The sequence below is a fragment of the Oryctolagus cuniculus genome, chromosome 11 (genome assembly GCF_051225735.1).
Source record: "Oryctolagus cuniculus isolate XC-2025 breed Fujian yellow rabbit chromosome 11, ASM5122573v1, whole genome shotgun sequence".
Taxonomy (NCBI): Eukaryota; Metazoa; Chordata; class Mammalia; order Lagomorpha; family Leporidae; genus Oryctolagus; species Oryctolagus cuniculus.
The window spans coordinates 27,935,135-27,995,168 of NC_142877.1; the positions used below are offsets into that span (position 1 = coordinate 27,935,135).

Here is a 60,034-nt window from a genome sequence, read left to right on the forward strand (position 1 = left end):
CTGGAGAAGAACTTAATCCAGTTCCTTCCACTGACAGGTGGAGACTCCCAGGCTCTGGGAGAGGAGAGGGCGTCCCGGGGGGATCTGGGGGTGCCCATGGCTGCCAGGTCTCAGCCCCAGGCTGGAGCCAGCTTGCAGAGTCAGGGCCCAGCCACGTGGCCTTCAAAGCAGAGAGCTGGCTCCCCTCTTTCTTGTCTACCTGCTAGCAGGTGCACAGGTCAGCGTCATCCTAGTGGCTGGGCTGTGCTAAGGAAGCCCTCCTGGTGCCCAAAAGGTGGAGAACAGTGCAGGAAGCCAAGGCAGGGTCTTTTTGGGCTTCCCAGCGCCTTTGAAGAGGTGGTGAGAGAGTGCACAGACCCTTAGGGGAGGGGCAGGAAAGTCAGGTCTTCCTAACCCCCCGGGGCTCTGTCCCAGAGCTGAGTTAACGCCCCTACCCCAGCAGCCCCACAAGGGGCTCAAGGAAGACGCGGATCTGTCGGGGGTCCCGGAGTGAACGGGTGGGGCAGGGGCGGGTCCGGTCTTCACGCTCAGGCCTGGGGCGGGGGGAGCTCAAGCTCATTCCTCTGAAGCTCAGGGCTCAGTCGAGGCTGAACCTGTCGGTGTACACGCGCAGGCCGGGTGTGGCACCGTGAGGGCAATGTCCCTGCAAGAGGGCCGGGGGCCCGTGCCTCAGTGGATGCCTGGGCTCCAGGGATCTCCTTACCCAGGAGGAAGAGACCACGCCGGGCCAGACTCGGGGACGCCTGGCTCCAGTCCCCCCCTGTCACCTCCACGGCATCCTCAGAGGGTCGTCGTGAGGGGCAAGAATGGCTGCCCACAACACCAGCCCCCCTGCTCTCCCTCTCCCCGCCCCCCCCCATCCCAGTTCCGCAATCCCATCAGCCCTGCAAGCTCTCTGCGCCTTATTCCTCCACAGCCCGGTCTCCCCTCTGCATCCAGCAGGCCTCTTCACTGGAGCCACTCCCACCCTGGACATCTTCGAGGTACAACCCGGGCAATTACCGGGTGATTATGAGCCTCACAGGTGTCACTGCTGGGCTGGGGCAGGCCACGCCTCCTCCTCCCCTGCCTAGGAGCGCCCAGGGTTTTCCTGGTTACTGTTGAACTGGCTGGGTGCCCTGACACTTCACACTCCACCGTGCGTGCGTGCCCGCCGAGCGAGCAAGGCGTCCCACTGGCCGGTGCATGGCGGGTGAGTGGCAGGACCTGGGGGCTTCAGGGCCTGGGGGCCGTGGGAGGAGCTTCCAGGAACAGGAGGGTCTCTGGGGCAGAGCCTGGATCAGTGATTGCGGGGGTTTTAAAGCCGAACGGTCCATGGAGCATTCCCTGGAGCTCATGAGCAAACAGACGCTCAGAGATGGAAAGAGGCTGCCGCCCAGCACCCAGAGGCCGGGCAGGGGCTGGCTCTCCCCCTCACTCCTTGATGAACCAGAGGAGGCAGGAATGGACCAGCAGGGGCCAAACTAAAACCTCCCCCACGCACCATGCCTCCAAGGCCGATCCAGAGACATTGTTGGGCAGGAAGGAGAGGGAGGCCCAGGGGCTGCCTCCCCTCCTAATTCCCAGCCCTTGCTCTTGAGAGCAGGAGTAGCTATGCCTGTGGCAAACAGAGCTCCGTGACCTTGAGCAGGAGGATTTGCCCTTGGTGCCTCTGCTTTCTCATCTGTGAACCGGGGGTTGTAATGTCAATGGTCTCCCAGGCCGCATCTCACAGCAGCGCTGGGGCTAATGTGTCCCCAACAGCGCGAGCAGCAGGCCGCCTCGCAGCCCTGGAACTTGCAGAAGCGGACGTCCTACACTGCCGGGTCTCTCGGGGGTGTTCCGGCGTCTACACTGCTCTTTTCCCTTGCTCAGCGTCAGGCGACAGTCACCGGCGTCAACCCTACAAAGGCAGGCGCTCCCTTCCCCTGTGGTGTCTAAGCTTGCTCCTCACGTGCCCTCCTGGCAGTTGATGGGCACCCAGGCCCTTCTGAGTGCTGCTCCCCTCCCCGGCTGCAGACAGCCCTGACCGCCTGGCTCTGGGGCCGGGGGAGTCCCCACCGTCGGCCTAGTGCAGCGAGGCCCTGCTTTTCCATGCTCCTGCCCTAAGCATCCGGGAGTTGCTCGCGCTTGGCAGTACCAAGGCGCAGAGTCAGCGTTGGGGGTTCTGACGTCAGGTGTGTAACTCGCTGGGTGACCGTTCCTTCTCTGAACCGTGATCTCTACAGCTGTAACTGTGGGAGGCTGGGGCATCAGCCTTAGCATGTCGATATCGACTGATCATCGGGTTCGATTCGATCCCCCCAGGTCTTCTGGATCCTCCTGGCTTCTCTTTGTTTTAATTTTCATTCTTTATTTGAAAAGTGAAATGGAGAGACAGAGATCTCCCATCTACTGGTTCGCTTCCCCACATGAAGCCAGGAGCCCAGAAATCAGCCTCTCGTATGGGCGGCAGGGCCCAGGTGATTGAGCCATCACCTGCTGCCTCTAAGGGATGTGTGAGCAGCAAAGTGAAGTCAGGAGTGGAGCCAGGACTCAAGCACAGGCCCTCCAACATGGGATACCAACATCTCACGCGATATCTATATATTTTTTTATTTCTTTGACAGATAGAGTTAGAGAGAGAGAGAGACAGAGAGAAAGATCCTCCCTCCGTTGGTTCACCCTCCCAAATGGCCACTATGGCCAGCGCTGCACCGTTCCAAAGCCGGGAGCCAGATGCTTTCTCCTGGTCTCCCATGCAGGTGCACGGCACAAGCACTTGGGCCATCCTCCACTGCCCTCCCGGGCCACAGCAGAGAGCTGGACTGGAAGAGGAGCAACCGGGACTAGAACCCGGTGCCCATATAAGATGCCGGCGCCGCAGGCGGAGGATTAGCCAAGTGAGCCACGGCGCCGGCCCCCCACTCGATGTCTTAACTGCTGTGCCACGCACCTGTTCCCCTCCTGGATCCCTTTTTTTTTTTTTTTTTTTTTTTTGACAGGCAGAGTGGACAGTGAGAGAGAGAGACAGAGATAAAGGTCTTCCTTTGCCGTTGGTTCACCCTCCAATGGCCGCCGCGGCCGGCGCGCTGCGGCCGGCGCACCGCGCTGATCCGATGGCAGGAGCCAGGAGCCAGGTGCTTTTCCTGGTCTCCCATGGGGTGCAGGGCCCAAGCACCTGGGCCATCCTCCACTGCACTCCCTGGCCACAGCAGAGGGCTGGCCTGGAAGAGGGGCAACCGGGACAGAATCCGGCGCCCCGACCGGGACTAGAACCCGGTGTGCCGGCGCCACTAGGCGGAGGATTAGCCTAGTGAGCCGCGGCGCCGGCCCCACTCCTGGATCCTTGAGAGCGTCTGCTCCTCAGAGCGGGAGCCCGTGCCTACCACGCACTCTGTATGAATGAATGAGACGGCAGATCCCGGGTGGAAAGTACATCCGTCCATCATCCCGGGGATCCTCCTCCAGCCCCTCTCACTCTGTCCTTGGCAGACATCACTAGCTGACTCCACGGAGCCTGAACGAGGTTCCACAATTCTCCTTGGTGCGGTTCCTCACCAGTCCCTCCTGGCTGATCTGTGTTAGCAAACGAGACCTGTTGGCTGTTATCAAATTAAAACCTTTCGGCTGAGAGAGTCTATGACGTGAGTAGGAGGCTCTGTGTAGGTTGGCTGTGGCTGGTTCCTTGGAGCTGCTGGACTGGTGTCCACCAGTGAGAGGGAGGCCTGCAGCTTCCACCAGGACCAGGACGGAGAGGCCCCGGGCCACTCCCCAGTTAATCACTGCGCTCTGGAGATCAGGTGCCTGTGATGCATCCCAAGGACAAGGTCGTAATGGAGCCCATTAAAAACCAATTACACCGAGTCCGAGGCGGGGAGATGCTGCCAGACTCAGCAGCGCCTGCCGGGCTGAGCCCCACTGGGGGCCAGGCCCTGGCCAGGAAGGGAATATGAACCTCAGAGACCCCATAACTCAGCCAGAGCCACGCAACCGACAGCAGAGGGTTCCAGAGGATGGCATTAATGGGATGGCAGCCAGGCAGCCCCGTGTAAACACGGATGGTGATAAAAACGCGGTTACGAACACGTTGCCTGACTACCCAGCATCTCCAGGTGCTGTCTCAAGGACTCTCTGTGAACAGTCATCACCAGGACGCTGAGCCTCGGAGGTTCGTTCACCTGCCTGGGGTCTCACAACCAACCACTGGCAAAACTCGCACGGGCACTCGCGCGTGTGTGTATCTCTGAAGTCAGACTCCTGGTGGCTGGGCCTGGAGGGGACGGAGGCACAGGGACAATGGCGAGGGGGGATGGGGAGGGCAGTGGATGGTCTGTGTCTACGGCTGACACATTCCCCTCCTCCCTGCCCCGTGACTTGGGCGGGAAGAAGGAAGTTGGGAAGGGAGGGCAGGTTTTGGAATGTGACAACTAAGAGAGAGAGAGGGATTATGGGCTGGGCGGGGTGTGCGGCCAGGGTGTGGGCAGCGATCCCAGAGGGTGGGCCGGGACGCTTCCCTTCCACTCCCAGCCAAGGAGGGGAGGATGCTCCTTCATTCATGCAATTAAGGTTCACCGAGCACCTGCTGGGCCCTGCGCCCTGCACCCTGTGCCCTGCGCCCTGCGCAAGGCTCCAACAAGGCAGACAGGGTGAGCCCCGTGCCCCTCCCTCATGGAGCGCTTAGACTGGGGCAGAGATGTGGCGACAGGCAACAAGAACACGGCTTCCCTGCCCCAGGCTCTCAGAGAGCGGAATCTGAGAGGAGCAGGTGGACAGGTGGTGCCAGGTTCATTTGACCAGGAGTCTGCAAGTCATCCCACGTGTGCCTCAGCTCCTCCCCTCGGCTACCTTGTACGCGGGATGCCATCCCCTGTGCCCATCAGTGTCGCTGTCCCCACAAGGGCTGGAGAGGGCCCTGGTTAGGGCCGAACTGACCTGACATCAGCAGAACCAGGTTTGAGCATCCCCCACACGTGTGGTCGTGAGGCTGTGATGCCGATGGGCGTGGCTCACTCAGCTCACCGAAGGAGCTGCCCTAGGGGCGGGTCACGTGGACACCGGATGAGTGCCCTCCTGGGCCAAGCATACGATTGTGGGGCTGGGCATGGTGGGTAGAAACTTCCGGGTTCTCTCTGCAAAACCACCAAGGAGCAAAAGAAAGAGGTGTGTTCTAGGGGGAGGGGGGTGGCAAGGAGAAGTTGTAGGGAAAAAGACCCCAGATTGGCAGGAGGAAGAACTTCCCATCACCTGTGCTGTCAGTGAGGTGTCTCTCAAAGACGTGCAAGTGGGGACCATGATGGAGGGTCCCCTGAGAGCTCAGCTGAGAAACTGGACCTGGGCAGGGAGCTGGGAGAGAGTCCGTCCCTGCGACTCGCTATGTTGGGAATAATGGCAGTTCTGACTCATCGCACCCCTCTGGCCTGCCTGTGATAAGGAGGGAGATGTCCCGGAGCGGGTGGGAGCCGGTTTGCCATGTCGCCCAGAATCCTCAGGGCTTGAACCCATGACCCAGGCCCCCGGAACCCTCATCAAACCCAAACCCCCCTTGTATGCAGCCCTGGGGCAGAGCAGGGCTGAGGTGATTAGTACCCTATAACCCTGTCCCCTGCCCCTGATTCATCCCCTAAAACATAAAAACAAGAGCCTCCTGTTCCAACCTGTCCCTGGGTAGGCTGCACTTGCAAAGGAGCAATGGAAGCTGCAGACCCAATGTGTCCCCAGGCAAGAAGTCCCTCTCTTCCCGGCTCAGTCTCAGTTTCTGTGCTAATCAAATGGAGACCTGAGCCACGATGACACTTTTGGTTGACGTTAGACTTGATGATGCTGGGTACAAGGTCCATGATGGGTCCTGCCCATGTTTTCAGGCAGGGCATGAGCTCAGACCCTCTGAGCTCATGGTGCTGGGGTCTCGGTGCTTCCTGGCTGCCAAGAACTACTGGGACTAACCGGGTAGGAAGGCGTCAGTTCTAAGTCCCTGGCATGTTGTTCCAGCTCCTGCCACACAGGGGCGCTGTTGAACACTGGTCTTGCACAGTCTTGCTCATGCGTCACAGCAGTGAATACGTGCACCCCCTCCCATAGGAGGTGCATACGTGTCAGCTGTGAGTTCCTATTCGTATGTTTGGTTGTTGTCCCTAGATGATGGCGCCAGGCTGGAGCCAATCTAAAACATGTTTTCCATGAACCTCAGGCCTGGGTATTGAGACCCTGGCACAGCCCAGACCACTCAGCAGTGGAGACCTTAGGAGGCTGCTGCCAGCAGGATGAGAGAGACATGACTCCCCCTGTGTTCCAGGTACCTAATGCTGCGCGATAAACCACTCTGACACTTGGGCCTTCAGACAGCAAGAACTGTTCTCTGGCTTAAGAATGGCAGCCTGGGCAGGGTTCAGCAGGGACACTGTTCTGTGCTTCATTTGGTATCTGCTGGGGCAGCTTGACGGGGGCCGGAGGCTCCTCCAGCAAGAAGAGTCCCCCATTCGGCTGCTGGGGTGGTGCAGGCCGTGGTTCCACTGTGTGCGAGCCTCTCCAGGGGCCATCTGGGCTTCTTCTTTGGATAGTGCCTGGTGTCCAAGGACTAGCAGCTCAGGGGCACCAGGAAGAAGCTGGGCCGACTTGGAGCATCTTGGAAGTCACAAGGCATCATTCTGTTTTATCCACAAGCCTTCCAGACTCAAGAGCTGGGGACCTATACCCCATCTCTCAAGGGGCGGACTAGCTACCTCGTAGCATAAGAAGAGTAGGTGATGGGGGGTTCCGCTGCAGCCATCCTGTAAGAATACAGTCGGGGTGCTCGTTTGGCCCAGCAGTTAAGACTCCTGCGTCCCATCCCAGAGCAGCCAATGCCGCTACCAACGCCAGCTTCCCACCAGCGCAAACCCTGGAAAGCAACAGCTTAGGGCTCAAGTAGTTGGATCCTTGCCACCCAGCTGGGAGACCTGGATTGAGTTCCCGGCTCCCAACTTGGGCCCAACCCAGCCCCAGCCACCTGTGGAGTGGAGCAGGACAGACCCTCAGGGCTGCCTTGACCGTCGGAGTAAGGTGGAGGTGACGGCATGCCCCCTCCAAGGTCAGGGCATGAAGGGCACTGCGGCTTCTGCCTTGGTCCTTTAGATCATTTGCTTGGGAAAGCCAGGACCTGCCAGGCAGACATGGAGCAGTCCTGTGGAGAGGTCCATGGAGAGGAAGCGAGTCCCCAGGCTACACCCAGCACCGAGTTTCCTACCACGAAGTCAGCCACCTTGGAGGTGCTCCCCCCAGCCTTCAATGCTTGCAGCCCCCTTGACATAGGATAACAACTGCATGAGGGACTCGGAGGCCCAGCTCGCTCCAACTCCTGACCCACAGAAACCACGAAGGCACCCTGTGGTACTGGGCTGGCATTCTTGTTTTTCTGAGCTAAACTCTGGGTTGAGCAGTGATAGGTAACTAAGACATCAACTCTCTTTTCCTTAATGCCCCCCTAAATAAAGCATATTTTGCAATGCTTCTCCATTACCCTCGATTAAATGGGCTCATATAACCTACCTCCATGCATCACTTTAAGAAAAAAAAAATCACATCCTAACTAATATAAGAGGTAAGGAGGCCGGCGCCGCGGCTCACTAGGCTAATCCTCCGCCTTGTGGCGCCGGCACACAGGGTTCTAGTCCCGGTCGGGGCACCGGATTCTGTCCCGGTTGCCCCTCTTCCAGGCCAGCTCTCTGCTGTGGCCCAGGAGTGCAGTGGAGGATGGCCCAAGTGCTTGGGCCCTGCACCCCATGGGAGACCAGGAGAAGCACCTGGCTCCTGCCATTGGATCAGCACGGTGCGCCAGCCGCAGTGCGCTGGCCGCAGCGGCCATTGGAGGGTGAACCAACGGCAAAGGAAGACCTTTCTCTCTGTCTCTCTCACTGTCCACTCTGCCTTTAAAAAAAAAAAAAAAAGAGGTAAAGAAAAGGAAAAGCAACTTCCAAGCACAGCTAAATGCGTAAATGTTTCATGATGTGGTGCTCAGACGCTGCCCCGGGTATATGGGAGCCCTGTGAATGCGCAAGCTAGACGCACGCTCACCCCCGTGGGCTGTGCTGGGGACCCGGTACCAGCAGTGCGACCCTCTGTGATAAAGCTTTCCAAAACCTAAAGAGAGAACCCAGAAAGTTCCAGGCAAATAAGGGGCTATCTTCAATTTGTATGATAGTTGCATTCCTATGAATTCGGTATATATAAGACTATTGCCAAACTCAATGAAAAGACGCATGTAAAGCCGAGTTGGGCTTTTGGCTCAGCCAATAGGAAGAAGATCTTTTCCCTGAAGGACTAGTGGGTGGGACGATTGAGTGTTGCACGAGGCTTGGCTCAGCCGTTCTTTCCCATTGCAGGGTGACTGGCATTGCTGGCCTGGTTCCATCCCTGGGGCAGCAAAGCCACAATCACACAAACATCCCCCTGGGAATGGCTCTGTATTGGGAGTGGGAGTTGTTTTTTGTTTTTGTTTTTGTTTTTGTTTTTGTTTTTTACAGGCAGAATCAAACAGGGAGAGACAGAGAGAAAGGTCTTCCTTTTCCGTTGGCTCACCCCCCCAAATGGCCACCGCGGCCAGCACACTGCGCCAGTCTGAAGCCAGGAGCCAGGGGCCTCCTCCTGGTTTCCCATGCAGGTGCAGGGCCCAAGCACTTGGGCCATCCTCCACTGCCTTCCCGGGCCACAGCAGAGAGCTGGACAGGAAGAGGAGCAAACGGGACAGAATCTGGCACCCCAACCGGGACTAGAACCCTGGGGTGCCGGCACCGCAGGCAGAGGATTAGCCAAGTGAGCCACAGCACTGGCCTATTGGGAGCTTTAAGCTGCGGCTCCTCTGAGAGCCAGGCCCCGTCTCCCTTCTGTTGATGTCCACGGCACCAGCACTGGCGTGCTCAGAGCCTAGGAGACCCTGGGCTCCAGATCAGCAGCTCTCGGCAGAGGCTGCAGGTTGGAAATACCTGGGAGCTTCCAAATGCTCAGTGTCCAGGCAGCTCCCTGCGATGACTAAACTGGGGCCTCCAGGGGAGGGCTCCCGGGTCACTCCAACGTGCGGCCAGCTCTGTGAATCATCACGGCCGCACTCAGCAAGTGGTTCTCCATTGCAGCGGCTGCCCACCAGTGGGCCATGGAGTCAAAAGCATGGCAGATCTAAGAGCTGGCCGGGGCTAGGGGCGGCTAGGGCCTGGCCGTGGTGTCTTCTGGTTGAACCCAGACTGCTGCGTAGAACACCAGTGACAGGCCACCTGGTGACGGTAGCAGATCAGGACAGAAATGAGGCCTGTGTACTCCATGATGGGGCACACACGGACAAACACATGAACCTCGTACAAGCCACAGCGATGGTGACACCCCTGCTGGCCAGTGTGACAGCTGCTGCTTCACCCCCTAGGACGGGGCTCCCCGTCGTCACGTCCACTTCCGTGGTAGGATTATGAAGACGCTCCCACACAGATGGGCCCTGCTTCCCGGCAGAGGCCAGTCCATGCCAAAGCCTGCATCCTCCAGCTTTTCCCCCCAGTCACTGACCCAAGGCCAAGCCCAAGCCCTGCAAGGCTTTTCCAACTTCCTCCTCCCGAGACGCCCCCTGCTGGGTGTGCTGTCTCATTGTAGAGAGAAATAAGGCAAGTCTGGGTTCCTGGTGGTCCTGGCTAGACAGCGTTGACCGCAAAGAGCCTAACATTTCAGCATTTGTTCCTCTCAATGAGGGGAGAGAGGGCTGGAGCCAGTTTCGGTTTCTATCTGCACCCGCATACCAGTGCACTGGAATACGTCCGGGCCTTTGTTATCTGGTCACACTCAGTGGTCAGGAGCTGGAAACTGTGCCGCCCGCAGACTCGGCTCTGGCCCCTGCTTGCTTGTGCGCCATTTGATGTGTCGTAGCACTTCCCTCAGCCTCAGCTTTCTCATTCATTCATTCATTCATTCATGCATTCAAGAAATATTTGTTGAGTGGTTTCCATGTATCAGGACTGAAGATCCATTAGTGAATAAACAGGATTCCCGGCCCTCATGGGGTTGATATTCTTGAAAGGGGAAGTAGACAAACAACAGTCACGGGCGGCTCCGCCTACTCAGGTGTCACCCTTGCACGTCTGGGACTTGCATGTAGGGGCCTCCGAGAGCTCTACACGGCAGGCAGTCATCCGCACAACCTCAACACACCACTATTCCCATCCTGCAAGGGGGGAGACTGAGGCACATGGGAGCATAAGTGGAAGTTCATGAAGCCGGTAGATGGCCAAGTTAGGTTTTCAGTATATATCGGCTACCTCCAGAATCTCTGCTTGTAACCGCTGGGCCACACAGCCCCCAGGGCCACCTGTGGAGGGCAAGACACCCCCCCCCCCCAGCACCAGACACCAGCCTGGCACTGACAGCACAAAACTCACGGAAGTGGAATTGGAAGGTGATTTGACTCTGAGGCAGACTGGTCTTGACTGAAAACCGCTGTATGCATGGATTCCAAGAAGCTTCTGTGCCAAAATGAGTTTGCCTTTTAATTCCATCCTCATGGACTTTTTAAAATTTATTAATTTGGAAGGTAGAGATACAGAGGGCTTCAGAGATGCACAGAAATCTCCCATTGGCTTCCAAATGCCCACAATAGCCAAAGCCAGGCCACACTGAAGCTGGAAGCCAGGGACTCCATCCAGGTCTCCCGCGTAGGGGGCAGGGACCCAAGGACTTGAGCCATCCCTTGCTGCCTCTCAGGGTGCGCACTAGCAGGGAGCGGGAATTGGAGCAGCATGCACTCTGATGTGGCGTGCTGGTAACTCCAGCGCTGTCCTAACCTCTGAGCCAAACCCCCTTCCGTCTGTGTGGATCCCCACATTCGTGGATCCTGCACCCACACATTGGCTCACTTGCTACAATTTATTTCTAACTCCAAAATCAATGCTCTGGGCGCTTTCGGGGTTATTTGCAAGCATGCACAGGGTGGCAATACCTTGAGTCTGCTAACATCGGTGCCCCCAGCTAAAGTTACACAAGCGTCCTTGGCATTTTTTGTACGTTTTCATGGTGATTTCCCTGTCTCACATGGCCTTGGGAGTGCACTGAAGGGCTGTGTGGCATCCTGGGCGCAAGAAAATCTCACAGAGAAATCACGCGATGGGTTAAAGCCCCTGGAGGCCTGTGAAGGAACGGACCATACACACTAAATGAGGCATCCTTAAGCAGTGCACATAATACGAGGTCACCTGTCCCTGGGTTGGTGAGTGAGTGACGACCACAGGCTCGCAGGAAACAAACTCCGGGTCTTCCCTGAGAGCCGCAGTTCAGTACTCGCTAACCCAGCATTCGTCACGGCTTCACAGAAGCCATCGGGATCAGCGGTGTGGTATCCGTGGAATCCGTGGTGGCGGATGAACACCTGACTGGCAGGAAGGCGCGGGCGGGAGGGCCAGCGCGGTAAGGGGAAATGTGCCAAGAGTTTGGTCTCCCCCTCTCCCCTCTCCCCCCGCCCCGCCCCTTGTTCAGGGGTCAGAGTCACCAAGGTAGACTGGCAACGCCCGAGGAACGGCGCTGCCCACCGCACCGAGGAGTACCCCTGCCCTGAGCTGGTGATTCGCAGGGGCCAGGTGTTCGGCCTCACGCTGGAGGTGAGCGGAGACCCGGACAGCGATGAGAACTTCATCTTCACGGTGGAGACAGGTAACTGGGCTCGCCGGCGCCCCCTGGTGGCCTGCAGGTGGAGAAACTTGGGACGGGTCGCCTCAGCCTGCAGGGTGGAAGACAGCTGTGACAGTGGGACAGGTGGGATGACCTCTTGGGCACCGTGTGCAAAAGGGCTCTGGAAGGGTGTGGAAAGTCGTTGAGCACTTCTGGAACCAAGCACCTTGGCCCAGGCTGGGAGTCAGGACAGCTGCTGTGCCTCCCACCCGGCGCTGGCTCCGGGAGCCCCCATCCCCAGTGCTCACACTCATGCACACACGGGGTGCAGGCTGGGCCTCAGGCCTGGAGCCCTTCCGGCGCTCTGAAGCTGGCCTCCCACGGCCGGGGGTGGGGTCTCTCCATTGCCTCCCCTCACCACCAGGACCCCGGGCTTCCGAGGCCTTCCACACCAAAGCCGAGTTCGAGACGTCGGAGCTGCAGGTGAGTGCCGCCTGGACGGCGGTGAAGGAGGCCCAGACGGAGAGCACCGTGGCCGTCAGCCTCAGCAGCCCGCCGGACGCCGCCATCGGCCGCTACCTGCTGAGCGCCAGGGCTTCCTCTCGCCGCAAGCACAGTGACCGGAAGCTGGGCGAGTTCATCCTCCTCTTCAACCCTTGGTGCCCAGGTGGGAGCTGCCGCAGCCCGGACAGAGGGCACCCTGGAAGGGTCCTTGGAGGCGGGCCTGCCCTTGGAGGGGGCCCAGGACACGGGCTAGGGGACAGGGACGTGAATGCCAAGAGCTGGGCCGGGACAGAGGTGGCCCCAGGCACAGGAGATGGGCGGCAGGTGCCTGGGGGGGGGGGCAGGAGCCAAGAGTTTCTTCGGTGGGCAATAAGGTGGGGCCTGGTGCCCAGGAGGAGATCAGACACCTGTGACCCCCCCCCAGCTCTGCTAAGTCGCTGCTTCCTCTGAGAGCCTCAGCTTCCTCACCTGTGAGGTGGGAATGATAACCTGCCTCCTGCCTCCTAGGGGCGTGGTCAGGGTTCATCGGGCTAATGTTCATGTGGCACCAGGTGCACCGTGGGCTCACTGGTGGTAGCCACGAGGAGTGTGCTTTGTCCTGAGCTCTGGGGCCGCAGTCAGCATCAAGCAGGAACACCCCGAAGGCTCGGGGCTCCTAGAATCCTTCAGTCTTGAGCTGGGCTGGGGTTGGTCCCAGGAGGGAGGCGGTGTCAGGGCAGGGCAGGCGAGCCCTCTCCTGCCGGCCCCCTGCCCGGGCCAGAGCCCTCACCCACCCCGGGGTCCGATGGCTGCTTTTCAGAGGACGATGTGTTCCTGGACTCCGAGGAGGAGCGACAGGAGTATGTGCTCAATGACAGCGGCGTCATCTTCCGGGGCGTGGAGAAGCACATCCGAGCCCAGGGCTGGAACTTCGGGCAGGTCTCCAGGGGCCCAGCCACACTAGGACGGGACGGAGGGGGGGTGGCGCATGAGGATGGCCAAGCCCGGGGCCCCTCTGTCTGCTCATGGCTTCCCAGATGGCACAAGCTGTGCTGTCTCTTGGAGCAAATCCATGTGTTTGTGCCTTGTCGCTCACTGTGCCAGGGCCTGCGCTGGGTGCCTGGGAGGCTGCCAGAACAGAATGCGGCAGGATGCGTGGCTCAAGCGTTGGTTCTCACGCTTGGACAAGCCGCAGGAGCTCTTGGAGGGTTCCTGAAAATGCAGACGACCGGGGCCCACCCCCAGCGCTGCTGACTGCACAGGTGGAGGGTGAGGCCTGGGAATCCATGTTTCTAACAGGTTCCCAGGCAGTGCCCATGCTGCTGAGTGGGGAAGGCCACTCTTAGAGACAGGGTCCTACACCAGATGCCACTGGGAAAGCAAGTGAGAGCGGCAGAGACGGACGCAGAGGGAAGCAGGAGACATGGGAAGGGAGTCCCCTCCGGGGCTGCACAAGGTTTAGTGGTGTTCAGGCTGGGGCAGGAGATGGACAGGCAGGGCTGAGTGGAGCGAGCAGCAGAGAGGCAGGAGAGGAGGGAGGCCCTGAGCCTGCTGCAGGAGCTCCATCTCCCCGGGCTCCAGCGCTTGCCTGGAGGAAGGTGGACAAGGCCCTGACCACCCTGCTGCAGCCGGGGGCAGGGGCTGGGCAGTGCTGCAGCACGGGCGAGCTTGGGCTCCATCTAAGGCACAGCCCCCTCCAGTGCCACGTGGGACAGTGAGCCCAGGGGTCCCTGCCTTCCACGTTTTCAGAGACCAAGCATCCATGCATGTGTGTCTAAATTCCCTAGCTTTCCTTTTTTTTTTTTTTTTTTTTTTTTTGGACAGTCAGAGTGGACAGTGAGAGAGAGAGACAGAGAGAAAAGTCTTCCTTTGCTGTTGGTTCACCCTCCAGTGGCCGCCGCGGCCAGCGCGCTGCGGCCGGCGCACCACACTGATCCGAAGGCAGGAGCCAGGTGCTTTTCCTGGTCTCCCATGGGGTGCAGGGCCCAAGCACTTGGGCCATCCTCCACTGCACTCCCTGGCCACAGCAGAGAGCTGGCCTGGAAGAGGGGCAACTGGGACAGAATCCAGCGCCCCGACCGGGACTAGAACCCGGGGTGCCGGCACCACAAGGCGGAGGATTAGCCTATTGAGCCGCGGTGCCGGCCAAGCTTTCCAATTTTGTCCACTAATTCAAATATATCTGAAGACGTCGTGTGGCCCAACGGAGAATATGGGTGGGATAGCTGTGTGTGACGTTGCTGTGGTAGTAGGGAGCCATGGGAGGTTATTGAACAGAGAAGGAGCATGATTAAGGTTGAGCTTCTGGTTCCTCTGGTGAACCTTAAGGAAGGCTGTCTGATGCACTATGATGTCCCTGGGGGATGGGGGTGGGGCAGGGTCCCCTGCGCCGTCGTGAGCCCCTGGCCAGAGCTGCCAGCCTCTGAGCACGGCCTCTCTGCGAAGCAGTTTGAAGAGGACATCCTGAGCATCTGCCTCGCCATCCTGGACCGAAGCCCCAGTCACCAAGCCTACCCAGCCACTGATGTGTGCCGGCGCTGCGACCCCGTCTACGTCACCAGGGTCATCAGCGCCATGGTGAGGCGCCCCCAGCCGTCCCTGCACACACACGCCCTCCGCACCCTACTGCTCGTCCGAAGCGCCCCTTGCTGTCATTCTCTCTTGCTGGGTGCCAGTGCACCGCCAAGCTCGGTGGGGAACGCTCCTTGTGAGGCTTGGGATCTGGGAGATGAGGGATTTGGGCAGGACGCCATGAGAATCGCTTGTCTCTGCTCGTCAGCTGGGGGTGTCGGAACAGACATCTGGGCTGCTTTGGTGGATCCCACACCTGCTGGGGTCTTGGTTCCTTGGCTCCTGCCTGTGCTATACAGCTGGGATGTCCCCTGGCCTGGCCCCAGTCCCTGGAACAGCTGGGACCGGCCCGTCTGCACGCTGCCTCTCCAAGCACGTGCTTAGCTTGGCTTCCTCACGGTAGGGCCGGCCCACACGTGGCTGCTGGCTTCCCACACCATCACTGTAGCAAGAAAGAGGAGTGGAAATACCCAGTCCTGGAAGACCTGAGCCCAGACACCGGCCCAGCACCACCTCCTCCTCGGTTGCTGGTCAGCTCAGGCTCAGGCACAAGGGACACAGACTGCCCACCCCCAGCCCCGTCTCTGTGGCAGGCGTGCCAGCTGTGCTCAGTCCCAGGCCCCCCCTCAAAACACAGCCGGAGGCCCTCCTGCCTCTCATCTCATGCAGCTGGTAGGGAGCTGAGATTCCAAAAATGGACAAAGCTGTGTTTCTCATATTTGATGCCCCCGATTCCACAAGGGCTCAGAGAGACGGAGCACAGAGAACCAGCGGTGGCGACCGAACCCAGACGGCAGGGAACCCCTGCCCAGGGGTGAGCAGTGCAGGCCCCGAGGCAGAGGCCTGACTCAGGAATGGCCTTGTGACTCACTCACTCTGTGGTGTGGATGGGCCCTCCACCCTTCTGAATCTCAGTTTTCTTATCTTAAAAAAAAAAGAGAGAGAATAATGGGAACTATACACTTAGGCTAATATGGAATGCATGAAGTCCTTGGAATAGTGCCTGACACACAGTAAGCATCTAAGACATGTCGATGGTCTGTATAATTCTTACACCAGCAGACTCCAAAACAGATCACTGGGAACAGGAAAGAGTTTCAACTACAGAGTACCCAAATGGAAGAAAATTTAGAATGATAAGTGGTACCAAGAAGTAGTGTCTTAAGGTGGCAGATACCCAACCCCCTCATTTTTTAATAGATGTATTTATTTATTTGAAAGTCAGAGTTACTCATAGAGACACAGAGAGAAGGAGAGGCAGAGAGAGAGGTCTTCCATCTGCTGGTTCACTCCCCAGGTGGCTGCAATGGCTGGAGCTGCACCTATCCAAAGCCAGGAGCCAGGAGCTTCTTCTGGGTCTCCCACGTGGGTGCAGGGGCCCAAGGACCTGGGCCATCTTCTACTGCTTTCCCAGGCCATAGCAGAGAGCTGGATCAGAAGTGGAGCAGCCAGTACTTGAACCAGCGACTATATGGGATGCTGGCACTGCAGATGGTGGCTTTACCCGCTATGCCACAGCACTGGCCCCCCAATCTCCTCATTTTTAGATGACTTAGAAGTCAGGGATGACTCCAGCTGGCTTGGTGGCCCCAGGTTGGAGATGACTTTGGGACAGCAGGCTGGGAATCCTGCTGGTGGCTGGACCTGTGTCTCCTCTGCCCAGGTGAACAGCAACAACGACCGGGGCGTGGTGCAAGGCCAGTGGCAGGGCAAATACGGCGGCGGCACCAGCCCCTTGCACTGGAGCGGCAGTGTGGCCATTCTGCAGAAGTGGTTCAAGGGCAGATTCAAGCCCGTCAAATACGGCCAGTGCTGGGTCTTCGCTGGAGTCATGTGCACAGGTACCTTGGGAGAGAAAGGCCCCCTCCTGGAGCCTGATCCCTCATTTGCATGTTTTACATATATTTGAATACACTGCAGTCTGCCTTCATTGATGATAGGGAAGTAGAAGTCTGGTGAATGGGTGGGTATTTAGCCCAGCAGTTACAATGCCTGCACCTAACATGAGAGCACCTGAGTTAGACGCCCCAGCTCCTGATTCCAGTCTCCTGCTAGCGCACATCCCCGGGCGGGGGGGTGGGGGCATGCTGATGCCTTCAGTAGTTGAGTTCCTGCCACCTACACGGGAGACCTGGATGGAATTTCCAGTTCTGGCTGTTGTGGGCACTGGGGGGTGAATCAGAGGACAGGAGCTTTCTCCCTCTCTCCCTTTTTCCCTCTCTCCCTCTCTCCCTCTCTCCCCCTCCCTCTCAAGGACATAACAATTAGGAGTCTGGTTACTGAAGAAAGAAACCAGGCAGTTTGTTTACTTAACCTCTGATCTCCGATTCTGCAGGCTCTGTGCCACCTCCCTCCGCCTCTCATTCACTGAGTGCCTTGGGCAAACCCTGGGCTCAGCAGGCTCTATTACGTGGCTCCCGAGGTCCTGCTGGGCTCAGAGCCTGATCACATGGTGGTGGCAGGAGCACCCCAGAGCTCCTGGGAGGTGGTGGTGTTCCTGAGAGACCAGAGACAGGAGTCTCTGCCCTGCTACCTGCCAAAGTAGAGAAGGGAGAAGCTGGGCGAGAGGAGACAGGGCAGCCTGCGGGGGGACCTTCCTTGGGGTCTGGGCCCCTGCTTGTCCCTGGAGCCTCCTCGGCCTCTGCTCTGCAGTCCTCAGGTGCCTGGGGATCGCGACACGCATCGTGTCCAACTTCAACTCAGCCCATGACACGGACAGGAACCTGAGCGTGGACAAGTACGTGGACTCCTTCGGGCGGACCCTGGAGGACCTGACAGAAGACAGCATGTGGTGAGTCCTGGGCCGCTGGGTCGCAAGGGTGGGGTCAGAGGCAGTCCCTAGCCTAGCCCACTGGGGTCCCCCAAACCCAGCAGGTGCAGCAAGCCCTCCTCTGTAACACAGCCAGCGAGTGGCAGATCCGGAGCCCAGCTCCCCAGTCTGAGCCAGTGCTGGAAGTGGGGAGAGGTGCCCTGAGGGTGAGTGGGGGCTCTAACTCGTGAGTCGGGTCTCAACGGGATGCTCGTATTTGACTGCTCTGAAACCCCAGTTCTGTGTGTGGAAACTGGAGCCCTCCCCGGATCAGAGAGGTGCCTTGTCCAAGGCCACCCAGCTAGGGTATGGGTGAGCAAGGGGTTGAAGGTGTCTGCCTCTCAATTATATGAAAGCACCATTACTTCTAAGAATCCCTTATGGGTGGACCTTCCAATGGCTTCCACATGTTTGCTGTCACAAGCAAGGCTCCGTGAGTAACCTTGACCGGATGTCTGTTCCCCCGTGTGCAGTCAGGCACGCTGAGCCCGCTTGCTCAGGGTCAGGGGAGACGGTGATGAGAGCATAGCGCAGAAACCCAGCCAGCCCCGGGAGTGTGCCCCGGGCCCTGTCCCGGTCTGGTCTCAGCGCTGCACCCTCTCTCTGCCCCTCACTTCTCCTCTCTCTGGTTCTCCTCATTCTCTCTCCTTTCAGAAGCACCTGAAAATCACACTCTCCTTTCCTCGTGGAGGAACGACACGGCATGCATTTCTTCTTGATGTGGGGGCGGGGCCTCTACTCCTAAAGGTTTACCAAGATATTTCCCCAAGCAAAGGCAGTTACCCCTGTAAGAGGGGTTGTGGGGTCAGCTGTAATGTGAAACTGGTCAAACCAGGAATCGGGCTTGTCTCCACCCCTTCCTTCCTGTGCGACCCCTGTGCAAGTGACATAGAAGCCAGGACTCCTTCCCACGGCCTGCAGAGCCCCGGACGCTACCACCAACCCACGCTTGTCTCACCCCAGAGATGCCATCTGTTCCTTGAACACGCTAAACCTTTTCTTGTTTCAGGACATTTGCGTATGCTGTTCCTTCTGCCTGGAACACTGTTCCCTTCACTCTTCCTTTGATGTAGGTTGCACCTTAACCTAGGGTGGGTCTCCAGTGATTCTTCCCTAGCTCAAGCTCCCTTTTTATTCCTAGCATCTGTTGTCTCTCACTTGCTAACTTCAGTTTTCCCGTCTCCCCTGCCGTCTGCCTTGCCGTGATGTAAGCTGCAAGGGCAAGGATCTGCCTCATTGACAGCTGTGTGTCTGGGACCTAAACCAGCAAGTGTTGATCTGTATGCACACATGTTTATACACACACATACAAGGGTGCCTCAAGGAGTGTATGGAAAAACAGAATTAAAAGATGTTTATTTCAATGCCAAAAAAATTTAAATCCATGCATAAGGGTCTTGTTTATGAAAAGTAGACATTATGAAAAACTATGCATGCATTTCAAAAATGTTTAGCGCCAAAATAAATTGGTCCTTTAATTCCATTTTTCCACAAATGTTTTGAAGAGTGTTTACATACACAAACACATGAGTGACATGTGTCCATCAGTGTGATTGAATGACAGATTCACAAGATGCAGCCACATTACACATGCAGGGCAGGGGATCCTCCCCTGGCTCCCAGAAGGGCTCCCTCCCGTGGGCCTCTGTGCTCACGCGAGGCTGCCTTGCCCGCTCTGTCTGTGTGCAGGAATTTCCACGTCTGGAACGAGAGCTGGTTTGCCCGGCCGGACCTGGGCCCCGCTTACAATGGCTGGCAGGTTCTAGATGCCACCCCCCAGGAGGAGAGTGAAGGTAGAGTTCAAGGGGGCGGGGTCCCAGACCCTCGCTTTTCTAATGCTTACAGCCCGCCCTCCCACCCAGGCGTGTTCCAGTGTGGCCCGGCCTCAGTCACTGCCATCCGGGAAGGCGATGTGCACCTGGCCCATGACGGCCCCTTTGTGTTTGCGGAGGTCAACGCCGACTACGTCATCTGGCTGTGGCATGAGGACGAGAGCCGGGAGCGCGTGTACTCAGATACGAAGAAGATCGGGCGATGCATCAGCACCAAGGCAGTGGGCAGCGACTCCCGTGTGGATATCACAGGCCTCTACAAGTACCCAGAAGGTAAGGGCCATGGGGAGGCCTTCAGTAGCTTCCCCAGGGTGGCTGGTCTGCCGCAGGGCACGGACTGCAGGCAGCCTGGGGCCAGGCCTGTGTTATGATGGTGACAGCAGCTTCCGTTCAGTGTTGTCTCGGTGCTCGGGGCCAAGTGCCTTTATTTAGAGTCAGTTAATGACTTCCTCTGTTGGCTGAGCACATATAATAATAGTGGTTACATTTCCTTCAGCACCTGCCATGTGCCAGGCACCGCACTGGGCATATTCACATAGGATAATAATAATGTGATTATACTGGTGACACAAGTGACAACAGGAGTGGTTATTCATCACCAAACACTGAGGGCTCATGGCATGAGGCCCCATTCAGAATGATAACACCGACCGTTCCTGTGGTATCATCTGACATCTGTGCCACGGTCACTAATTTATGGTCACTGGTTTATTGAAGAGCCTGTGCTTGTCAAGGCACAAAAAGGGGGCAGTTGTATTTTTTTCTCATCACCTCCTCATCTGCACTTTTTTTTTTTTTTTTTTTAAGAAAAAAAGGCTCCATTCCCCACTGAGGAACAGGTCCCTGAGCAATGTCGTGATCTGATCCATATATTTTTTGCCATTTCTGCTTGTTAAACTAATGTCACTGAGCAATAAGGACTTCAAGTTCAAGTGTAAATTAGACCTTGTCTCCACTCCTCTCCTAAGTGCAAACTAGAAGAGTGACCCTGGAAGGTGGCTGTGGAGGAGAGGGACACCCTGGAGAGCCCCCTCGCTTTCCTCCTCTCTGGCCCAAAGATTTGCAGCCCCTGACACACATTGGAATCACGGCACAGCTCTTTTCATTCTTTATCTGAAGCAATTACTGATCTATTTGGGATTTTGTGAGTTAGCAGCTTTGGCTGTGCTCTGCTGGGATGGTTCATCTGCGCCACATGATGCCAGCTAGGATTTCCCATGGCTGGGCCCCTCACGGGACTGTTGCGATGGCTGGGCCTCTCTCTCCACTTGGCCTCCCATGCCCCTGGCTTGTCCACATGGTGGCAGCCTCCCCGAAGCTGAGAATGAAAGCTGCAAGGTCTCTAGAGGACCAGCTCAGAATTTGTCACTTCTGCCACATCCTGTTAGCCTGAGCAATTCACAAAGCCAACCCAGACTCAGGAGGTAGGAAGTAGACTCCACCTCTTCATAGTAGCCGTTTTCAGTCTATCACACAGCTCAGACTGCCTAATTGGATCACAGTCATGAGTATTTAATGGCATCAAGACTTTCAGTCTCCTCCAGTGATCCTAGTGTGCAGCCCATGTTGCAAACAGCGGCCTAAACCATTGGTGTGTTAGGCCAAGGAGGAGGAACAGGAGGGGAGAAGAGAGTGGATGCCTTTGACCTTATCAGGTAAGGATGTGGTGATGGTGGGTAGGCAGGTGCCACTGCCCTAGTTTACCATCTGTGCTCAGTGAGGACAGATGGTGGCCCCATCACAACCTGTTACCATCAGGAGTCATCCCTGGGCCATCTCCAGGCCCTGCTGATTTCCTGGGATATTTGGCCCTTTTAGGAGGATCCCTTTCCACCCAGTGGGCAGTCGCACAGCTTCCTTCTCATGCATGGTGATTTGGGTTCTCAAGTTTTTCAGGGATTTTACAAGGTTGTGGCCCATTCACACATTCACCCATATCCTGTGCCCATTCTAAGCCTAGGAACTGAGACCTGGCACTTGGGGATGGGGAGAAAGGTCCCTGTTGTCACCACCATGTCATCACCCTTCAGGTCTCTTCTCCCTTGCTCAGGAAACACGTGGCTCAGTAAGTGAGACAGGATAAACAGACCTCCCCCAGGGAACGAAATACCAACTGCTGGGGCAGGCATTCAGCACAGAGGTTAAGACGCCACTTGGGAAGCCCCCAACCCATATCAGACGGCCCAGATTCCACTCCTGGCTCTACTTCCTGCTTCCTGCTAATGGACACCCTGGGAGGCAGCAGATGATGGCTAAAAGTATTTGGGTCCATGCCACCCGCATGGGAAATCCAGATTGAGTTCTGAGCTTCTGGCTTAAGTCTGGGCCAGTCCTAGCTTTTGTGAATATTTGGGGAATGAACTTAGCAAATGAAAAATATCTCTCTCTCTTATCTCTCTGCATTTCAAACAAAAAAATAAAAAAATAACCAAATACCAACTGCCCCTCCTGTCGGCATCCCGGGTCATTATCAGCCAGCCCCAGACTTCTGCGCTGATTCTTTTAAACGCCCTAGAGCCCCCACATGCCCATACCCACACCCCCTCAGTCTTTTTTTTTTTTTTTTTTTTTTTTTTTTGACAGGCAGAGTGGACAGTGAGAGAGAGAGATAGAGAGAAAGGTCTTCCTTTGCCGTTGGTTCACCCTCCAATGGCCGCCACAGCCGGTGCACTGCGGCCCGCGCACCGCGCTGATCCGATGGCAGGAGCCAGGTACTTCTGGTCTCCCATGCGGGTGCAGGGCCCAAGCACTTTAGGCCATCCTCCACTGCACTCCCTGGTCACAGCAGAGAGCTGGCCTGGAAGAGGGGCAACTGGGACAGAATCCCGTGCCCCGACCGGGACTAGAACACGGTGTGCTGGCGCCGCAAGGTGGAGGATTAGCCTAGTGAGCCGCAGCGCCGGCCTGCCCCTGTGTCTTGACTATGAAAGACCTCCTCCCCTTCAGTCCTCTTCTCATTCTCTTGGGGGGTGGGCACCTCTCTGAACCACCTACAGGTTAAGGGCTGGGAGCCTCAGGAATTCAGAGCAAGGGGTCTTTGGTCCTAAGATGTAGCGGTGGCCTGGGCTCAGGGGAAATCCACATCTCCTTGACAATGACGACCCTAAGGAGGCTCTGACCCAGGTGTTACAGAAGCCAGAAGCCTGCATTTTTATGTGAAATTTCCTGATCTGATTCACGTGTGTGTGAGTGGTTGGGGAACTGAGCGCAAGGCCCACGGCCGAGGTCGGAGGTGGTGACACGGCGGAGGCCTTCCCGGAGAGGGGGGTGGAGGTGGATGAGGGCTGAGGGGACACTGTGTGACGCACTGCAGGGTCGCGGAAGGAGCGGCAGGTGTACGGCAAGGCTGTGCGCAAGCTGTTCGGGGCCGAATCCCGCGGGAAGCGCGCGCGAGCCCGCAGGAGCGCCGGGCGAGCTCTGTGGCGAGACGCCCTCCTGGAGCCGGCCCCCTCGCCCAGCATCACCGGCAAGTTCAAGGCGCTGGAGCCTCCCGTGCTGGGCCACGACCTGAAGCTGGCGCTGTGCCTGACCAACCTCACCGCGCGGGCGCAGCGCGTTCAAGTCAACGTGAGCGCTGCCACCATCCTCTACACCCGAAAGCCGGTGGCGGAGATCCTGCAGGAGTCGCACGTGGTGAGGCTGGGCCCCCAAGAAGGTAAGCAGCCGCTGGCCTCCGACCCCCAGCTCCGGCAGGGTTGGGGGGCGGCAGGTGGGACTTCCAGGGTCAGCTTCATTCTCAGGAAGGAAGGAGACATGCCTGAACCTTGTGCTCCGTGCCTTGCTTCGTGTCCCCACTTGACAGAAGATAAAACTGAGCGTCACAGTACTGGTGGTAATAGTAACAATGGGGGGAACATGGCGGGCACAGCACCCAGTGCATGTTTGCATCTGGCTGCCCCACTGCCCATCAGCTTCCTGCCTATGCACTCTGGGCCGGCCCAGAGGATGGTCAAGTGCTTAGGTCCCTGCCACCCACGTGAGCGACAGGGATGAAGTTCCTGGCTCCTGGCTTTTGTGGGCATTTGGTGAGTGAATCAGTGGGCAGAAGATTGCTCTCTGATGAAAATAAGTAAATAAACATAAGAGCCTCATCTGCTGGCAGTTTACACTCTATCCCAATTAGTATAAATATTTACAAGCATTTTGTTAAGATTTATTTTATTTATTTGAAAGACAAAGTTACAGAGAGAGGTCTTCCATCCACTGGTTCATTCCCCAGCTGGCCGCAACAGCCAGAGCTGTGCTGATCCGAAGCAAGGAGCCAGGAGCTTCTTCGGGTCTCCCACATGGGTGCAGGGGCCCAAGGACTTGGGCCATCTTCCACTGCTTTCCCAGGCCATAGCAGAGAGCTGGATTGGAAGAGGAAAAGCCAGGACTAGAACCGGCGCCCATTTGGGATGCTGATGCCACAGGCCAAGGCTGTAACCCACTGTGCCACAGCACTGGCCCCTTAACAAGCATTTTGTAATATATGCCTGTGTTTCCTTGCTAAAATCCAAAAGAATGCTGAAGCCTCCTGGGACTGAGGAAACCCTGTGTGCATGAGCCAGGCCCTGCCCCCAGAGTTCTGACACAAGGACCCTGGCCACCCATGGGCCGTAACAGTGCTGGCTCTGACCCTTGGGGGAGGTAACACATGAAGAAAAACAAAGTCTCAAGTCCAGAGTCACACAGTTCTCACCTTGGCAGGATGCAGCCCCAGTCAGCGTGGCCCTAGAGTGCACCCCTGACCCACGCCAGGGAAGGAACAGAGCAGCCCAGAGTATTGGACCCAGCACCTACTTGCTCAGCCGCTGTCCTTGTGGGTAGCCCACGCCACTATGCCTGACTTGCCCAGCCGATGGCCCATTTGCCTACAGTTCACCCTTGGGGTCTCACAGCCAAAGAGAATGGTCTCAAGTCTTTCAATGTTTGCATAATTTTTATAAAGACTTATTTATTTATTTGAGAGGCAGAGACAGAGATCCTCCATCCGCTGGTTCACCTCTCAAATGGCTACAGTGGCCAGAGCTGGGCTGATCCGAAGCTGGGAGCCATGTGAGTTCAGGGGCCCAAACACTTGGGCCATCTTCCATTGCTTTCCCAGGCCATAGCAGAGAGCTGGAGTAGAAGAGGAGCAGCCGGGACTCAACCCGGTGCGCATATGAAATGCCAGGTGCTACAAGCAGAGGTTTAACCTACTATGCCATTGTGCCAGTCCCTATTTGAATAATTTTAACTAACCTTATTCCATTTGCTTTTTTTTTTCTTTCAAGATTTATTTCATTTATTTGAAAGGCAGAGTTACAGAGAGGAAGAGAGATAGAAAGGAAGAGAGTAAGAGAGAGAGAATATCTTCCATCCACTGGTTCACTCCTCAAATAAACAGCTGGGGCTAAACCAACCTGAAAGCTGAGGAAGACGGCGCAATTCCTTGGGCCCCTGCACCCGTGGAGGAGACCCGGAAGAAGCTCCTGCCTCCTGGCTTTGGATCAGCCCAGCTCCGGCCATTGCAGCCATCTGGGGAGTGAACCAGCAGATGGAAGAACTCTTTCTCTCTCTCTGCCTCTGCCTCTCCGTAACTCTGCCTTTCAAGTAAACAAATAAATCTTATTGAAAAAAAAAAAAAAGAGAAAGAAAAGAAAAAGCAAATGGAGAAGCCAGCATTGTGGCGTAGTAGGTAAAGCCACTGCCTATGACATTAGCATCCCATGTGGGGTCCTGTTCAAGTCCTGGCTGCTCCACTTCCAATCCAGCTTCCTGCTGATGCACCTGGGAAAGCAGCAGCAGGTGGCCCCAGTGCTTGGGCCCCTGCACCCACATGGGAGACCAGGAAGAAGCTCCTGGCTCCTGGCTCTGGATCCACACAGCTCCAGCCATTGCAGCCAATTGGGGAGTGAGCCAGCAGAGGGAAGACCTCTCTCTCTCTCTCTCTCTCTCTCTGCCTCTCCTTCTCTATGTAACTCTGACTTTCAAATAAATTAATAAATATTTTTTAAATAAAAATTATTTCAAGGAACTTTTTCATGATCCTTGAACACAGCACTAAAGATAAGATTTACCCAGTAGAGCCCATTGGATTATTCCTGCTTCCTTTTCCTGGCTTGTTTGTCTTTCTCTACCTCATTTCTGTCTCTCTTCCCTCTCTCCTCTGTCTCTCTTCGTCTCTCTCAGCCCTTCCCTCCTTCCCTCCCTCCCTCCTCCCTCCCTCTCTCTCTCTCTCTTATCTCTGTCTCTCTCTCTGCCTCTGTGTCTCTTCATCTCTCTTCCCCCTCCCCCGTCTCTGTCCCGTAACTTCTAAACTCAAGGATTCAGTTAAACAAAGAAGTCCTCGTTCTGTGCCAGTTCCTGTTGAGTGAGGCTTGCGGGCTTGACAGGGCGTGAAAGCATGGGAAGGAGGTGTCATACAGTTTTTAGCTTTTTTCTCATTTATTTTTCACAAAATCTAAATCACAAATAACACTTCATAATGAAATATTAATTAACATACTCTTTCCCCTGGCTTTTAGCAATTAAAAGTAATACATATTCATTAAAGATTTCAAGAGCAAACGAGAAAACTCACCTACGGTTCTACCACCCACCTACAAACTGTGAATGTTTCCCTTCCAAAGTTTTAATGCGTATTTGCTTTTTGAACAGTGCAGTTCTGATTAAATATTGCAACTACTCCCTAGTGGCCTGCTCTTTTCATATTACACTGTAATTTAAATATTGTAAGCTCTTTATAAACATCACTTTAATAGATGTATAATCTTCAAATAAATAAATGGCTGTTTATCTTTTCTTCTTTGGGGTGGTTATCAGCTTATTGCTATTAAAAATAACACTGAAGTAAACATCTTGGTGCCAAAGACCCTCCATTTTTTTCTTCTGGCTCTTGCATTATCTTGTTAGGTTAGACTCACAAGAAGGAATTCTAGAGCCAAATGGTACGACTACTACAACATGTACTGTATTTTAACCTTTCTTCTTTTTTAAATTGGTTTCTTTTTTTAGCAGTTTTAGAACAATGGAGGGGAAAGTACAGGGTTCCCTGCACCCCTCATCACACCGCTCTTTCCTGTTACAAACACTGAGTGGGACATGTGTTACCACTGCTGAGTCGACACTGCCACACTAGTAGCACCAGTCTTTGGCTTACGTGAGTGCTCACTCTGTGTGGCGTGTTCTGTTGCGGCTTGGCATAATAGCCACATGTGGAGAATCATCCAGAACACTTTCATTGCCTGGAATATTCCCTGTGCTCCACCTCCCCACCCCTTTTTCCTGGACACCCCACGCCTAGGACCTCTGGTTCTTTTGCTGTCCCCCTAGTTCCGCCTCGCCTGGACAGTCTTACAATTGGAAACAATGTGCATTTAAGGTTCCTCCATGGTTTTTTGTGTCTTGATAGCTCATTTTTTATCACTGACGAGCATTCCACTATGTGGGTGGACACAGTCTGTCTACTCATCCACCTGCTGAAAGACTCCTGGGTTGCGTCCAACTTTCGGCAGTTATGAATAGAGCTGTTGCAAACGTGCGTGTGTGGGTTTTTGTGTGGACATAGTTTTCAGTTCTCTCGGATAAATACCAAGGTCAGATGCTGGGTCACAGCGTGAGAGCAGGTTTAGTTACACGGAACTTTCTTCCAAGTGGCTGTACCGTTTTGCATCCCCACCGGCAGTGAATGGGAGCGCCTCAGGTTCCAGGTCCAGTCCAGCAGGTGCCCTTGTGTGTTGTGCATTATTGCCGTTTCAGTACATGTGTGAGCGTAGCCCATTGCTTTTTTAATATGCAATTTCCTAATGATGTATGACGTTGCTCATCTTCCCATATGCTTATCTGACGTTGGAATATCTTCTTTGGCAAGGCGGCCAGATCTTTTGCCCGTTTTTAAAATTGGGTTGTTTGTTTTCTTATTGCTGAGTTTAAAGAGGTCTTCGCGTGTTTGGGATAACAGTCTTTGATTAGATACATCTTTCGCAAGTGTCCTCTCCCAGGCTGTGGCTTGTCTTCTCATTCTCTTCCCAGTGGTTTCTCTTTTTTTGTAGAACAGAGTTTTGAATTTGAATAAATTCCAACTTAATTACTTTTCTTTCATAGATTGTGCCTTTGATGTTGTATTTAGAAAATCATTACCAGGCCAGCACCACGGCTCACTTGGCTAATCCTCCGCCTGCAGCGCTGGCACCCCAGGTTCTAGTCCCGGTCGGGGTGCCGGATTCTGTCCCGGTTGCCCCTCTTCCAGGCCAGCTCTCTGCTGTGGCCTGGGAAGGCAGTGGAGGATGGCCCAAGTGCTTGGGCCCTGCACCGCATGGGAGACCAGGAGGAAGCACCTGGCTCCTGCCTTCGGATCAGCGCAGTGCACCAGCCGTAGCGGCCATTTGGGGGATGAGCCAACGGAAGGAGGACCTTTGTCTCTGTCTCTCTCTCACTGTCTAACTCTGCCTGTCGAAAGAAAGAAAGAAAGAAAGAAAGAAAGAAAGAAAGAAAGAAAGAAAGAAAGAAAGAAAGAAAGGAAGGAAGGAAGGAAGGAAGGAAGGAAGGAAGAAAGGAAGAAAGAAAGAAAAGGCTGCCTTGTCCTCATTGTGTTGCCTTCACTCTCAACAAGGATGTCTGACCAGTGGTTCAGATACCGGGGAGGCCTGGCTTCCGTTCCCGGCACCAGCTGCAGACACCAGCTTCCGCTAATGCAGTGGCGGTTTAATAATTGGGCTCCTGCCACACATGTGAGAAACATGGATCGCATTCCTGGCTCCTGGTTCTGACCCTGGCCCATCCCTGGCATCTAGGGAGAGAACCAGTGAATGGGAGTGCGCCGTCTCTCTTCTGTCTCAAATAAATTTAAAGTTTCTCACAAACAGATCGGTTGACTGTGTTGGTCTATTTCGGAACTCTTTTGTGTTCCACTGATCTATTTGCTTATTTCTCTTTAGTTTTCTTGTATTTTCCTTGTCTGGTTTTGGTAGCAGGGTAATGTCAGCCTCACAGATTGAGTTAGGAAGGATTCTTCCACTTCCATCTTTTGGAAGAGATTGTAGAAGAATTGGTATAATTTTGTAAAATGCTTGGTAGAATTCACCGGTGAACCCATCTGGTACCTGGGGCTTCCTGTTTGGGAAAGTTATTGATCACTCATTCCATGCCTTTAATAGACAAAGGCCTGTTCAGTCTTTTCCCGTTTTGGCAGATTGTGCCTTTCAAGGAATCGATCCATTTCATGTAGGTTTGCACATTTGTGGGACAGGGTTGTCCATCATAGGCCTTTCCTGTCTCTTTAATGTTCGTGGACTCTGCAGTGGATGTCCCGTTTGCATTTTTGATGTGAGTAATTTATGTCTTATCCTTTTTTTTCCCCTTAACCTTGTTAGAAGCCTATTGATTTTTCTCAAGGAACCAACTTTTGGTTTTATTAATTTTTGCTGTTGATTTTCGATTTCAGTGACCTCTGCTCTAATTTTGTTATTCCTTTGCTGTGCCTATATCTAACTTGCTCTCCTTTTCCTAGTGTCCTGAAATAGAAGTTTAGATTATTGATTTTCAATCTTCTTTTCTACTCTAGGCATTGAATGCTCTGAATTTCCCTCTAAGCACTTACACTACATAGTGTACATTTTGATAAATTTTATTTTCATTTCTATCTAAATGTTTTTCAATTTCTCTCAAGGTTTCTTCTGCAGCACACATATTCAAAGAGTGTGTTGTTTTAACCTCCAAGTATTTGGGACTTTCTAGCTGTCGCTCCCCGTCTTCGTGGAGGAAAGACACAGGACCCTGCGTTGTTCTTCTGTCTGCTCGGCCCTCCCCGGGTTTGCTGCTGGTTCTTCCCGGGTTGGCTACCGACCCTTCCAACTCCGTGGAAGGGCGGTTCCCCCTGCCACATTCCCCACTTCCGCGGGGGAGCGGCACACCGCCGGCCGGCTCTCTCGGGGGCTGCACAGGTATTCCCTCAGATGTTCCCCTTAGATGTTCCTGGTGCATGTTGTCTCTCTCCTCCTTTATAGTCCTCTTCCACCAATCCCAACTCTGCTACCCACACGCCGAGTACGCTGCTCTCCTCCAATCAGGAGCAGGTCCCACAGTTTATTGGTTGAACTGGAGGCAGCTGTGTAGAAGCTGTTTCCCTTCTCAGCGCCATATTGTGGGAAAGCAGATGCATAGAATAAGTCTTAATTCCAGTAACTTAGTCTAGTCCAAGTTGCTCCCAGTTGCTCCCCACACTAGCCATTTTTCTGTTATTTCTAGTTGAATCCCATTCTCATCTAGGGGCATATGCTGTATAAGTTCTGGTTTTTCAAGGTGGTTAGTTTGTGATTTGCAGCTCAGAGTGTGGCGGATCTTGGTGAATCTTCCACGTGAACTTGAGAAGACTGTACACTGTTGCTGGTGAAGTATTCTATAGATGTCAGTCACATCCTGTGGGTCGATGGCACTCTTAGGAAGCACTGACCTAGGGAAGGAGTCAGCTTCATTCATACAGCGAGTGGAGCCCACCGCCAAAAGAAATTCAAAAAGCCGTGGACTGCATGTTATAAAGGGCTGCCTTCCTCCTCCTCCTCCTCCAACTCCTCCTCCTCCTAAATTCCTGCCCCAAGCTTTGCCCAAGCAACTCATTGGTGGCAGGTGTGGTCTTCACACTGGAGCCTAAGGTTTGCACTGGTCCAACTTCCCAGGTGATGCTGATCCCGCCGGTCCCAGGACCACACCTGCAAGGCATCAGTGATGTACTGTACAGAAAGCATTTGCTGTCATTCCTACCACCCAATGAACATTTCATTTTTGGTGGTGATTGGCAGCATTTATAATGTTATTATGAGGGGTGTAGTGATAATTTCAGCTCAAGGGAGTGTTTATGATTAACTGAAATAATCCATGACAATGCCTAGTACACTTTAATCCCTTAGTTAATTATGAATGTTAGCCTTTGTAGTTATGAATTTTGCTGTTGTTGTAGCAAAGTTCCTTTCAATAATGACCTTCTGGGCTAAGGGAGCCCATAACGCAAGGTGATACTGTAACACGCAGCTCCACCTCCTGGCCTCTACAGGCATCTACCCACGGGCAGAGCGCTGTGGGGACTGACAGCATGGGCAAGCTCAAGCCCTTTAAAGACCTTTTCTACAAGTTGAAGACTTGAAGGGGAGAAAATGCAAATCAAGGAAGCAGCAGCAGTACAGCAGGGGATGGTCAGGCCTGGGGCAAACCAGAAGGGACATGTCGCACCTGAGAGCAGGTTTCTGTACTGTGCAAAACAAAGCCCAAATATGAATGAAAGTCAGAATGGCTCGTGCTGACTCACACGCACACGAAGAGAATACACAGGCAGGGGCGTGTGCAGTGGTGGGAAGGAGCCAGTGGAGCTCAGAGAGAGGGGGGAATCACAAAAGGCTGCCCGCCGCTGGTGCAGCTGATGAGGGCGGGGCCTTCACGGAGCTGGGTGTGGTTTGGAGAAGTTGCAAGGAAGTTGGTGGTGCTGGATTGGAAGCTTGGACAGGCCTTTGGTCTCCCTCTTCTCTATACCTGCACACAGTAGGTGCTCAATAAACAGTGAGTGACTTCCTGGTGGGTTCAGTGCTTGATGGGCTGGTTGCTTGATGGTTGGCGTCCCTCTTAAATGATCAGAAAAAAGTTAGCCACATCTCCGGGAGCTCTGGGAAAGACATGCTGGTGTCGGGGCAGTGTACTGGCCTGAACGGCATCCCCTCCTCACCTTGGCCCCGTGACTGTGGGCCAGAAATTGCCCTCTGTGGGCCATGCCTTCTTCACCTGTGAGGACCAGAGAGGATACAGCTGTCGGGTGGGCGTCCCCTTCTCCTTCCAGCTCCCATCAGGAACACCAGCTCCCAACTCGCTCCTCTGCCTCCCCTGCAGAGAAGAAGATCCCGATTGTGATCGCTTACTCCCAGTACAAAGAGGACCTGACAGAGGACAAGAAGATCCTGCTGGCTGCTATGTGCCTCGTTGCCAAGGGAGAGAAGTTGCTGGTGGAGAAGGATATTACTCTAGAGGACTTCATCACCATCAAGGTGGCTCCAGTCCACTCGAGCACCTGGTTCTCCGTGGGCCCCTCTGGACTTGGGGAGGGTGTCAGCGGTGGGGGGTCTGTGCTGTCAGCGCCAGCTTCCACTGGCAAGGGCGAGGAGGAGGGGCATGGGCACGGGGTGGGGGTGAGGATGACCTTCCCATCCCCTGACCCGGCCAGGACCAGGGGTTTCCTGGAGGGATGGGGAGGAGGAGCGGCTCACGGGTGTGGCCTCTCCAGGTGCGGGGCCCAGCGGTAGTGGGCGTGGCAGTTGTGGTGGAAGTGACGGTGGTGAACCCCCTGTGGGAGAGAGTGGAGGACTGCGTGCTGATGGTGGAGGGTAGCGGCCTTCTTCGAGGACAGCTCAGCATCGAGTAAGTGACGGCCAAGGGGGCTGGGCAGGAGAGGGGCTGCCAGGAGGGGAGGGGGGTGCAGGAGGGATGCTGGACCCCGGAAGCAAGCCCACTGTCCATGCCCATCAGCGTGCCACTGTCCACGCCCATCACTTAGTCAGGAATGTATCCACCCAGTCACCTCGCCAGTCACTTATCCACTCCCTTATTCACCCACCTCGCTCCCTTGCTCTGTCTTTCACTCATTCCTTCTTCTATTCCTTTATTCACGACTTCAGTCACTTCTTCCCTCATCTACTCAACTCAGTTTTCATTGGTTTAGTTATCCACCCTTTTGTTTGCTCATCCTCTCATTCACTATTCATTCATTTGTGCACTTACTTGCTCCCTCACCCACGGGCTTCAGGCTTCTTTGTTTACTTAGTCATTGTCAGTCATGCACTCATGACTTGTCCTTTATCCGCCTGACCTGTGCTCTAAGCTGCCTGGTAACACCAAGTGTTGGGGAACACTAGGATGAACAGGTTGTGCTTTGAGAAGGGCCCTCAGAGAAAGAAGGCCATCAGGAGAGGACGTGTGATACAGCCCAAGCCCCCGAGGCAGCCCTGGGGTGGGGGTGGGGGTGGGGGTGGGGGTGGGGGAGTCCGAGTGGGGCTGATATTTGAGCTGAGCCTGAAATCTTCGATTGAGGAGCTTGTTAGGTCTCTAGAGGGTAGGAGGCCTTCCCAGACAGAAGCCGGGAAAGACAGTCAGGGAAGACCTCCTAGGAGAGAGGCTTGATCTGGGTGTTGGCTGCGACTGGGATGGGAAGGGTGTTGTCGACAGGAAGAACAGTGGAGACAGAAGCCCAGGGGGCAGTGTAAGGTGTGGTCGGGGCATGAGGAGGAGCCTGGAAGGATGCGAGTGACAGGAGAGGAGTAAGCTGGACCCGTGTTGCTGAGACTTGGAGGTGGAGCCACAGGGCGAAGTTGACTGGGAGGGCCCTGGAGAGCCACAGCCGGGCAGGCTGGACTCAGGTAGAAGCGAGGACCGACAGGCCGCCTCTCTCCACCTCTCTCCTCCAGCGTGCCCGCCCTGGAGCCCCAGGAGAAGGCCTCGGTCCGCTTCAGCATCACCCCTTCCAGGAGCGGCCCCAGGCAGCTGCAGGTGGATCTCGTCAGCGCCCACTTCGCGGACATCAAGGGCTTTGCGGTTATCCACGTGGCCGCAGCCAAGTGACGGCCACTGGGGATGGAGAGCCTCTTCCCTTCCTCTCTGCCTTCTGGTCCCTGCTCAGTGGAGGCCAGGAGGCCCAGGTTAGTCCTGCTCAGCCTCTGCCCGACCTCATGAACTCAGGCTAGTCCTTTTCCTCCCTGGGCCTCAGTTTCTCCTTCTGGAAAATGAGGTGTTGGACTCAGTAGCCCTTGAACTTTTGGACAACGGTGGGTGATGGAGGAACCCAGGACACTCCTACCACCTGTGCCTCACCACCACCCTCTCTGGGAGCTGGCAGACCCAACCGTCATAGTATCCCGGGCCCAGCCAGTCACCGCCACCTTGGCTGACCCTTGGACTCTCCTTGTTTCTCTCTCAACTCTCCAAATGCCCTGGCCACATCCAGGTCCAGGAATCCTGCCCAGGGCCTGCTAGAAAACCCGGATGTGGGAGAGCTGGGATTTAAACATCCCTCAACACTCTCATCACAGAGGAGGAGGGGCCTTGCCAAGGCCACAAGGTGACCTAGAGGCAGAGCGGGGGCCCATGGAGATGCCACTGCCAGTGAGTAAGTGTCACCCCAAAGTCAGGCTCCTGGGAAGCAGTCCATGGTGACCAATGGGAGACTTCCCTCAATGGAGACACAAGCTTGGGACCCGAGGGGCTGACGCTGGCTGGAAGCAACTGAAGAAGATAAAGGAGAGGCTGTGCCATTGGGTCTCATCCCACTAAGATCTGCAGCCCCGAATCCGATCTGGCTGTGGCCACCCAGGAGCCACCAGCCCAGCGACACCCAGTATTTGCTTCTTTGGAGTAAAGCACAACGCTGACTTGGAGCATCCGCAGCTGCTCGCTTACGCTATGCAAATCATTCACTTGGAGCCAGAACAGGACACAGAGCCCAGGACGAGGGCCAGGGTAGACATCACCAAGACCCTGAAGGTCACGGTGCTGGATGCAGCGTTCATCTCTGAGAGCCTTCTGGGCCAGCAGAGGAATTAAAACCAATCGTGTAAGCTAAGTGCTCTGAAAAACAACAGAACGGGCTCATCTGCAGCGAGACGCCTCCTGGATACAAATTCGAGTGGAATCAATTATGTAGTGGGTCTTTGCAAACACGGGGCAGGAAGCACGTGGACCCTGTGGCATGGTTGCTGCTGTGCACAGTGTGGACATGGGACTTGGGGAACCGTGAGTGGGTACCTGCAGTGCATCAGGGCTGCCCAGCTCAGCCCTCCCCTTCCAGACCGAGCCTGTTGATGCCAGTTCATGGGAGGGAGCAGCTGGCGACAGAGCTCGGGTTGTGCAGCAGGAAGAGGGGCAGGGGAAGGGAGAAGGGAGCGGATGGCAACAGGAAGTCACATGTCACTCCTGGAGAAAGGGCTGCCCCACCCAGCAGGGGGCGCCACGTGCCAGCCCGGGGTGCCAGCCCCAGGGGTGCCTGCAGACCCCTTGTTCTTCCAGCAAAGGCCAACTGCCCGTCTTCCTCCAGCCTGGCTCTTGCAGGCTTCGATGCCCAGGAAGCTGGCTTTGAGATGTTGAGGAAGGAGTGGCCAGGGGCAGAGGGAGGAACTGACCCACGATGCAGACCCAGGCATCAGCCTCTGCTCAGCTCCAGAGCAGGAGGGTGTAGCAGGCCGTGTGCATGTCGGGGAGAAGGAAGTAGCTGAAGGCGATGAGGGCCACCCGCCAGAGAACTCTGCTTCCACTGCTCACGTGCCCTGGCTGCCTCTCAGCCAAGTGAGGCAGCACTTCCATGGGGCCAACTGGCCCCAGAGGTGACTCCAGCTCCACCCAAAACAGCCAGCGGGAGGGCCCTGGCAGGGAACTGAGAGCAGACAGCTCAGAGCCCCCCAGGGACAGTGTGAATGGGGATGTGGTTTTGGAAAATGGAAAAAAAAATATACACGTATAGGTCGGGATTGGCTGTCATGCAGAGGTCACCACCTTGACCATGCAGAGCAGCTAGTTCAAGGCCGAAGAAAGCCTTGCAGTTGGCTGGTCATGGGGACCAGGATGCCAGCAGCAGGTCCTGACTGAGTTCCATGCCTGTGCTTTCATTGAGTCCCCTTGGTCCCTGAAAGACCACCTGAACCTTGCAGGAGGAGGCTGACCCCGAGCTAGGTCAAGGGTCTGGGCATTCACACGCAGAGGGGCCCCCAAGCCTTTAGAATGGAGGTTGGTGACTTTCACTGTCAGGAGCAGTCAGGAAATATTCCTGGTTTTGCAGACCCTGAGGTCTCTGCTGCATCTGCTTAGCTGCGTGTCTGGAGCAAGAGAGCTGCCACAGACCAGGCACGCGCAAGTGAGCACAGATGTGCTGCAATAAAACTTTATTTACAAAAAATAGGCCAACCCTGCCGTAGAACAATGCATTGACTCAGACGCTCGTTGCAGGACTGAATGCCGACCCCAGACTGCTGGTCTAGGATCAAGGCCAAACCTGGGCCAAGGCCAAGCCTCAAGCAGATCCCAGACTGACACTGGGAAGAGGTTCTTGCTTGTGTCCCAGACAGAGCCCTCAGAGCTAGACTGGGTCACGGCCTTGGTGCTAGAATGAGCCCTACCCCCGGTCTCTTTCTGGCTCCTGGCTAGACTCTGCCCAAAGACCAAGCTCTGACTCCACATGGAATCCTGACCCAGCCCCAGACTGATTCCTCACCCCAATCACAGACCAAGTCCTGACTCCAGACCGACCTCCTGATCCGGGTCACTGACCTCAACCCCACCCCAACAAGATCGATTCTAGGCCTCTGGTTTGAGTTTGGGTTTCCCATGAGGATCTGAGCTTTCACAACAGGGCCCATGGTCCCGCCTCCTCCCACCTCCTGGGTAAAGACCACCTGTCTCCTGGGCCAGCGGCCGGAGCTCACCTTCCTTCACCTGTGCGGGCATTGGGCAGGATACTGAGCGGTGCCGTGGGACCCTGGGTCCTCCCAGCCCTGTCATGCATTTAGAATCCACATTCTCACCCCAGTCCTCGGGGAGCATCTGCCCGGGGTCTTCTCCCCACATCCTGTGGGTTCAGTCTCCTCTCACACACTTGTCACGAGTGACAGTAACCCTGCAAGCACCCAGCCCAGAGCAGGAGGCCACCCCCTACCGCTGCTAGCAAAGGGGATGCTCCTTGGGGCAGGGAGACCGCGCATGTCCACAGAGAGGGGGGCAGCTGCAGACCCCTTGTTCTTCCAGAAAAGGCTCACTTCCTGTCTCCCCAAGCCCACCGCTCCCGGGCTGTGTGTTCCCAGGAAGCTGGCTCTGAGATGGAGTTCAGGGCGCGGGATGCTGCTTAAGGAATTTTACCTGGGGGTCAGCACCCATGGGAAAGAGGGGAGGGGGGAGCAGGGGGGGAGCAGGAGTGGAGGGGGGAGGAGCTGAACCATGTGCAGGCCCCGTGGCAGCCTCGGGGGACCCCACAGGCAGCTCTGCAGCTGGCACAGAGTTGTCAGAGTTGTCCAGGCTGGGCTGAGATGGCCGGACCTTTGTCCAGGGCTCTGTGTCAGTGATTTGCCTGGGGAAGGGGTGTGACTTGGGGGGACATACAGCTCCCCCTACCCATTCCGGAAGCAGCTGACTGTGGAGGGTCGCCTGCCAGCCGCTCTGCTGGTGACCGGGGCAGCGCACCTTCCACTGAAGGGGGTCCGGGCCACGCCTCCCCAAGTCCCCTGACCCTACCTTCTGTTCAACACCAAGGACAGGGCAGTGCCCCACACCCATGACTGACAAAGGACTCTCCAACTAGTGGAGACACAAGGTGTGAATTGCCAGCGCCACGGCTCACTAGGCTAATCCTCCGCCTGTAGCGCCGGTACCCCAGGTTCTAGTCCTGGTTGCTCCTCTTCCAGTCCAGCTCTCTGCTGTGGTCTGGGAAGGCAGTGGAAGATGGCCCAAGTACTTGGGAGACCAGGAGGAAGCACCTGGCTCCTGGCTTCGGATCAGTGCAGTGACCATTTGGGGGATGAACCAATGGAGGGAAGACCTTTCTCTCTCTCTCTCTCTCTCTCTCTCTCTCTGTCTGTCTAAATCTGCCTGTCAAAAATAAATAAATAAAAATTTAAAAATAAAATAAAAAATAAAAAGGTGTGAATTACCAGTAAGGTGAGAAACACAGGTATGTGAATTCTTGAATAAGCAGATTAACCTATTGCAAGTAAGCAGGACATCCTAAAGAAAGATACTAGTGACGGCCGCCCCCCCCCAGGGGGGCGGGGCTAGGGCAGCCCCCCTTTGGATGGGGGTCTGAGGAGGGGATGCTGGCGATGAAACTCATCATCAGTAAAATCCCGCTTACGGCCTGGAGTGCATGCTACAAGCCAGGAGCCAGGCCAGGCTCCTTGCACGTGTTCACGCTTTGAATCTGTACAATGCCGAATGAGATAGGTGCTCTTAACCTCTCCTCTTTCCCAGTGAGGAAACTGAGGCCCAGAGAGATTCAGCCACTTGAACACAATTGCACAGCACTGCAGCGAGCAGGGAACGCAGCCTGTGCTCTGAGCCTGGCAGGCAAGCGCTCAGCCAAGAGGCAGCTGCACAGGGCCTGGGGCAAGGAGCTGCAGGCTCCCCCAGGAGCGCTTCCTGGAAACCACCTTTCCCTCAGCCTCGTGGGAGGGGGCCTCTTGGCTCCCGTCTCCCATGGCCCCTTTCTCTTCACCCTGCCCCAGGCACGGCCTGCACTGGACACCTTGAGCCGGTCATGTGCTCGCTCCTGGGACTTTGAGGAGGAAGGAGGGAAAGTCCACAGCAGCAGTGGCCGTGGTGGTGGCGGCAGTGGAGGCCTAGGCCGTGTCCACTTAGTGATCTCTGCTGGGGCGTGGTCGCTGTGTTCCAGTGACCCACTGCTGTGTAACAAACCAACCGTAACCTGCAGCTTAAAATCGTGGCGTCTGTTACGTTGCTCATGTATGTGCAACTTGGAGTAGGGGGGCTTGGGGGTACCAGCTCCTTTCTGCTCCCCTCAGAGCCTGCCTCAGAGTCCGGGGACCGGAATCGGAGAGGCTCATTGCTGGTGGTTGATGCTGGCCCATGGCCACGCCCTCGGTTAGGGCTGTCGGCTGGAACGCCTGTCGGGTCCCTCCACGTGGCCTGGGCTTCCTCACCATGTGGCTGCTGGTTGCAAGCTTGACCACCTGTTGGGGAAGAGGGGAGGGAAGCACATGGCCTTTGTGGCTTAGCACTATCATCACCCAGCGTCACTCTGCCACATCCTATTCATCGAGGAAGTTGCCATGTTCCTCCCAGGTCCGAGAGCGGAGGAAGCAGACTCCAAGTCATGGTAAGGAGTGGAGAGATTCCGGCATCGCCAGAGGCACTGGGAATACTACTGAAGCTGTTTTTGGAGCCGTGCACTCAGCCACATCGTCCCTTCCTTGCCGGGCAGTGTGGGACCCCGCATCCCCCTGGGTCTGGTCTGTCTCTTAGAACCCTCTCTGCTTCGGATTGAGTCAGCAAGCTTCTCTCTCTTTTGCTTGCAACCTAGAGCCCTGACTCCACCAGGCACGGAGGGCAGAGGAGCCTGACACGGGGAGCAGAGCGGGGCCAATGTGCCCCAAGTACCTGAGCTTGCTGCGCTCTTTTTGACATTAGTCAGTGGCCCCGACCTTGGCCTTGGCTGCCCCCATGCTTCTCATTCGAGTCATCTTTGCAGTTTCTTCAGGTCTAGAAAACAGAGCCTCAGGAGGACCCTTGGGCTCCTGTTCATTGGGCGGGCAGAGCAGGTTCTCAGGCCGTTGCTTAATTGAAGGAAACAAGGCAGAGGAGCAGCCCTGGTCCTGATCCATGCACTAATGACTGTGTCTTGTGCTGCCCTGAGATGTGTATGGAAACACGAAAGGCCAAAAGAAGCCAAGGCAAAGTAAGAAGACTCTCTCTACGGAGATCAATGTTCATTATAAATGATAGTGATTAATATGCTGAAGGATAGGGGCTGGCGTTGTGACACAGCTGGGCAAGCCACTGCCTGCAAACGCCAGCATCCTGTGAGAGCGCTGGTTCAAGACGCTGCTGCTCCACTTCTGATCCTGCTGCCTGCAAATGCACCTGGGAAAGCAGAGGAAGAGAGCCCAAGTGTGGGAGACCTGGGTGGAGTTCCAGGCTCCTGCCTTGGATATGGCCCATCCCTGGCCATTGTGACCATTTGGGGAGTGAACAAATGGACAGGAGATTGATCTCTCTCTCTCTCTCTCTTTCTCTCTCTGTCTCTCTCTCTCTTCCCCTCTCCCACCCCCACCTCGTATCTCCTACTCTCTGTGTAACTCTACCTTTCAAATAAATAAGTACATCTTAAATATAGATCTATATGTGTATACACATCCATAAGGTATAGACAGGAGGAGAATGAGGCCAGCAGAACAGAACTGGGCCACCCACAGGTCTCCCTGTGACTATCTGATTTGTAATAAAGGCAGCGCTGAAGAGCCCGGGGTCCAGGCAGATTCCTTTCGATAAAGGATGCTGGGTCAACTGCATATTTACAGAAAAAAATCAGATCCAAACTCCACCCCACACAGTCACCAGATCAATTCCAGGTGGATGGCAAATGAGAACCCACAAAAGGTCAGACAACAAAGATAACAGAAAAAGCATTTCCTTGCACTGGGAAAGATTTCTTAAGCAGAACACACAATAAAGCATTAACTGTAAATGAAAATATGAATTCGTTGAACCCACTCAAATGTAAGAGATTCTCTTACTCAAAACCCCGCCCCCTGAAAGTCAAAGGACCAGTGACAAAAATGAGAGAAGGTACTTGGAACGCATAAAGCAGACAGAGGTTTATACCCAGAGGATGTCCACAAACCAGTAAGGGACAGATGACCAAAAGATGGGTAAGACATGCACCAGCGTCCTCCTTCTCAGGATGTCATCAGGAAGGGCAGGGTAAAACCCTCCTGATTCCCACTGCTCCTTTAAAGTGACACGGACACTGACAACAATGATCAAAAAACCAACATTCTCAAACTCTGGAAATGAACCGAAGGCTTGCAACAATCCGGAGTGTTCGTCTTTGCAGTGAGGCTTGTGCCTGCTCGCGCTCCACTCCCCGTCTCCACGGCTGCCCTGGAAACCGGCAGCCCTGCGACTGTGGTGAAAGCTGGCAGGCTGCGCCCCAGTGTCTGCCCCCGTGTTTACTCTCTACCCTGTTTTCCTCCCTTATCTCATTACATCCAGCTATATATGCTGTCAGGTATTTTATCAAAAGATACCCAGAATCCAGCTGTCTCCCAACACCATTGCCAATGCCACCCTGATCTGTGCCACCCTCATCTTTTGTTTAAAAAGTGCTGTGGTGTAGTGGGTAAAGGCAATGCCTGCATTGCTGGCATCCCATATGGGCGCCAGTTCGGGTCCCGGCTGCTCCACTTCCTATCCAGCTCTCTGCTGTGACATGGGATAGCAGTAGAAGATGGCCCAAGTGCTTGGGCCCCTGCACCCATATGGGAGACCCAGAAAGAAGCTCCTGGCTCCTGGCTTCGGATTGGCACAGCTCCGGCCGTTGTGGCCAGCTGGGGAGTGAACCAGTGGATGAAGGACCTCTCTCTCTCTCTGCCTCTCCTTCTCTCTCTGTGTAACTCTGACTTTCAAGTGAAAATAAATAATTTTTTTTTTTTGACAGGCAGAGTGGACAGTGAGAGAGAGAGACAGAGAGAAAGGTCTTCCTTTGCTGTTGGTTCACCCTCCAATGGCCACCGCGGCCGGCGCGCTGCGGCCGGCGCACCGCGCTGATCCGATGGCAGGAGCCAGGAGCCAGGTGCTTTTCCTGGTCTCCCATGGGGTGCAGGGCCCAAGCACTTGGGCCATCCTCCACTGCACTCCCTGGCCACAGCAGAGGGCTGGCCTGGAAGAGGGGCAACCGGGACAGAATCCAGCGCCCCGACCGGGACTAGAACCCGGTGTGCCGGCGCCGCTAGGTGGAGGATTAGCCTAGTGAGCCGCGGCGCCGGCAAATCTTTTTTTTTAAAAAGTGTTAAGCCAGGGGGTCCAGCGCTGTGGTGTGGCGTATTAAGTCACTGCCTGTAATGGTGGGCATCCCATATGGGCACCGGTTCAAGTCCCGGCTGCTTCACTTCCAATCCAGCTCCTTGCTAATGCACCTGGGTTAGCAGTGGAAGATGGGCCAAGTGCTTGGTCCCAAACACAGGAAACCCAGAAGAATCTCCTGGTTTCAGCCTGGCCCAGCCCTGTCCATTACAGCCATTTGGGAAATGAACCAGCGGATGGAAGACACCTCTCTCTCTCCCTCTTCCTCTCCCCTCCCTCTCCTTCTCTCTGTAACTCTGCCTTTCAAATAAAGTAAAATAAATTTTTTTTCTAAATATTAAACCAAAACTTTTTAAAAATATATTTATTTATTTATTTATTTGAAAGGCAGAGTTACAGAGAGGGAGAGAGAGAGCAAGAGCTTCTATCTGCTGGTGGGAGAAGGCAAGACAGGAGTGCTTTGGGATAGGAAACTTGTCTGCCCGAAGCACTTGGGTTCGGAATCCCTTGTGGTTGGAAGCAAAAGTGTTGGTGCCTGGCAGTCCAGTCCCTGGGGTCTCCGGCGAGGTTTTAACATACATCCAGGAATGTGGAGTTGGTTTTTTGTTTTGTTTTGCTTTTTCACTTTATCTGAAAGGCAGAGAGAGAAAGATCTTCCATCTACCGATTCACTCCCAGAATGCCCACAACAGCCAGGGCTGGGCCAGGTCAAAAGCCAGCAGCCCAGACTTCACTCAGGTCTCCCACGTGGGTGGCGGGGACCCAGGCATTTGAGCCATCCCCGCTGTCTCCCAGGGTGAGCACTAGCGGGAAGCTGGACGAGAAGCAGAGAGCCAGGACTCAAATCAGGGACTCTGCCCTGGGTGCAGGCATCCCGAGCGTCACCCTAACCACTGCACCAAACGCCCGCCTCCTGGAGTAGTTTTTGCTGGTGATGGTTTGGCCCCCAGCTGTTAACTGACTAACATCCTTTATCTCTCATCCCCTCCAACCTCCAGCCCTTTTAATTATGTGTAGAACATTCCAGAATTTGCCAGAATTCTGCAGTAGCCTCCTGCCGGTCTCCCTGCTTCTGCTCCTGCCTCCCCTCTGTCTCTTCCTAAGCAGCCAGTGGGGGCCTTCGCAAACCTAAGCCACACCGTGTGGTTCCTGTGCTCAGATCCCCTCCACAGGCAGCCCGCTTGCTCAGAGAGCGAGCAGGCGTCTGGCGACTCTGGCTTCATATCCCATCATTCTCTTTCTTACTCAGGTCTACTCAGAAGCCAGCAGCCATGCAGTCATTCACAGGGGGAAAGTGTAGCATAAGGAAAGATTCACTATAACACAGGGTTGGAGTCAGGAGGGAAAGCTGGTGAGAGACAGAGGACTCCAGAGGACAGAGGGACTGCAGCTCTAAGGAGCAGCTGCTTCCCCTGGGTCGGAGACAAAGCTGCCCAGGCCCCCAGCGGTGGACACCCAGGCCTGGTGGTGAGCGCAAGCCCTGGCCAGACAGACAACAGAGTAGCCACAGTGGTGGATGGACACCCGCCCGCTAGGGTATCAGGAAGCCATTCAGTAGAGGGGTCTCTCCAGAGGCTCCCTGCTCTGAACCCACCCAACGAGGGCGCCAGGAGAAGCTACTGGGTGCGGAGGCCGGTGTGCATTGCAAAAGCCATCTTCCCGGGGCCGGCGCCGCAGCTCAATAGGCTAATCCTCTGCCTTGCGGCGCCGGCACACTGAGTTCTAGTCCCGGTCGGGGCGCCGGATTCTGTCCAGGTTGCCCCTCTTCCAGGCCAGCTCTCTGCTGTGGCCAGGGAGTGCAGTGGAGGATGGCCCAAGTGCTTGGGCCCTGCACCCCATGGGAGACCAGGAGAAGCACCTGGCTCTTGCCTTCAGATCAGCGTGGTGCACCGGCCACGGCGGCCATTGGAGGGTGAACCAACGGTAAAGGAAGACCTTTCTCTCTGTCTCTCTCTCTCACTATCCACTCTGCCTGTCAAAAAAAAAAAAAAAAAAAAAAAAAAAAAAAAAGCCATCTTCCCCAGGCTAGGTGCTGAGCCAGGGGCAGCAAGGCAGGCTGCAGAAGCCTGTAGAAAAGGTACAGCACAACCAGAAAGCCAACCTCTCTCCCGGCTACACTACGTCTCTCCAGCACCCTCTACTGGCAAACCTTTGCATCATGCCAACTTGCAAAAAAATTGTGTGAGCCGGTTCTGCAGGGTGCAATAAATTCTTAAATTATTGTGACCTGCTTGATGTTCTCTGAGAAATAAAGGTGCTCCTGCCCCAGAGCCCCTGCAGCTCCTGGAACCTCTTCCTGGGATTCTGATTTTTTTTTAAGCTTTTATTTATTTATTTGAGAGGCGGAGTTATGGAGAGAGAGGTCTTCCATCCACTGGTTCACGCCCCAAATGGCCGTAACAACCAGAGCCGAGCCTATCCGAAGCCAGGAGCCAGGAGCTTCTTCTGGGTCTCCCACATGGGTGGCAGGGGCCCAAGGACTTGGGGCAGGCATCTTCCGCTGCCTTCCCAGACTCATTAGCAGGGAGCTGGATTGGAAGTGGAGCAAGTGGTTTGAACCAGTGCCCAGTGGGATGCCAGCACTGCAGGCGGAGTCTTTTTTTTTTTTTTTTTTTTTTTTTTTGACAGGCAGAGTGGACAGTGAGAGAGAGACAGAGAAAGGTCTTCCTTTTGCCGTTGGTTCACCCTCCAATGGCCGCCGCTGCAGCCGGCGCACCGCGCTGATCCAATGGCAGGAGCCAGGATCCAGGTGCTTTTCCTGGTCTCCCATGGGGTGCAGGGCCCAAGCACCTGGGCCATCCTCCACTGCACTCCCTGGCCATAGCAGAGAGCTGGCCTGGAAGAGGGGCAACCGGGACAGAATCCGGCGCCCCGACCGGGACTAGAACCTGGTGTGCCGGCGCCGCAAGGTGGAGGATTAGCCTATTGAGCCACGGCACCGGCCATGCAGGCGGAGTCTTAACCTACTATGCCACAGCGCCGTTTCAAATCCCAACAACATCTGCATGGCTTGCTGCCTTACTTCCTACAGGATTCTGCTCAAATTGCTCTTGCTCAGTGGGGCTTCCCCCGACCACCCTGGTTACACAGACTCATGGCCACGGCGGGCCCAGCTCCCCCTCCCCGATCCTCTTTCTCTCCATAGAAATCAGCACCCCCTGACATCGTGTATCGTTACCAGGCTCAGACACCTAAACCAAATGTGGATGGGCGGGGGGGTCTCCACCGTGAGGCAGCTGCAGGACACATCCCCCATTCCACAGGTGAGCAGTCGCTGACCATGTGTCTGTGTGCACGGGGCAGGGGAGGCAGTGTGGACATCCTCCCCACCCTCATTAGAGTGAGGGTAGAAAAATAAACAGGGGGTTGGCGCTGTGGCCCAGCAGGTTAACGCCCTGGCCTGAAGCGCTGGCATCCCATATGGTCGCTAGCTCAAGACCCAGCTGCTCTACTTCCTGTCCAGCTCTCTGCTGTGGCCTGGGAAAGCAGTGGAAGATGGCCCAAGTCCTTGAGCCCCTGCACCCACATGGGAGACCCGGAGGAAGTCCTGGCTCCTGGCTTCGGATCGGCACAGCTCTGGCCATGGCAGCCAATTGGGGAGTGACCCATCAGGTGGAAGACATCTCTCTCTCTCTCTCTCTCTCTCTCTCTCTCTGCCTCTCCTCTCTCTGTGTAACTCTGACTTTCAAGTAAAATAAATAAATAAATCTTTAAAAATAAAAGAAAAATAAACAGAACTGGTTCAAGTGTGTGAAGACACAATCAGCCTCCCTTCTCATTAAACATAGAAGAGTTAAATAGGAAATACTTTGGGACTGGCGTTGTGGCACAGCAGGTTAAAGCCCTGGCCTGAAGCGCCAGCGTCCCATATGGATGCCGGTTCGAGTCCCAGTTGCTCCTCTTCCCATCCAGCTCTCTGCTATGGCCTGGGAAAGCAGTGGAAGATGGCCCAAGTCCTAGAGCCTCTGCACCCACGTGGGAGACCCAGAAGAAGCTCCTGGCTCCTGGCTTCGGATCAGCTCAGCTCTGGCTGTAGCGGCCATCTGGGGAGTGAACCAGTGGATGGAAGACTTCTCTGTCTATACCTCACTCTGCAACTCTTTCAGAAAAAAAAAAAAACATAAAATTTTCAAAAATTATTTGCTTATTTATGTATTTTACGTGAAGGGCAGAGAAGCAGTGAGACACAGAGATCTCCCATCCACTGGTTCACTCACCAAACTCCCGCAGCAGCCCGGACTGGAGCAGATGAAAAGCGGGAGTCAGGGACTCAGTCTACGTCTTCCTGGTGGGTTGGCAGGGGCCCGAGTACTTGAGTCATCACGGCTCCCTGCTAGGATGGAGTCAGGAGGGGGGCCGCCACTCCTATGTGGGACGTGGCCGTCTCAAGAGGTGACGTAACCACGGCACCCAATGCCTGAACCAGAGCACATTTTTGAACCTACCAAATCGAGCGAGATCTAAGCATGTGGCAGCACGCCTTGTTGATGAGGCTCTTAACAGCTGGCAGCTGGGTGCACGGCTGTTCGTGATGTGGGATAATACAATGGGGGCCCACTGGCATAGCTGCCAATATTTTAATCATTTAAAATCCTCCTCAGTAACTCCCTTTTTATGAATTTGAACACTAACAGAGATAAGGCCACCAGCTCAAGAGGACAGGGTCTGACCCTCCTCTGCTTTCCTTGTATTTATTTATTTGAAAGGCAGAGTTACAGAAAGGAAAGGAGAGGGCTTCCATCCATTGCTTTGCTCCCCAAATGGCTGCAACGGCCAGGGCTGAGTCAGGCCAAACCTAGGAGCCTGGAGCTTCGTCCAAGTCTCCCACGTTGGTGCAGCCGGGACTGGAATGGGCACCCATATGGGATGCTAGGGCTGCAGACAGTGGCTTAACCCACAGTGCCACAGTGCTGCCCTCCCTCCCTGCTTTCCTTAAAGCAGGTGTGTTTAAATGAATTCACAGTCCCAACACCTGTGCAGAAGCCTGGCCTCACCCATGGTCTGTCCCTTCCCTCCTCACAGAGCAATGCTGCCTCCTGGTGGATTTGTTTTTTTTTTTTTTGTTTTTTTTTTTAAGTACATTCATTATGTCATCATTTAAAATCTTTTTAATGTACTTAATTATTTAAACTAGGCAATATGCTTCCATGGTTCGATAGTTAAAAGGTTCTAAGTGGCACTCAGTGAAAACTCTCCCTTGCTTTCCTCTTCTCCACCTGCAAACAAACGGGCCGATCACAGAGGTATTTTATTCACGCACGTGGCTTCTGTAAATGAGTTTCTTTCTTTGCAGCTCATGCCTTTAAATCATGAATATGGCTCCTAACAGCTTAGAAAATCCAAAGGAACAGTATTTCTGTACAAAGGATTCATTAGGGGCTGGCGCTGTGGCATAGCAGTTAAGCCACCACCTGCAACGCCACCTCCCATATGGACGCCAATTTGAGTCCCAGCTGCTCTGCTTCTGATCCGGCTCCCTCCTAATCACCTGGGAAGGCAGCAGAAGACGGCCCAAGTGCTTGGGCCCCTGAGCCCACGTGGGAGACCCAGAGGACGCTCCTGGCCCCTGGCCCCTGGCCCCGGCCTGGCCCAGCCCTAACCATTGCAGCCATTTGGGGAGTGAACCAGCAGATGGAAGACCTCTCTGTCTCTTGCTCTCTGTAACTCTGCCTTTCCAATAACTAAATATTAAAAAAAAAAAAAAAGGATTCATTACTGTCTGGTTTGTAGTCATGAAAACGCAGATTTTTTTTGGGGGGGGGGGACAGGAAGAGTGGACAGTGAGAGAGAGAGAGACAGAGAGAAAGGTCTTCCTTTTGCCGTTGGTTCACCCCACAATGGCCACCGTGTCCAGTGCACCACGCTGATCTGAAGGCAGGAGCCAGGTGCTTCTCCTGGTCTCCCATGGGGTGCAGGGCCCAAGCACTTGGGCCATCCTCCACTGCACTCCCTGGCCACAGCAGAGAGCTGGCCTGGAAGAGGGGCAACCGGGACAGAATCCGGTGCCCCGACCGGGACTAGAACCCGGTGTGCTGGCGCCGCAGGCGGAGGATTAGCCTAGTGAGCCGTGGAGCCGGCCAAAAACGCAAATTTAACATGAATTCTCAGGGTGGGAGGAATGGCCACGTGATGTTACACCCCATAGGCATTTTGAAGACTATGCTGGAACCTGGAAAACGCCTGTCGCGAGCTCTTTGTGACAACAACCCTCAGAAGAGGAAATAGAGAGCTTAACAATAAAAACCATTCCCTCCTCCGAAACACAAAGAACACAATGACATGACGAACAAGTGCCGTTTCACAGCCGTCAGACAGAAAGTGCATTTCTCCTTAATGACAGCCATCAGTTCCGAGCAGCGTGCCGTGGAAAGAAGCGCTGCAAATGACTGGTAACAGGGCAAATTGACGCAGGCCTTTAAGATAATTCATTTTAATGAACATTTTGTTAATTGAAGTGTTTATATCCTTTGACTCAGAAATTCCATCTTAATTAAATATAAAATAATCTTTATGCAAAAATATGTTCTTCATATTATGTTAGTGAAAAAAAATCTAAGCTAAATCTCCAACTGCTGGGGATTGGTTAAGTGAAGACTTAATGAGACACTAATATTACCATAACATTTGCAAACGTTTGGGGAATACTTCTGTTGTTCAGAGAAATAGAAAGCAAGATCATAAAACCCAGTGAGTAGGCTGGCGCCATGGCTCAACAGGCTAATCCTCCACCTGCAGTGCCGGCACACCGGGATCTAGTCCCGGTCGGGGCGCCGGATTCTGTCCAGGTTGCCCCTCTTCCAGGCCAGCTCTCTGCTGTGGCCAGGGAGTGCAGTGGAGGATGGCCCAAGTGCTTGGGCCCTGCACCCCATGGGAGACCAGGATAAGTACCTGGCTCCTGCCTTCAGATCAGCGCGGTGTGCCGGCCGCGGTGGCCATTGGAGGGTGAACCAACGGCAAAGGAAGACCTTTCTCTCTGTCTCTCTCTCTCACTGTCCACTCTGCCTGTCAAAAAAAAAAAAAAAAAATACCAATGAGTAGACTCCTTGCTCCATTTTCTGTTGCTGTAAGAGGATACCAGAGACGGGCAGTTCATAAAGAAATGCAACTTACTTTGACTCACGATTCCGGAATTGGGAAGTCCCAGAGCGTGGCACCAGGGAGGGCCCTGAGCGCCCTCAGCTCACAGCAGAAAGCACAAGATCAAGCGGGCCATGAGGAGGAGACAAGACACGGGGGCGGCCCTGCTCTGTAACAGCCCACTGCCCTGGGCCAGGCATGAATCTCCCGACTGACCTCCCAACCCCCCGCCCCCGAAGCTCCCGTCACCTTTCCACACGGCTCCAGGATGGAACAAACGTCCACATGAATTTAGCTGGGGACAACCCATATTTAAGCCTCAGCCCAGACAAAAGGCTAGCATTGAGTATGGAGTGGGGAGGGCTGGGCCTCTGAGCATTTCCTACAGTCATTTTGCAGATTTTTTTTAGAGACAAGTAGGGGCCAGCATTGTGGCAAAGCAGGTTAAGCCTCTTACTTGGGACACCAGAATCCCATATCAGAGTATTGGTTCAAGACCCAGCTAGTCTGCTTCTGATGCAGCTCCCTGCTAATGCACATGGGAAAGCTACAGAAGATGGCCCAAGTGCTTGGGCCCCTGCACCCATGTGAAAGACCTGGATGGAGTTCCTGGCTCCTAGCTTCAGCTTGACCCGGCTATTGCAGTCATTTGAGGAAGGAACCAGCATATGGTCTCTCTGTCGCTCTTTCAAATGAGTAAATCTTTTAGAATAAACAAGTTAGAACACATAAACTGTGAAATAGCATGCCTGTGGGCCCAACAAAGCAGAATTTAGATTTAATCAAGCATCAAGCCCACAGCCTTTCCTCGTTATCCAGCCTTCATTGCTACAGAATGATTTACCAGCGTGAACTAAGGTTATAGGGACTTACTGTGAAAATTTTAACACAGAAGCCCACAGGGGCTTAGGAATTTTCTTAAAGATCCAACAGCCAGAATGCCCGAGTCTGCTTGCAGACTTCCGTTCAGTGGTTCTCCGAAGCCAGAGCACATATGATTTGTCTGCGTGGGTTTGTATGCAGAGCCATATTTGCTGTATGTGGAGAGTCTGATTGGACTTTAAAGAATAGTGATGAGGGGCAGTGCTGTGGCATAGCAGGTAAAGCTATCTGTAGCGCCAGCATCCTATATGGTTGATGGTTTGAGTCCTGGCTGCTCCACTTCTGATCCAGCTCCCTGCTAATGCTCCTGGGAAAGCAGAGAAAGATGGCCCACGTACTTGGGCCCCTACACATGGGAGGCCTGGAAGAAGCTCCTGGCTCTGGGCTTTGGCCGGCCCAGCTCCAGCTGTCACCCCACTTGGGGAGTAAACCAGCGGATGGAAGATCTCTCTCTCTCCCTCTCTCTTTAACTCTTTCAAACAAATAAATCTTTTTTTTTAAATATTTAATTTAATGAACACAAATTTCCAAAGTACAGCTTATGGATTACAATAGCTTCTCCCCCCCAAAAAAAAAATAAAATAAATCTTAAAAAGAAAATCCTGCTCTCCTTTGAGCACTGTTTCTATGCCTCAGCTTTTGGGAGCAAAAACTTGAAATGAAAACCGAGAAATATACTCCTTTAACCCCCCTCCATGGGTTTGATCACTTGCTAGGATGGCTCACAGAACTCTGGGAAACTTTGCTGTTACTGGTTAATTACGCAGATATAATACAGGCGCCCAGGATGAGGTACGAGCTGAAGGACTCAGTGCCTCCACGATCTCTCCAGCCACAGCCCCTCCCCCTGTTCAGCAGCCTGGAAGCTTAAGTCTGCAGGAGTGTGATCTCCATGGGTGAGGAGATCTACCCCAAGTCACTCAGGTCTTGCTGGTGTGGATAGTTCCCACCCTGAAGCTACCCAGGGACCTCCTCTAGGTCACCTGGTTAACACGAACCCGGGTGATCAAAGGGCTCATGATGAACAACAAATGGCACTCCTAACAGAGGGAATTCCAAGGAGTTGGGGTGCTCTGTGATAGGAACCAAGGACAAAGGCCACATACTATGCATGAAATTGCTGTCATATGATAATTGTCTAGCTTTCAGGAACTGTTACAGTGGTGTCCAAGTCTCCCCAGCATGCATGGGGGTTCCTATTTCTTCACATCCTGAACATGTATGTTCAGCTTTTTGCTTTCTCATGAAAGCCATCCATAGTGGGTGTGTAGTGTAACTCCCTCCAGCTTTGATTTTTATCTCAAAGTCTGACAGGCAGAGACAGAAGGAGGGTGGGAGGGAGGGACATGGGAGCACAGGTGGGGGGGGTGGAGAGAGGAGGGAGGGAGGAATGAGAATGAATGAGATCTATCCTCAGGTTCACTCCCCTGATACCTGCAACAGCCAGGGCTGGGTCTCCAAGGTGGGTGGCAGGGACTCAAGCACTTGAGCCATCACTTACTGCCTCCCAGGGTGCACACTGGCAGGAATGCTGGAATCAGGAGCAAAGCCAGGACTTGAACCCAGGCGCTCCAATATGGGATGCCAGGGTCCTGCACAGTGCCTTAACCACTGCACCAAACACTGACCCTTAAACTGGCTTCTCTTTTTATTGTTGGACAAGTTTTTAATGTAATCTTGACATTAAACCTTAATCAGCGGCCGGCACCGCGGCTCACTAGGCTAATCCTCCGCCTAGCGGCGCCGGCACATCGGGTTCTAGTCCCGGTCGGGGCGCCGGATTCTGTCCCGGCTGCCCCTCTTCCAGGCCAGCTCTCTGCTGTGGCCAGGGAGTGCAGTGGAGGATGGCCCAGGTGCTTGGGCCCCGCACCCCATAGGAGACCAGGAAAAGCACCTGGCTCCTGGCTCCTGCCATCGGATCAGCACGGTGCGCCGGCCGCGGCGGCCATTGGAGGGTGAACCAACGGCAAAAGGAAGACCTTTCTCTCTCTCTCTCTCTCTCACTGTCCACTCTGCCTGTCAAAAAAAAAAAAAACACCTTAATCAGAGGGCTGGCACTCTGGCTTAGCAGGCTAAAGCTCTGGTCTGCAATGCCAGTATCCCATATGGGCGCCGGTTCAAGTCCCAGCTGTTCCACTTCCGATCCAGCTCTCTGCTACAGCCTGGGAAAGCAGAAAATGGCCCAATTGCTTGGGCCCCTGCACCCACGTGGGAGACCCAAAAGAAGCTCCTGGCTCCTGGCTTTGGATTGGCCCAGCTCCGGCTGTTGAGGACATCTGGGGAGTAAACCTGCAGATGGGGGACCTCTCTGTCTCTACCTCTCTAATAAATAAATAAATGTTAAAAAAACACACAACAAACAAACAAACCCTAGTCAGTGCCTAACAATAGTTCACCTAAGATTTCTCAAATTTACAGTAGTGAGAAAGCAACCTATCCAGTGAAATTATGTGGGGAAATTAGGCACATGAGGCAGTTCAAAGATGTCGCCCAAAGGAAGTAAGGTGGGCGGAACCCAAACTTGTTTACTGCCAAAGCTAACTGGCCACGGATCATCAAGGGAAGTGACAACTGATAGCAAGTGTATAGACATAGGGCTAGTCCTATAAGAAATCATCCCGTAAAGTGACCCTTTAAGTGATTGGTTAGTCTTATGCCCTGCCCCAATGACTGCAGTTTAGTGCTATAAAAGGCTGTTATGCTTGACTTGGCTCCCCACTGGGTCTGATTGTCTCCTGGTTCAGGATGCTGGGAAATGGGCAACGGGCGAGCAGGGCACTTACCTTTCCTGGGACCCAGTCCAAGGGTGGACTAAGACCCTGCAAAGTTATTCCTCAAACCCTGATTTTTGAGCTTGCCTAACCTGGTGACTTGCACTAGCATCCTCTTGAGCTGGGCAGCAGCAGGTAGCCACAGCTCGGCCAGCCATGCAATCACAAGGATAAACCTCCCACCATGCGCGTTGCTAACCTGCGATCCTCAGTAGGCTTAGGAACTCGAAATGGATGTATGACATAAAGGCGTATTCTATGATCTGCAGACACTCTGTGGCAGGTTTTCTACATCCTTGTCACTCTCTGGAGCACAGCACTTCCCATTTCGATGAAGCCGTATTCGCCTATTTTTCCTTTCAGCGCTTGTTTTCAGGGTGAAATCTGCCTCCATCAAAGCTGAGACTCACCAGGTTTTTCTTAGTCCTATAGTTCCAGCTCTTAGATTTTGACTGTTGATCCACTGAGTTAATGCTTCTCTGGCACATGGTTATCCAGTTGTCCCAGTACCATCTCGTTGAAGGGATCAGCCTCCTTCCAGTGCTTTTAGTATCCTTGTTGAAAACCAATTGGCCACATATGTAAAGACTTCTTCTGTAACCTCAATTCCAAAATTCCTGGTTTGATGACTTTTGTAGCTAAGTTTTGAGATCACAAGTGTTGAGATCTCTGATCTATTCTTTCAAGACTGTTTTGGCTATTTGGGGCCCAGCCCTTTGTAGCTTAATATAAATTTGATCTTCTCCATCTCAGAAAAACAAGATTACAAGGATCGCACTGAATCTGTGCTACTATTTAACAATACCATCTTCCAATCCATAACACATCTTCATGTTACTCATTTTCACAGGAACTTAGCTTTTTGCACATAAGTCTTTCATCTCTGGTTGATTCCTGTATATTTTGGAATTCTCGGTTTTTAATATTTAGGTATTCCGTGGCATTTTGTCCTTTTGCTTGCTTTTGTGATCTTCTGTTCCGATTGAGCTTGCATCCTGCAACTCTGCTACATTCATTCAGCTTTAGCAGTCTTCACCGCGATCTTCTACATACTCAGCAGTTGCCATTTTACCTCCTTCCCGATTTGGATCCCTCTTCTTTTTCTTGCCTAAACGCTGGCAAAACTTCCAGGGAAATGTTGTGTAGCAGTCCTGAAAGCAATAGCCCTTTTGTTCCTAATCTTAAGGGAAATGTTTTCAGTCTCTCACTAGCTGCAGGCTTTTCATAAATCCATCTGTTTAGAAAAATCCCCTCTAGGCCTAGTTTCCTGGGTATATTTTATCTTGAAAGTGCTGACCAGGGTAAAGCAGGTAAAGTTGCCACCTGTAGTGCCAGCATCCCATATGACACCAGTTCAAGAAGACCTTTCTCTGTAACCCTGCCTTTCAAATAAATAAATCTTCAAGAAGAAAAAAAAAAAGTGCTGATATTTTGTTAAATGCTTTCTCTACATTTATTGTGCTAATCTTACAGCTTTTGTCCCCTTATTAATATGGTATATCCTGGAGGCCAGCACTGTGGTGTAGCAGGTTAACCAGTTGCCTTCAGTGTTGGCATCCCATATGGGCCACAGTTTGATTCCTGGCTGCTCCACTCCTGATCCAGCTGCCTGCTAATGCACCTGGGAAAGCAGCAAAGGATGGCCCAAGTGCTTAAACCCCTGCAACCACGTGGGTGACCCGAATGAAGCTCCTGGCTTCAGCCTGGCCCAGCTGTGGCCCTTGCAGCTATTTGGAGATTTCTGTCTCTAACTTTGCCTTTCAAATAAAAATAAATAAATCTTTAAAAGACTATATGGTAAGTTCCATTCACTGGTTTTCTACTGAACCACCCTTAAATTCCTGGAGAAATTTAACACCCCAGGAATACTAACTTTTTTTTTTACTAACACCTGCTTTGTGTTTAGACTTTATTTCTATACACTTGAAGCCTGAGGTAGGAAACCCTCGAGTCATAGGATCACCACTTATCAACTGAACACAGACTTCAGGTGGGAGGATTTATGGGGCTCCCGCAACCTCAAAGCTGCACTAGGCTGTGTCTGTCTGACCCAGGATAAAGTTGTACCAAAACCGTTGTTCTCCATATAGCATTTCCATTTTTAGCATCTGCTTCACATTTTTACTGGACAGAAAAAAGAAAAAGTACTGTTAAGTGCCTTTCCAAGTGGATAAATCAATTCACACTCCTCACCAATAATTGTATGAGTGTTTATTTCAACAAACTGGTTTTGATAGATGAAAATGTTTTATTGCAGTTCAATTTTATAATTCTATTATATGAGGCTGTATATCAGATCAAATGTGTAGTAAAATATTTTATAGGGAAGCAGCTAAGATTAGGGCAATTTTTCCAAGGCAACCCTCTTGACTCTTAAGCACCCAATATATCAAAGATTTTTTCTAAAAACAAATAGATACATCAGGTGCATTTATGATATTCTCTTAAGAGTTTATTATAAACCAGTTTCATAGGCCACAAGGAAATAAAAGGACTATGTACAGCCTTACAAGACACAGGCAGGGAGCTGAGGAGGGCCAAGATGAGTCTAGGGCCTTGGTGGGCGCATTCCCGGGGGAGGGGGCCCTGTAAGGGAAACCAGACAATCCGGTGAGACTCCGCGAACAACAGCATAACAAACAAACAGGTCTGTGGTAGCGTGGCCCTGGGGGATCGGGCCCACGCCTCTGTGGATCTACTTCCATAACTCTGTGGCAAGGGTCAAAGGAGGCCTGAAGTAAGAGTAAGAAGTTTAGTCAGTGCCTGATCTGCAACTCAAATCCCCAGCCCTGCCCCAGCCTCCCACACCCTACAATTACCAGGTGATCGGGGTCCTGACGGGTGTACTAACTAGGGAAATCTCTGCAGCTGACTGAATTCCGGGGCCTATAAACCCATAAATGGGAAACCCAATCCAGATACAGGGATCACCAAGTTGGCCATGAGTTATCTAAGAGGCCAGCTTGGTGGGAGGAACACTGGGCTGGGAGTCAGAATGCTGAGCTCTCTATGGGCCTATTCTCGCATGCACATGAAGGCTGATCTCAACAAAGACACAATAAATAGTATAGCTAAGCCCATAGTATCAAACCAGAAGGCATATAAGACAACCTTATAACCTCTGTTGGGGAATTCTCAGAACATGTATTTCACTGTCCTGAAGATGCTACCTTAGAAACTGGGAGGTACCATGGGTGCATGGTTCCCCTGTCTTAAGAGGGGAAGTAAGGTCAACTTAAGAATTATTTGTCCTCTCTTCCTATGCTTTCTAAGGACAGCACTGTCTACGAACTCATCCCCCTGGGCTTAAGGCCCAAAAACCAGAGGATACAATCTAAATCCAATCTTATCTCTTATTTCCCATCCCTAAGGCAGCCAAAGTCACTGCTGCGGGCACTTACCTCGCATCCCAGGGGGAGGGGGCCGCATCCCTGGAGGGGGCATGCCCATTGGAGTTCCTCGTCCAGGGGGAATTCCCATTGGGGGACCCATAGGAGGCCTCATACCAGGAGGTGGGCCCATCATGCCTGCAGGAGAAAAGCCCCAAGAATATGGCTCAAGTAAAAAGGTATCAGAAAACATACAAAGTTGCCCACCAAGTTGAGACAGATGGACCCCTCCATCCTCAGCCTCTCCTATCAAACTGACACTTGAGCCAACGAGCTAGGGCTCTCAATGGCCCTTGTCCAGCTAGTTCCACGGTCAGTCAGCCAAGCTGGATCTCAGAGTAATCCTGCTGAATTACACAAACCCATCATCAGTTTCAGTCAAGGTAATGTCTCATCATGAATCCAGCTAAGCCACCTTGTATCAATTAACATGGGTCACATTATAAACCCCTTACCTGGAGGAGGTGCACCTCGGCCCATGGGTGGGGGAGGACCCGCACGGCCAGGTGGGTACTGGGTGGGGGCCCCTGCAATACTAGCTGTGGCAGCTGCTGCAGCGGCTGCAACAGTGCCTCTTCCTTGAGGGGTCATCACCTGAGAGCACACAGGACAGAAGTTAGACAGAACAGTACAGTGCGATACAGGTTCCCACTCTCCCCCCCAACTTGGAGAACAGAGACTAAATCTTTTAAAGCTTCAACTCAGGGCATCAGATGTCCTACCCAGAATCATGTCAGTATAAAAATCAAGCTTGAATGCACTAAAACCTTCTAGGCCTGGGCGTAAGGGTGCCCAACCTGGGACCAGGATTGTGGGAAAGGTTAAGTACCACCTGTATCCCACGAGTGCAGGTTCACATCCCAGCCCCTCCACTTACGATCCATTTCCCTAATAATCCACCTGGGAAAGCCCCAGAAGATAGCCCAAGTGCTTCAGCCTGGCCCAGTCTGGCTGTTGTGGCTATTTGGGAAGTGAACCAAGAGATTAAGGGGGTCTCCCTGCCACCCCCGCCTAGGGCTCTGTAATGTTTTCAAATGAATACATCTTAAAAAAGAAAAAAAAAGTGGGGGTGCCAACCTAAGGCACCACATTTTCAAAAGTGACTAGGTGATAGGCTGTAATGTATTTTTCTCACATACATTTGGCTAAAATACCTTTTGTGCATGTCTTTAACAGCATCAATATAACCCACAATGGCAAGTTTTCCTTTTCACTGAACCCTGGGGTCACAGTGAAACACTGACAGCTAACAATCACATGCGGTCATTCTGGACTCTTCCCAAACTGTGGACCCTCTCTTTATATCCTTTATTTTAGCCCCAAGCAGCTAGTGACCTTCTCCCAACCCCTCACCTGTTGGGATGGCCCACCAACCCCACGGACTGGGCCAGCAAGACCTGCAGGAGCCTGAGGCATGGGAACACCAGCTGGGATTCCTCTGCCAGCGGCCCTGCCAATCCCTGGGCCCCCAGCAGCTCCAGCAAGTGGTACTCGGGCAATGCCAGTCTGGAAAATAAAACACATGCTCAGTGGCCTAGAAATCAGAAGGGCACTTTACCAGGGAGCCCCTCACATACACAAGTGTCAGGAGAGCTGATGAATGCTACGCACCCATACACACCAATATCACTCTGCCTCCATCCAAGATTATTTGTCCATCACCCTTGAAGCAGGCTAGAACCTAACTTGCCACAGCTCAGCCACCTAAATGCACTCTTGTAAAAGGCCAGGGTTCCACTTAGGACTCAGCAGACTGAGTATTTGATCTGCCATCAAAGGAACATGAAATCCAGTCTCACCTCAGATTCTCATCTGCTGGGTGACAGTACACAAATAATCCCACAACTGTTTCCTTATCTGCAAACGATAGCTATAGTACAGCTGCATGTGGTCATGAAAATTTATACAGGGCTGTGCAACAGCCAACTCCACTGCAAGTAAATTCTGAAAATTCTTATTATTGGATAAAACTGTAATATAAATCCAAAAAAGAGAAAAGAGAACATAATAAACTATTTGGTACAAATCTAAGAGTGTTATCTTAAATTATTAACATGTCTTAGAAAGTACAGAGTAGTATGGGACAGGTGGTATGGCACACCAGGTTAAACCACTGCCTGGGACACCAGCATCCCTCTTCAGAGTGTCTGGCTTGACTTCCAGCTTCTCCACTTCCAATCCAGTTTCCTGCAAATGTGCTCCTGGGAGATAGCAGATGATGGCCCAAGTACTTGATTCCCTGCCTCTCACATGAGAGAGCCAGATGGAGTTCCTGGCTTTTGGCTTTAGCCTGGCCAACATGGGGGCACAGCTGAGTTAAGCCACCACTTGAGACATCCATATCCCATACTGGAGTGGCAGCTCAAGTCCAGACTGCTCCACTTCTGATTCAGCTCCCTGCTGATGTACCTGGGAACCAGGAGACAACTCAAATATTTGAGTCCCTGTGGCCACATAGCAGATTCAGATGGAGTTCCTAGCTCCTACTTCAGCCTTGTCCAGCCCCAGCTGGTGTAGTCACTGGGGAGTGAACCAGCAGAAGGAAGATCTCTTTTCTGTCATCTCTGCCTTTCAAATAAATAAATCTTTTAAGAATGGTATACAGTAGAAGAGCGGTTACCAGAGGCTGGGGAAGAGGGTGAAGAATAGAGAGGATGGTTAGCAGGTACAGGTCTACAGCTGGACAGGAAGCATAATTTCTAAGATTCTATACAGCAGAGTATATGTATATATATTACAAAATTATCTTTCAAAACAGCTTGTAGGAAGGATTCTGAACATTCCCAACACAAAGACATGAAAAATTTGACACTGACATCCCATATGGGTGCCAGTGTGTGTTGCAGCTGCTCCACTTCTGATCCAGCTCCCTACTAATGGCCTGGGAAAAGCAGTAAAGATGGCCAAATGTCTGAGCCCTGGCCACCCATGTGGGGAGACCTAGAAGAAGCTTCTGGCTTCCGCCTGGTCCAGTCCTGGCCATGATGGCCACCTTGGGAATGAACCAGCAGACGGAAAGTCTCTTTGTGTGTCTCTCTCTTTCTGTAACTGATTTTCAAACAAATTACATTATATAATGCCTTTTTTTAAAAGGCATTATATAGGCCGGCGCCGCGGCTCACTAGGCTAATCCTCCGCCTAGCGGCGCCGGCACACCGGGTTCTAGTCCCGGTTGGGGCGCCGGATTCTGTCCCGGTTGCCCCTCTTCCAGGCCAGCTCTCTGCTGTGGCCAGGGAGTGCAGTGGAGGATGGCCCAGGTGCTTGGGCCCTGCACCCCATGGGAGACCAGGAAAAGCACCTGGCTCCTGGCTCCTGCCATCGGATCAGCGCGGTGCGCTGGCCGCGGTGCGCTGGCCGCAGCGCGCCAGCCACGGCGGCCATCGGAGGGTGAACCAACGGCAAAAGGAAGACCTTTCTCTCTGTCTCTCTCTCTCACTGTCCACTCTGCCTGTCAAAAAAAAAAAAAAAAAAAGATAAAAAAAAAAAAGGCATTATATAAAGATATGCAAAGTATGGGAAATAAGTACAAATAAATGTTTCTGTTGCAAAGAATGTACAGAAAGCCATGCGGAAAAATGTTTATGTTAAATGAAAAAGAAAAAAAAATTACACATTTATGGGGAGTACAAAAGATATGTGGTTAAAAATAAACACAGGGTTAAGATTATTTTCTTGCCTTAAGATCTTAAAGTGAAAAAGGAAAAATAAATTTGACTAGATTCTCTAAAGCATGCTCTATTCATAAATATAACTTGATGTTTACAGAACCAAGACTGCCTGGTACCAATGTCAGTTTCACCACTTACTGCCAGTGACGCCTAGGGCAGGGTACCAAAGCTGAGTTTGTTTTATCTGTAAGGTAATAACCTATCTCAACAGACTGTTATAAGGATTACATAAAACTCTTCAACTGTTTGGTGCACAGTAGATGCTCAGTGAATATTAATTATTCTATAATTGCACAAAACAAAACACTTCCACGTTCTAGTGTTTGGAGTCACTACAACTTTGTAAGGTCTGCCTAGACTGTCATCACATCAGGAGCTTCAGCAGGCGTGTATCAATCAGAAACACCTAATTGTATTTCCACTCTCCACTGCTTACTTGCAAGGTAATCCCTTTACAATCTATTTATTATGTATAAAAAGGGAACAAAACCAGAGGACGCCTGTGAGGGCTGCAGTGGAACCAGAGACCCGGCAGAAGCGGGCTCACAGCAGGGCCTCCCTCTCCAACTTACATCTTTGGGGGGAGGACCCTCTACCGTCATGGAGACCAGGTTCTCCCCGCGCAGCAGCACCAGGCCAAGGACTCGCTTCTCTTCCCTTTCTGCCTGTTTGGAGTTCTTCGGCCTAAAGACAGAGTTAGAAGAGACATAAAAAACAAGGAGATGATGACCCCACAGCCGGTTCTCTACCTGTTTCCTACCAAGCCAAAAAGATGCACAGACTACACGATACATCGAGAGTCAAGAAAGCCCAGGCCTGGCTCAAATGCTACCTCACGGGCAGCTGTGAGGCCTCTTCTTCAGAATTCATTACTCTGCTCCTTCTGTGAGCTCAAGGGCTCACCGATGAAAGGAGCGACTAAATGTCCCTAACTACTGCATCCCACCCGCTCGCGTGCAGTGTCTTTCTCCAACCAATTCAACTTCCCGGGCCTGTAATTCTGCCCCTCACTTCAAACCAGAAATAAACAACGAAGAAAAAGAAATTTCACTCAAATAGAAATTGATATTTCATGTGTTCCTCAAAAGCACAAAAACAGAACCCCACCAACCCAACAGCAACAACCAGAAAAAAAAAACAAACAAAATATAAACTTAAACTAGGAAAAATAACTGCAACAGAATAGGGCAAAGGGTGGAAAAAGCCAAAGCCAAGAGCCTAAAAATAAAGACAAAATACTCCGACTTTAAGAAACAACTGAGAGATTTCATTTTAATGACATTTTATGTCATGTTAACTGGTTTTCTGGGAAGGATATTTGTCCTTTTCAGCTCACTGTTTTCTTATTCTTAAAATCAGTATGTATTGCCCTTTCATAAGAAAGACCCATCTGAGTATTTGATTTTTCTCAGCAACTTTTCCATATTTCTAAAAATACTTTCCAATATACTTTCACTTTAAAAACAAAATT

General features: G+C 53.3%; 2 protein-coding genes across 7 annotated transcripts in view; one reads left to right on the forward strand and one right to left on the reverse strand.

Annotated features, from left to right (window-relative positions):
- The first annotated feature begins 1,033 nt into the window (after positions 1-1,033).
- On the forward strand, positions 1,034-36,102 carry TGM6 (transglutaminase 6). Its single transcript, XM_051845194.3, has 13 exons — positions 1,034-1,192; positions 11,440-11,613; positions 11,996-12,238; positions 12,875-12,993; positions 14,503-14,631; positions 16,289-16,466; positions 17,278-17,416; positions 19,124-19,227; positions 19,297-19,539; positions 22,580-22,921; positions 31,102-31,256; positions 31,493-31,626; positions 32,670-36,102. The coding sequence occupies exons 1-13, from the start codon at positions 1,186-1,188 to the stop codon at positions 32,821-32,823; spliced, it is 2,121 nt and encodes a 706-aa protein (XP_051701154.2). The 5' UTR covers positions 1,034-1,185; the 3' UTR covers positions 32,824-36,102.
- Positions 36,103-53,702: 17,600 nt separating this feature from the next.
- SNRPB (small nuclear ribonucleoprotein polypeptides B and B1) overlaps positions 53,703-60,034 on the reverse strand; it is a 9,564-nt gene continuing 3,232 nt past the window's right edge. For 3 of the 6 annotated variants that reach the window (XM_008256229.5, XM_070052002.2, XM_089308151.1), the window contains 5 exons: positions 59,136-59,247; positions 56,249-56,401; positions 55,351-55,489; positions 54,908-55,033; positions 53,703-54,092 (listed from right to left, as the gene is read on the reverse strand). In XM_008256229.5, coding sequence (XP_008254451.1) covers positions 54,055-54,092; positions 54,908-55,033; positions 55,351-55,489; positions 56,249-56,401; positions 59,136-59,247 — 568 coding nt within the window. In that variant the 3' untranslated portion in view covers positions 53,703-54,054. Of the gene's footprint in view, positions 54,239-54,907; positions 55,034-55,350; positions 55,490-56,248; positions 56,402-59,135; positions 59,248-60,034 lie in introns of all 6 variants that reach the window. The other 3 variants (XM_008256230.5, XM_070052003.2, XM_089308152.1) reach the window with 1 other exon arrangement.

Excerpts from the sequence above, each read along its gene's own strand:
- TGM6 (XM_051845194.3), top strand. Across the intron at positions 11,614-11,995 it reads CATCTTCACGGTGGAGACAG|GACCCCGGGCTTCCGAGGCC; the intron begins GTAACTGGGCTC and ends CCTCACCACCAG. Across the intron at positions 16,467-17,277 it reads CGCTGGAGTCATGTGCACAG|TCCTCAGGTGCCTGGGGATC; the intron begins GTACCTTGGGAG and ends TCTGCTCTGCAG.